Raw genomic sequence first — 64,273 nt, forward strand, 5'->3', positions numbered from 1 at the left:
GTGAGAAGAGAGAGGGCGGGAAGCGCGTGATTAACAACGCTGGGGACCGTTGCGCTGGGCACGCTGCCCTGCACGCGAGCCGCCCCTCCGCGCGCAGCTGCTGCGCTCGCGCTGTCTGGCGGTGCTGCTGCCCGGAGGAACACGACCAACTTTCCGCTGCCGTAATTTGTAATGTCGTTAACCCCTCACGTACCGGCCCGCGGTTTAAGGCCTCATTAGGCTCTTTCGTATTCTACCCGGAGCGCAGCTCCCTAAATTAGCCGTGTTGTGGCCTACCTTGGAAAGAAATGAGAAAGCCTGAGGCCTTTTCCCCTGTTTTTATGGGGGGTTAGTGGAAGATGTTGTCCCTGCTCAAGATGGTTAGAGGCTGGTCCTTTAAATGATTCAGTGTGTGATGAAATGGAAACTAATTTAAGTGATTGGAAACGGGATTGTAGTTTGTATCCACATAATGTTTTGTTGGTGCCAATGCTGTTGTTGATTTAAAAGTGGTTACAAGGGCTGGTGTGAGGCCAGGGGATGTAATTTAAAACATGTAGACATCATCAAACACTGTTTGAATGTGGTAGAGCAAAGGGGTATACCTGCCATTTAATTTGATGAGTCAACAGCCTGAAGCCATAGGCTACCCAGACCTCCTCTGTGAATAGTATGGAAATATGACTGGACAAGTGTTTTCTCCACTATTTATTTACATTACCCAAAGCGACTGACATTGCATTGTATTATACATTTGTTTCTGACCATGTGCAATCCCTTGGCATTGCTAGCGCCATGCTCTAACCACTGAGCCACAGGAATCACTTCGTCCTTTAACACATAACTTTGCTCTAATAATTATATTAAGGGTCAAAAAGCAGCCCAGATTTAGATTTTATTTTCCATAATGAGTTTGTCAATAGCTTGATGCAATAGTTGAATACTGAATTTAGCCGCATTGTAGTGAATCAGCACTAGTCTATTAAAGTGTTTAGATTCAAAAGCGTAAAGACTCTTTGGTATTCGTTTGTCTATACCTCAAAAGCTATTTTAATTTATTTACTCATTTAAGATGATCTATCCAGTGCAATTTGCATATTTCTGTTTATTCATGTGTTGTATCCTTGGTGTGCAAGGACATCATTTTTATTTTGACATCATTTTTAATTAATCACCATTTTACATTTGTGGCATTTTCAAATTATCGTTAATGGTTAGATGGTGATCGCTGGAGTAATGAGAGTTATGCATTTGGTATTAAATAGTTACCATGCCCCCTCCTCTCTCCACCCCATAATCAAAAGACAACAAATGAAAAAAACAACAGATGGGCGATGAGAACACTCTCAATGTGTGAGTTCTCAGTTGCCATTCGCCAAAGTGCCTCACATAGAACATACATCCGGAGAAAGTATATGAGTCAGAAAACAGACATCAGAAGAAAAGATAAATCTTTCACTCTATTTCTGCCTCCCACTGATCATCAGTTATTTCGGTATGACAAATGTGTGGAAGTAGTCTTTATGTAATTGTCAATTCCATAAGATATAAGTAAATATATTGGGTGTGACAGTTACTTTACTTCCTGATAAAGTTTAAAGGGCAACAATATTCCGGTAACAGTTTATTTTGCTCTTTAGAGATTTAAATACAAATTTAAATGAAAAGTCATTCAAAAAGCTCAACAGTCATTCAGGTTTAAGACAGGAAAAGAGGAGCAAAACACATGACTTCTTCCCAGTCACCATGTAAACACACATCATTTAAAAAGTAAATTACTTCTTTCAACTAATACTTAAATGGGTGAAGATGCTAAGGATACACATTGAGAAATGGAAAGTTCTTAATGAGAGCTACCAATGCAGTGAAACCCCTATCTCTCTCTCTCTCTCTGATGTTATTTCTGCAGGCATAGCTGACCTCAAATCTGTCCACTGTGACATTAACACCTTTGACATCATTAGCACTATAATCCCTCATTAGCGTATTAATAAAGTCTATGAACATCTGTGAATATTAGAGGTTCATCTGCGCACAAACCACAAGTATGAATGACACTTTCCCTTATTTAATGACAACAGCATCCCTCAAGCACCCAGCAAAGATCACCGGTGACTTAATATTCCCGCAAGCCAGCAGCTTCGTAGCCTTTCTTGCAAATTCCATACAATTAGTGAACTCTTGCATAGCCGGGGACATAATTTGATTTTAACCTCCTCTGTCCAATTAACAAAATGTAGGTTGGAAAATAAATGGCAGACGCCGGGGCAAATTAATTATGTGTCCTGCAAGATGCTAGCCAGCGAGCACCATACCGAGCTGCCATTGGAGGCGAGTTTGTGTGTGTGCCATATGGCTTGTGTGAAAGCATTTGGGGTGCAGCAGTGAACCCCTTGGATGTCTCACAGATCTCCTTGCTTTGATATCTCACTTTCTCTTGTACTATATATAGAATTGCTTTGTCTCCTTTATTGAGAACAATATGTCATTTGTTTGGTGACTGAAAGTTATAGAAAAGCTGTCGGAATCTGGGTACCATTATATTATATAATCTCATACGTTCTTCCAATAATGTCTCTGTAGTATAAGCGTTTTAATGCAGTTGGAGTTACTTGCTGTGCAATATCACTCTCTAGAGGTTGAATTGAGAATTAAAAGAATCGCAAATCATTTGAAATGTTTTAAGGATCAAAACATCTTTTTATATTTTTCAGCATATTTTTATTTTTAAATAAGTACAGGATTTACAAATTTACATAACGCAATTTGTAGTTAATTCGTAAATTGTAGCATGCGGTTTTTTTGCGCAATCAATGTAGCCTACATCCTTATGGGCGAAACTAAACAGACCAAACACACATCAAGGAGGTTTTTCTGAGCATAGAAAACATCAAAATACATTAATCTGGCACTACAATTCATCAAAACAGATCTGCCTTAGTCTAAATATTTGATGCATGTGTTAGCGGTCTGAAATCAGTCAGTGCGTGTATAAACATGAGCTAGGCTTTGTGCGTCATGGCTCAGGTGGCGGATTTGTAAGTTAGAACTCATGAATGTCACAACATCCCATGTACGTGCACTGGCCCATACTGCGCTTGATAAACATAACTAATGCCATCTGCTTCAGATTCCAAAAAGAAAAAAATCTGTGATTATACATTATTCTTTTACCCATTTCAAATATGTCAAAAATCTGTTGTATAGTCAACTGTACAATTGATGTAATTTTTTACACAAAAGCTACATAATCATTTGTGGGATTTAATAAATGTGGTTAACTCAAATTAGAAACGTCTCAATTTACAGGTAAAAAGAAACATTAACAAAACAGCTGTGACTGTAAGCCAATGTTCGCTGACTTTATTTATAAACACCTGAGGTGACTCGAGTAATTATTTACTGTTGTAATGTGCTCTAATTAATATGGAAATGAAATTATGTTCTGTTCCCTTTAACCCTGACATTGACAGCCGTTGTGCTTCCAGTTTATCCCTCACTGCACATTTACAGGGGATTAAGGGCTGAAAATGGCACACATTTTAAATGAATTTAAAAATGGATATATGGGAAATGGTTATTAAATGCTCTGAATAAATGGTCAACACCTGCCGTGGTTACAGTTTCTCTCTTTTTTAAGGGTCTGTTCGTTTGGCTTCCTAACTCAAGCGCAAAATACAAACCAGATTGAAATTAAAATCACTTTACATACCAGATATTGTAAAATATTGAACTATTTACAATTATCAGCGGTGTTTTAAGAATTTGTTGACATTCATTGAAATATTGGGTCTCGTTCATGAAACTTTACGTAAATATATGAGTAAATTCCTTTTTATTAATAGATTCATTATACGTTAATTTGCGCGTAAATCAGTCCGTCCAGAAAACTTTCCTCCGGAGTCACAAATAGCCTACTTCGTAAGCGTCAGATCTCACAGTAAAATGTGTGTATGTTGATTAATTCCATCATTCGTAAACAGCTCGGGCGCGCATCAGTCACAATTAGCATAATCCCCGCCTATGAAGTGTAACTACGCAAATTGCGTATTAAGGAATGCTGAAATCGTCTGGCTACATTATATTACATAAATTATTAAGAGATTAATAGGCAACGCTTACCAATATATTACTCATTTAAACTCTGTCCACCGAAGTGTTTTTAGACAGCTATATCTGATGCTTTTCTAAAAACGACCAGCTGGTGGCGCATGAGAACGCTTTGGAGGCACTCGGAGATACCTGCGTGGTTGCTGTGATTTGAAACATCCGCAACAGTAATATTTGTAAATATCTTATTTTTAAGAATATTATTGAAGTTAAAAGTAAGAAATATGAAAGACATTTCAAAAGAACTTGTGATATATCATTATGATACACATGCAGTGCATCAAACTGCACTGTCATCAGTTTGTCTAAAAGAATACAGAACGTTACGTGCGGTTTTACGCACCACTTACACGTGGCGTGGAGCAGGTCTAAATGTCTTTCGCACCAACTAACAAACGAACAATTTCATGAATACGAACATTTAGGTCAAAGCGACTTTACGAACGATTTCACGAAGGAGTCCGATATGTGTCTTTGACATCCAAAACTAAATAAAACAGATTGTATTGACAATATTTTACACGTTTCATAACAAATGCAACACACAGTGTGAACCAAAAGATTTTTGAAATCTCACGTTGTTTCTGCAAATACAATGTGACCATGATTAACTGTTACAGATACCACAATTTTTCAATACATGTGAGGGTCATGACAGTGTGCATGGGTCGGGCCTGAATTTTTTTAATTAGGCGTTCTTGTTGGGGGTCGGCTTGATATGGTCTAAATTCAAAGAAAAAATGTGTTTTTGTTTATAAGGAGTTTGTACTTGTACACATCGTGGATTAAGGAACAACAATATAGATTTAAAGCTTTAAAGTCAAACGTGTTTTTCGTACAGTTCTTTCAGGGGGTAGTATTGTTGGGATCAGGTACTAGTATTAAAGTTTCTCTCTGCAACTCTCTGGTCTGTATTTCATCCCTATTAGAACCTCATTTCCCATCTGATGTTCAACAATGTGAATTCTGGTAATAATAAATATGTGTTTATATTTTTAAATGTTTATATTTCAATTTATTTATTTTGTGTTTCAAATAAAACGTGTTTGGGAATTTTGTTTTAAAGCAACAATATGTAACATTTGCACACTGGTTCCCCCATGTGGTTGATAGGCGCAATTGTCTGTAAATACACATTTATTGCGCTGCCCGCAGGGAATAATTTGTTGACTAATGGAAAACTCACACTACGTGATTTGGCTGGATTTTGCTGTCCCAGACAGATTTCCAAGGTCTGCCACAAAACCTAGACGCTACGATATTTCCAAACCTGTTTGATATTATGGCCACGTGATCTGCTTGTGTGTGACACTGTGGAACTAATCCAGTCAATCACAGTGCAGAAGTTTGCGTCAAAAAAGGATTTAAAGTTGCTGGCATGTATTCATTAACATTACAGAGCGTGTTAATTGGCTGTTATAAAACACATAAAGCTATTTTAAACTATCCTAAAGCAACAAGTCTGTACAAGAATAATATCAAATAATATATAATATATAATACAACTCTGGAATAGCCTTCCCGATACTATTCAAGGGTCAGGCAAACTCACAATTTAAATCTTGATTAAAGACACATGTTTTTAAGAATTCACTTCATCCATAATATGCTAAATAAACCACCAGGAGACTGCATTTATTAGATATTATTTACTTGAATAATCTTGCTTGTTCTATAAACACCATGCGCTGTGTTTTACCTTTTTTGTGTTGTTCTTATTTTCTTCTGTAAAGCTGCTTTGGAACAATGCATATTGTGAAAAGCGCTATATAAATAAAAATTAATTGAATTATTAGAACAAGGGTTTATATGCCACAAACTTGCCCGTTTGGAACTTGCAAGGGAGCAACAAACACGAGACATTGACTTGTGGTAAAAGTTGTATTCTCTGAAGAGACATTTTTTTAACCTGCATGGTCCTGATGGATTCCAACGTTGTTGGCATGACAAGGAGATCCCACTGGAGATGTTTTCTACGAAGCACAGTGTTGGAGGCTCCATCATGATCTGGGGTGCTTTTTCCTTCAATGGGAAAATGGAGGGCCATCAAACGGCGACAGGCTATGTGGACATGTTGCATCGAGCATCCCTCTTGACTGAGGGCCCTCATCTGTGCGGCAATGACTGGGTCTTTCAACAGGACAACGCTGCAGTTCACAATGCCCGCCTGACAAAGTACTTCTTCCAGGAGAAATACGTCACTCTTTTGGACCATCCTGCATGTTTCCCTGATCTAAATCCCATTGAGAACGTTTGGGGACGGATGGCAAGAGATGTTTACACAAATGGACGTCAGTTCCAGAACATGGATGCCATTCGTGAAGCCATCTTCACCACATGGAGCAACGTTCCACCAGCCTCCTGGAAACAGTCGCATCCAGCATGCCGAAACGGGTGTTTGAAGTGAACAAGAATAGGCATTTTGAAGCAGTACTTACAACCTGGTTACGATCCACCAGCAAGAAATTCGAATACTTGAAATGTTTCCCCCAGTCTTAAGATTTTGTTCAGGAGTGTATATTGTTCCTATTGAAATATAAACAGTTTTTTCAGCAACGAGAAAACATTCCAAGAGCTCTCCCTTGTGGTGTGAGCTGGCAAAAGCAATACATTATCAACCAAATTATCATCAACCATCAACCTTATTCATTTGTAATTTTTTTAATAACTTAAGGTTAGCTTTATGTCAATGTAAACTTGAAAAAAAATGTAATCAATTATTTTATTTGCTCACAATGTTGCTTTTACAAGGCCTTTTACAGAAGTAGATTATCTATCGTTTACACCATAGTGTAAGATAAATATGTAGTAGGCTATACAACCTTGATACCGTCGGGTTTTGCAAACATGTAAATGCATTTGCTTGTTGCGATGAAACGGGCTAATGTTATTCAATCATTAAAAATATCACAGTTTAGCTCTAGATGGCGCCACATACATATCAATAGTCACGGAAGCAGCTGGTCCTCCATTGGGAATGCAATAAAATGAATCTGTTGTATTTTTATCCAATGCTTGTCCCACTGCACAGTTTAAGACGGGCCTGATGACGTCATGTACATCATGCAATGTATCTGTCAAGCGATCATTCAAACAATGACCTTACATTGCATTAAAGGAATCAGCTCCCAGTACAGGCAGGGTTTAAACTATAGCCTACTTTAGACACAATTTTGAAATAACACATCAGTTTTACTTTATGTATAGAATAAAGATGTGAACAGTGATGAAAAAACATGGCGGGGCTTCAATATCTGAATATCAGCTCTATGATGCATCTCTAAGGTCTTTAGCCATGACTCACTGCCTACCTGCTCCCACAGAAAAAATCTGTTTCTATTACCTCAAAGACATGAATTTGTCCGTGCATGGTTTAATGCCACTACACGTCATTTACATTGGTTATTTTATATTCTGTTTACCATAACATTGTTTAAAGCACCCCATATTAAATAACATTTATTCAACCACAACTCAATTCTTTACATAGCTGAACCGTTTGTTTCTTCATTCATTGGACTAATAGAAGATTATCATGTTCGATAGAGAAACACATGGTCTAACACAGGAAGCCCAATTGTTACCACAGGATGTTCCTAGCTTTTTAGCTCTTTGGGAGTTGGGGAGTCAGAGCCAATAGTAGTTAAAACAGGAGATGACTCCCCATAGTATGAATCAAATTCAAGCCGAAGACAAAAAAAAAGAAAATGAGGAATGAACAGATTCATGAACTCTGACTGAGTTGGAATACTTTGTGTTCTATATGAAACAACTAAACTAAAGTGTCACAGAGGGAACCATAAACCTGACCTTTACTACTTCATTAAAAAGCACAGAAAAAGGGGAAGAAACATTAAAAGTAACTTTGCACATCAAGCTCACAGAGCTCACATTGTGTCTTTTATTTCTATGCAGCTGTCAAACCAAGCTGCAAACCCTTTTTAGGAGTTATAGTATAACTCCATAAATAACTGTAACTTTTATAAATCCACAAATGCTACAATTAAAAACGAATCCTCATATCTCTCAAAAACACCGAGGGCCGCCTTTATTAGCGTTTTGCACGAAGAATTGAACTTATACAAATATGTAAAAGTGTCCTTTACAGCATGAAAATATGGCATTAGCCTACCGTTTAACGTAGTGTGTTTTATTATTGTAATTTAACGTCGAGTTAAGGTGTAATCTGATACGATGTTAAGAAAATATACAGGAATTGTGTTAAACTCTATATTTGGCAGTATGTATGGACACTCATGGGAAATGCTCGCACAGAGTTTCTGATCACATGACTGGAAGTGCAGGATTTGACTCCAGCTGGGAGAGGAGAGGAGAGGAGCGTGTTCAACAATACATGCATTCAAAACACTCGCCTTTCTACATCCCTATGCGAGGATCTGTGACGGGAGTTATACTTTAACTTTTTCAATTTGTGATACTTTTAGAGCTTTTATACAATTGTTTTTAAACAAGAACTTTAAACCGGGATATTTTGTGGAAGCGTCATGGGAATTGGGAAGTTTACCGGCTAAGCTACGGAATGAGTCGTGGATCTGATGTTTTTGCTTCGGGATCGGGAAGAAATAAGAGCTCGTTTGAGGCGAAGCGGAGACGTTTAACTTCTAACATTGACATTCCTCCTGTCTGCTCTTTTGAGTGTGATTGAAAGTTATTAAGAGGCAAGATGGCGGCCGATCCCGTGCAGGTAAGAAAATGATTTTCTCATATTTGCTAAACACTCCAACGTTACATGACGTCACAAACAAACGCCTTTTTATCTTTTTATCCCGCACTTTCAATATTTAACTGCTTTCTTGGCGAGTCGGTAGGGACTTTGCACGGTGTCTTAAAGGGTTAAATGTGGCCTAGAAATAATGACACAGACCAACCAACTGTTGCTTACTTGCTTCAGTCCCAGCCCATAGTTGATCTCTCCAGATTTAACAGCATCATGTATTAACTACATTATAGTCTTTTAAGGTAGTAGCATTGAGAGCAACCGTTGTAATGAGCAATCACATTTCTTAGTGTTTTTGGTCTTTCTGTGTTTTTTCACACGTTGTAATAACGTGTAGAACTGAAGCGACGGCAAGCGTTACTTTGCTTCGTCTTCAAACTGTATATTTATAATGTTTTGACTGATGAAAAACCCGCGAGAGACCAATTTTGTTTCTTCATAAGAAAACGTGAGAAAAATACGATTGATTAAGTTAAAACAGGAGTCTAATACACGCGAAACACATGTAGAAAATTTGAAGCAGAGCCCCTCTCTCGTGTCTTTGAGGGGAAAATCTGGCGTAAAAATCTATTTTTAGTAACATATCCTGGACCATTCCACCCTGGCAACTCCCTGAAACACTGTTGAATAGAATGCGAGACAATGTCACTTTTGCCATGTTTGCCAATGCATAAAAGCTCAGTGTAAACCTTTTTTAGCTATTTATTTCTAGGTACCAGCCCTAACATAATCCTAACCCACATTAAAGGGGTGGTGCCACAGTGTTTCATGAATTCTTTACAATGTTAAACATGCTTGTTTCTCATGCTTGACATGGTCAACTTTGGACGTATGACGTAGTATTTCTGTGCTCGAAACACTCCCCCAGCGTTCATATGGGTTTCCGAACGTTTTTTCGAACATGAAATTCCCTTACGTAACAACGTTTCTTAGTCCTTCATTGGACAGTTCTCCCGGAAAAGCACGCCCATGCATCAGCAAGGGAGAGCGGGAGTAGGAGCATGCGCACATGTCAACCAGCTGGAGCAAGAGAGAGAGCATTGCGTTCGCAAAGTTGTGTTTGTTTGTTCACTGTAGCAGTGGGCAGAATGACTAAAAATCTATTTCACGGTAACCATCTCCTTTTAAAAATCGAATCTAAATTCTAAATCTGAAATTCTATGTCTGCCTCATTTTTCTTAGCTTATTTTAATTTATTTAGTACAGTTCATTTAAATGCTCACCATAGTTAAAATGTAGGTTATGAAAATGTACTAAAGATATCGTTTGAAACTGATGGATGGATTAGTCCCAGCACTAAAGTTTGCCGGTCACGAACCGCACACGGTAAGTGAAACGGAGTCAAATCTTTGTTTTGTTGGCAACCGGTGCGCGTACGCACATAAGGTACATAATATAAACTTATAGTGAATCAACAGCTATGCAGGGACAATGCGATGATGTATTGTGTGCTCATGCTGTAGTCCCGCCCCGCTTGCACGTGTACAGAGCTCGCCTGTTTTTCCGAAATGACCATACAGTTGTATCTGTCTTTTATAAATGTGATCAATCTAAAGACTCTTTGAAGATACAACGCTACTCTATAGGTACTCAATATTAATATGAGATCGGCAGAAACTGCGTGTTACATCCGTGAAAAAAAAAATACTCTCTCAATTCTCAAAATGCAAACAGACCGTTTAAGTTAGTCTATTAGACGAGAATTTATAAACTTGCATTACAAGTTCTGTCAGACTTGTATGCCTGATAAAATAAAATGAGTCATTAAGTCTTAAGTGAATGTTAACACAAACACTTAATTTTAAGGAGCCAGAATGTTTTGAAGTCTTGCAAAACAAGTTGGCCAGAATCTATAGTATAGAAATCAGTTCCTTCTTTTATGTAATAATTGAAAAGGGAAGATTTGTCAATATATTGATTTGTTTTTGGTCTGTGTCTCCTAGTTGCAGTAGGACACAACAGAAACCCAGCAAGTTTACTGATACTCAGCTTGAATGTGTGGGATAAGGGCAGTTCGGTTTTGGTTAGTGAAGGGGACAGGTATCCTCTGCAGCAAGGCCCTTATCAGGAGCCTTATCACCTTAGTTACTGAAGAAGAGAAAGGCATTGGTTAAAAAATGCCACAGACTCAGAGTGGGAAGTTATTTGTAGAGCTAATAGAAAAGAGAAGGGGGGTATGGGGATGTAAACAAATAAATTATCAGTTTTATTAAAGATCAGGTATCACACATATTTCTGCCAATCTCATATTAATTTAGAGTACCTACACAGTAGTATTGCATACGTCATATCTTCGAAGAGTGTTTAGTTAGATCACATTTATAAAAGATAGATACAGCTGTACGATTATTACTTATTACGATTATTTTTTACATAATGCTCGTACCTGCCGTTGACATGACTTTGTTTCACTTACCGCGTGCAGCTCATGTACGGCATCTTTTAGCACTGGGACCGTGCCATTTATCGGTTTCAAACAATCTCCAAATCCAGCATTATGTCCATAGTTTATATAACATCCATCACCGAAATGCCGTGAACAAATAAATACCTTAACTTCTCTCCCCATCACAAGAGCAACAAGCTGCAGTGCATACCCACAGTGCAGCCAAGCTTGATGGTAGCGGGTTGGCACGTGGGCGGGCTATGTCTTACGCCTTGCCCAGTTTTTCCTGGACAGTTGCCCAAATAAAAGGAATAGGATCCCTGTTACGTTGCATCACATGTTTTTATACTTCGAAAACTGGTTTTGTATGAAATTTTAAAAAACATTGCAAAGGCAGCAGGGTAAATTTGACCAAAGTACACTAGTCTTCAGTCATAATTTATAAATGACAGGATGACTAATATCATTTTCAATATCTTGTCGTGTGCTGTCATTTTAAAGGAATGGTTCTCATGACTAATTGTCGTTTCACAACAAGACATCCAGACCAACGAGATTTGATTTTTCCTTGGTGGTCTGTTAAATGTAAACATATTCATAGTTTTCTCTCTCAGACGTATTATTTTTATTAAAAAGACAAAAAAGACCTGCTTAAGTCATTTGAATTACTTTAATGATGATTTTTTTTATTGGAGCAAGTCATGGACCAATGTCATGTTGACCCCATTTAAGATAACATGATGGCATTAAATGTCAAACTATTTATATTCAACTGAAGAAAGTAGTCATATACATCTAGGATGGAATTCAGGCTGAGTAAGTTATGAGAGGATGTTCAGAGAGCTGCTACTTTTTCTTTTACTTGGTAAGTCACATGACAAAAATGATGTGTGCTTCAGTTCAGGCTAGCTTTATAAAGCTAAGTAAACTCTGACATGGCGCTTGTTGTCTTATGTTTGCTGTGATTTTGAGAGAACTGCAGTTACTAAAGTTAATACAGCAAATAAGTACTAGGGCGTTCTTCTTCTGCTGGTTGTCTACTACTAGGAATGTCTTCTACTGCCGTGGGTTGTAGGGGTCATTGTAAATCCATAATAGGATAGACTTTGAGCTAAAACTGAAAGGGTTATACTCAAGAGCCTCATTGGCTCTGAGCTCATTCATGACTCTGCAGTGAGTGGAGTCTTGGAGAAGAAAGCTGTTTGCTGTTGATGTCATTGAGGCCCAGCACAGTCCTGCATCTTGAAACTGTTCTCTTAGCTAGCTTCAAACTCATTCCATTTTTTGTCTGTAAATTCACAAATCATGTACAGAAAAATGGTCGGAAGGTATTTTTGACCGTAGCATCTTAATAGTCCATGTGGCAACCTGCTGTGCGATAGTTGGTTACGCAGTGTTGCTGCTGTGTTCTCCCTGAAGCCTAGTTTTTACTTGTGCTTCGGACCAACTCGGTCATTGCCATTCGCGTTTGCTTGTGTAACAAAGACCAGCGCCAAAGAAGAATCTGCATGTTTGAGAAGCATTAGCAGTGGATGCGGCAAGTAATGGTCACTTTTGTTGCAGCTTGAGATGTTGAATACAGAAGAACAAATAATTTACTTAATTCATTTGAAAATGCGTTTGAGAAAACATGATGCTATCACTTAGTTTTTTTTTTACCTGAGGGAGGGGTTCAAACAGACCAATCACAGCGCTTGCGGACCGCATAGGGCTGAGTTGACATTTTTGGAGAGGTGCACGTCAGGTTACGGCGTAGGGTACACGGCTCTGGATTTATCTCATAGCCAGATTCTCCTCACAGGGTGGGGTATTTGTTGCAGGAGCAAGACCCAGGAAGACATCTCAGGCAATGTCCTCGGTCCTCTTTTCTTCTGTTGTTCCGGCAACCTTCCCATAAATTCCCCACCCCACTCGACACCCATCTTTTGCACCTAATTTCTTTGGCAAGTCTTATGAAATCGAACAGTTGACCTAAAAATAAAATGTTGTCATTGTTTATTCATCCTCTTATAGTTGTCTATGTGTTGGAACAGACTGGAGAGTGTTGTGCATGCTGTTTTTCATGTAAAAGCACAATAAAACCATGTCTAATGACTTTCGTATCTTTATGTAAAGGGCTGACTGAAATTGAATATAGAATAACAAATACAATGTTTTTTTTTTGCATATATTTTGCATTAGGGTACCTGGGTAGGGTACTTTTAACTTTGGATGACCGTGGTCGTCACCCACCACCAAAGACCCTTTTTTTCCCAGGAAAAACCCTGTCTGTTAACCAGTCCAGTTTTATTTGCCCCTCCCTACAAGCATGCAGTGCATAGATAAAACCCAACTGTTAAAGGCAAATATGAAGCAGACAACTATTTAAAAAGACAGAGTGAAAAATTAACAGAACGGTTATGCAAAGTCATTATGATTATTATAAAAAGGGGTGCGACCACATTAAAAGTTGGGGCGACCAACTGAGAAAGTGAGTGTGCACCAGTGCTACCAGTGGGAAAAGAGCCCTGCTGAATGTATTTGGTTATCTCTATTGCTCCTATGTGCTATGCTGTGTTTGCTTGTAAAAGGTCAGGGTGCTGCACCGCTATTGCAGTTGACTTCTGCCCTATTTGTTCCAAAAACGTCACGTTATGTTTTTTTAAATTTGTGAATAGATTCGAATCACCAGGTAAATTGAATGGATATTCATCGAGATGCGATTTGTTTCTTTTTTCTGAAACCACTAATAGAAACTGTGTTTCCCATTCAGTGATTAGGCCATAGTCTAATTTGTTCCAACATAGTTTCAAAACGAAAAAACATATTTGTATACGTCTCATAATATATTATTGTGTTGTCTCTTTCCCATATTGACTTATTCATCGCGGCTTGCCACACTATCAACACTGGCCGCCATGAATAGATTTTCAATGATTTCTATTTTCATATTTATTTTACTATTTAAAGCAGCTTAATTCATTGTGGAGATCTCTCTCTTATGTTGCGTGCAGCATCTCAACAGCGCCTCTCTTTAAAAATGAATTCAATTGAATGAATTCTAAGGTGGAAGTGTTATGAATATGCGTGCCTCTGTGTATTTGCTTTTCCAAGTAAATGTCACAAATGTTATTGCCAGAGAAGACCACTCAGGGCTCTAGACTGCGACCAACATGCTTGCAAATGCGATAGTTTTTTATTACGTGCAAGGTAAAATTTAACAGTGCTGCATTGGTGCGAGTGCATAAAAAAAATGTTGCCCCGCAAAAGATTTATTTGAACATTTAATGGGATTTATAAGCGGTGAATGGCACCCTTGTGAATGATAAGTGCAGCAAAGAGCAAGAACAGAACTTGTGCACTCCCTCTGTCTCCAAACTAAAGTATTTGTTTGACTTCATTCGGTATTGCACAGACCGAGCGGCATTAAAACAACGCAGGACAGCACGCTCCATCTCGTGGAACATTGATGGTATATTCCGATCGTTCTGCGCTAAACATGTCGGTGTTCTCGCTCCCTCACACGTTTATCAAAAGCAAGGTCTGTAGACAGAATCCATGTTTCACGACGCACATTCAGAAAATATTTTTACCTGAATTACAAATAATGTTGCCTTTCAGCGGGGCCGGATTGGGACTCATTTTCAGCCCTGGAGTTTCATGCCTTAGACCGGCCCACTTTAGTTTACGACTGACTATATTAAAATAATGATAATTAAAACCTAAGTCTGCAATAGCGCACTGTTCTCTACAGCCTTGAATTCATTGTCATTCAGTGAAAATACAGTAGCCTAAGTTTTGCTTCACAGTGAAGATTTATTAGAACAGTAAATAGCCGGACAGTATCAGAATCTATTTTCTTTAAGAATTAGTGTTCATAAATATCCAAACATTGAAATAAGGAAAAAAATATAAATTACAAAAGATTAAAATAAAGTGTATTGCACTGTCTAATGACACTATAATTTATTTTAATGAAACGTCTGCTTTACAACTTCAAATATTTTTTACAAATATGAGAACATTAGTTAAATAATAAAACTATTGGACTGTTATCTGACTTTTTTTCAAAATGATTTCTAATGATTGTTTCATCTCTTTTTCCTCTGCATAAGTGTAGCTTCAAGGAAACATGGACAACCCTAAAACATTAATTAAGGCCTGAGCAGAGCACTGGTCTCTGCAACTTTATCTATCCCGGATTCATTGTGTAGCGCGGGCTTCGAACCGACGTCGGTCCGAATGGGGGACGGGCGCTCTAACAATGATCTAGCTTGCACCTATTGAGATATGTGAATTGTTTGCGGACAACTTTGTTTTGCACAGCCGCTAGCATCTTGCAGTGCTCCTATTCCTAAATACCTTAACGTTAGCTTACCGGCAGTCTCGTCGTCTTCATTTGTTTTGAGAAAAAATGTGGTCGGCTTAGAACATTTGGCCGCGTCAGTTTCCAGAGCGTTCTTGCTTTTTATTCTGGCCTTTTCAGCGCCACCTTTGCGCTTTCTGTCATCTATTTTTAATTTTAAAGGGTTTTTTATTTTGAGCAACTTGCAGTGGCGCTGTCGGGGCGGGGCCAGGGAGTCAAAAGATCATCACGTCATCATTAACCTGCAGGCTACGCTCTGAGTTGGGCTGCGAAAAAATATGAAATAAAAAAGAGTGGGGCTGCGATAAAATAATAAATAAAAAGATTAGGGCTGCTGTGAGTGAAGGCAGCCTAGGGAAAGCCACATTTCAACCGTGCCATGACAATACCGGCCCTCGCGGCCCAAAAAACTGACCGGCCCACCGGGAATTCTCCCGGTGCTCCCGATTAGCCAATCCGGGGCTGCCTTTCAGTGTTTCCCCTAGGTTTTCAGATTTGGGGGGGTTTCTATATTTTGTAGCGGAGATCTAGACAATACTTTCGATTAATTGATAAATTAATTTGATTAATTTTTTTAAATAATTTGTTAATGTTTTAGCAGCCCATTTACTTTATTTTCTGATAGCCACAGTCTTTATGATACATAGAAGGTCTGGTAATTGAGAAAATGTGTTGTAGGCTCTTGTTCTGAAGTTAAGTCCTAGAGGTCTATTTTAATTTTCAAAAACTGACTATAAAATGTAACCACTGAAATAAATGTATCATGAGCAGGAGTACTTAAAGTTGCTAACAGCCTTTCCATAAGAACTGATTCTAATTATTCTTTCCAATTAAAACATGAAGACTGGAGAGTTGGTCATTTTCACCACCCTGGGAGTAAATTTTTTTTAATCTGCTTTTCAGGTGGTTGACGAAACACATTTTCCTACATGCGTTCTGTCCCCTGGTGAAGGTGTGCTTACCTGTGTATGTGCACACACATCAGAACTCTATACAGGGAGCAAAGGAGAATTGTAAAGGCGGGACCACGTAGAAATGACATGCCGCCAACTAAATAAGATAAATAACGTAATGCTATTCAGTTGGTTTAACACAAGAACAAGGTAGAGACCTGTTAAATAGGAAAGGTAACCTTAAATGACTTCTCTTGTGATCTGACGCTACATAAAAAATGAAATTAACTTGACATTCAAAGGGGGTGAGAAATGCCATTGGAGAGGCGGGGCGCTGACTTATTTTTATAGAATGACATCAGTCATATTAGTATATTGAATGATTTGTTAAATATCTAGCCATGTTAACATGTTATAATTGTCATGACATGTATAGCACCGACAAATAAGCTTTGTGTAACATGAAAGTCATTAATCATAGAAACTATAGTGCAGCTTACATAAATATTAAACAAAACTGTTGCTTAACCACACTCAGTAATTTTATAATGCAGAATCACTGTAATAAACATGTGAAAAAACATGCTAATTGCACTTAAACCGTCTGTTTACACTTGCTAGACATCTTTAAATAAATAAGAAACATTTTAACTTTTAATTTAAGTATTATCTTGTATGTTCTCTTTTATTATTGTGTAAGTGCTGCATGACATTAGTAGTCCTGCCCCTTGAGGTAGCATTTATGTTCGCACTCAATACCTGACACCGCGCAGCATCATCCACTCAAAACAGCCAAAATAGTCCCACACAACTGACGTGCTGTTCCGCTATCTCAAATGCAGATGAGCAGGAAGCGCACTTTTTGTTGTGACGCGCTCTATTCACTCGCAGGCAGTCACCACAAGAGAACAAGCTTACGTCCTATGACTAAATGACGTCCCGAGCACTTTTGCAGAAAGACACGTGCCGCGCAATTTCCATGTATTTTTAATGCTTTTGAGATGGTAGCCTACTGGTCAGCTCCGAGCAGGGTTGCATCAAACTATACTTTCCCATAGTTAATCACAGTCTTTGCGTTTCATTCACATTCCATCACATCGGGATTTAATCGCAAATGCAATTAATCGTTCAGCCCTAATACTAAAGGAAGAACTCCTGACTCCAGAAAGCTTTAAATAGAAGCAGTAAACAACGCAGCATTTGTTTTTTCTATGGTGCTTTCTTAGTATTTATCCTGTTCTCCTAAACCTTCTAACAAACAACCTCCTCATGCTGTAATACATTTTATGGAAAGACTTTAGGTCTGTACTTGCAGTATGAGAATTACAACGACGTCTGCTGCGGATACATGTGAAGAACTGATCCGAAGGAAGTCTTAAGGCAGCTGGAATTGCAGCGTGTCTGGTGTATTTGGCCTTCGTTAGATTTGCCGTCATTCAGCTGCAGCTTAACTAACTGCTTATCTGACCTCAAGCTTAGTCGAAATGAGACTTGCTGCTGCCAAAACTAGCTGTACATGCTGTACTGATCTCCACAAGACTGCCCTCTTTGGAAGATCTCTGTGGTGCATTATCATTTTGCCTTTTGAGTGGGAATGCTAGTTTCAGGACAGGTCTAGACTGAAGCTTGAGGAGGGTTTTTTTTCCAGTCAAGACAGAAACATTTTGGGATCTGTGTGCGCGGCTGGAATTGTCCATATTTTGGTAAGGAAATGGTTTTAAATGAAGAAGTATGAATAATTCAATGGAATGGATGTGTTCATTCTAACACATTATTTGGTGAGAGTGCGTAAAATGAATTTTTGTCCCGCCAAAGATTTATTTGAACAGTTAATGTGATTGATGAGAATGATGCGCTTGCGATAAGTGCAGAAAAGAGCGAGCGGAGAGCTTGTGCACTCCCGCCGTCTCCAAAATAAAGTATGTGTTTGACTTTATTCGGAGTTGCGCAGATTGAACGGCATAAAAGCATCGCCTGACAGACTTCTCCATATGCTTTTAAAACGCTCTCATGTGCAGCGCGTAACGAAGTTGAACAAGTCGGTTTCTGAACTGTCTCTCTCCCTCACATGTTTATAAAGAGCAAGGTCAGAAGGCAGAATACATGTTTCACGTGGCATATTCAGAGAATATTTTTGCCAAAATTACAGCTGGGTGTGAATCTGCTCAAAAACATGTCGACTTTTCTTCCCTGACAAGTTTTCAGGATAAATCCTATCCAGTGAAGTGTTTTCCGTGTTAACTTAAATGTTTTGCATTGTCCTAACCGGTGTGAATTACAAACAGCGCATCAATGTAACCTGAAGAGAGACAGGTTATTTTTGTGCCAGATCATTTCATAGCCAATATATAGTATAACTTGTATATAAAACTGTATAAAATAAAAAAATTCTTGCATTTATTTTGGATTTATTGGGCTCGCAAGTGTTAAAGCGCATATATGACATTTACATTTAGGCACAATACTGTGCAATATGTTTTGTCATGTGATTGTTTTTTACACCGTAAACTAAACACTGTAGCTTTAATATTTATGGACTGAAGCACTTTAAAGCCTGCGGTGACCTTCCGGAGGTTTATATTACCCTTTTTGTCAGGAACCCTCTAGTTAAAATCACCCAGCATGGGTTTTTTTCGCTCTGTGTGGCCACATGTAGCTGATTTGAAGCAGTTGGACTCCTTAGTGAGTGATCTGTGTGTGCTGACCCCACCCTGCTGATAACACACACTCTGAATGCCAAACCCCATGTTTGCTGTATGTCCATAAATCTTCTTCAGAAGGGGTCTCCACATTCACTGCGCAGGCTTTTTTGTGTGAACTCTGAGAACTCTAGGCCACACTTCTGTACTAATAAGACTGTGCACTAAACTGACCTGCTGTTGAAAAGGATTTAAAAATTAACTTTATAGGAAGGTGTAACCTCATGTACCCAAAAGTCAATGCTTAATTCAGGGTTGGTATGGGTACTGGGACATTTAATGCAGTGTTTACAAGGTTTAAAAACTGCTTGAAATTGTTTTTGCTTAATTTTATATCCAATCAGTACGTGCAGTTAACTTTTTTGATAAGATCACTGAAACGTTCTTATTGCTTTTGCCGTTCGACTTGTAATAAATAGTATTTACGGCAGAGACGTCACTCTCTACCCCATCTCGTCCAAATCACTCCAAACTGGCGCATTTTGTTTGTGCTGTTAAAATAAATTAGTGAACTCAGATTTTTTTTCTTTAATATATCACGACTGTAGCCTTTAGTGGATGATACGCCACTCCAAACTGTCGCGGTAAGTTTGTGCTCGATTTGTACAGGTTTGTGCTGTTAACAGAAATTAGTTGTTTTTTCTTTAATAATAACCAAACTGGAGTAGGTACCTCACTCTCCATTCAATGTTGCCCAAATCTTTCCAAACTGGCGCTGTTCATTTGTGCTCAATTTGTCCCTGTTTGTGCTAACAAACACATACTAATTCCTATCGGAAACGAGCAAGGCGGGGCGAAAGCCGTTAGGGTACACCGAGGCCAGTGACGCGAGGGATGAGCGTCAGCTGCAGCGGTCTCGCATCTCTCACGAAGGAGCTGCGGGAGCATAAAAGGAATGTTACACGGTTCAATAAAAGGAAGGCGGAAGGTGGGAACCAAACAATAAAACTAACTTAAAATGTGAAAAACAACAATGTCCAGGCCTGGTCCTCTCTCTTCATACACTCCTGTCGCTCTTCCTTTTATGCTCCCAAAGCTCCTGCGTGAGAGATGCAAGACCGGTGCATGCACAGCTGACGCTCATCATCACTCGTGTCACCGGGCTCGGCCGTTCCCTCACGGCTCTCACCCCGCCTTGCTCGTTACCCTATCCTAAAATAAACCAAGGACATATTTGGGAGCGATTACATCATTATTTTAAATTGAATTGTGAAATTGTCAAGTAAACGTCAGTGATCCACTGATGGAACAAGTTAATAGTTAACAAGCTTCTTCACATCATAAGCTTTTACAGCCCCCCGAACGTGGCTTCTATCCCGATGAAATGCGCTACAATAAGACAAGCGCTGCAGGCATTGCGCGTATTTAACAATATGAATGTAGAAATGTTGAACGGATAAATAGGTAACATGATATCGGCTACTTTTACTACAGAAACAGCCGAGAAGGAAAATGCACCAAAGTAAAATAATTTGTTTACTTGTTGACTCTGTTTGTTGTATCGTACAGAAAAGTAGATAAAATACTAGGGATGCTCCGATCCGATATTCGTATCGGGTATCGGCGTCGATACGTAATAAAATTCTAGATCGGGTATCGGTGCAATTTGTCACCGATACCCGATCTGACATAAAATTTGTGCTAGACGATGTAAAAGTTCATGGAGACACCGGCGCTTAAACTCTCTCGTGGGCGGCTGTGCATTGTGCAACGTGCGACATCATACGCTAGCAACGTGCCAGCATACGCTAGCAAAGTGCGACATCATACGCTAGCAACGTGCTCTGTACGTAGTGCACGTGAACAAGTGAACATATAGCAGCGAACAGCATGGAGCGAGCCAAAATATCTGTCATTTGGAGTTATTTTACAACAGCTACGCCAATAAGTTCCACCGCTTTCATTGTTATGGATGGGCAACCGCTGTCCGTCGTTGCGAATAATGGCTTCAGACTCCTTATAAACCACCTGGAGCCGCAGTACGACACGCCGAAGCGTAAATATTTAACTCTACCTTGAACTGTACCGAAAAGTCTGCAAACACATATCCGAAAAAATTAAAGATGTCAATGCGGTGAGTTTAGTTTTACAACAGATATCTGGAGCTGTGGCGTTTCCACCGTGTCGCTTTTAAGTTTAACCGCACACTGGTTGGATGCGAATTTTGTGCCACAAAATGCCACGTTAAATGCAACAAACATGTGCAGTTTTACTAAGCTAGGGAAGCTAGTGTTTTATTCATCTGTTTCTGTGTTGGATGTTAAACTAAATCTTTCGTTTAGTTAAGTGGACTTTGCTTTAGTGACTAAAGCATTAAAAAGATCTGATTCATGTTATTTTAAATATATCTAAAGCAGTAAAGCTATTACTTTTTTTGCTCAATTTCAGCTGCTTTATTGCGAATTGATTTTTAAATTATTTTTGCACTTTCTTAAAAATTATTAAGAGATTTTGTTTCCATTTATTTATACCCGTTTATCAAGCTAGTGAAGCTGTTGTTTTATTCAGCTGCTTAATTTGCACTTTAATTTTTAATGTCTTTTGTCCAAAGATAGTGAAAAGTTTTGTTTTATTTTTCATTTGTTTTGCACAGGTGCTGGTTTAATAAACTATTTACTACATTTTTGAATCATTAGTTTGTTATTTTGTTTTACGGGGTCAGGAAATTTATGTTAAGTCGAGCCTGATGTCTTGTACTGCAATGCACATAGTTTATAAAGTAATTGTGCACTTTACATTTTTTACCTTAGTATCGGATCGGTACTTGGTATCGGCCAATACTGAATCTCAGGTATCGGAATCGGTATCGGAAGCAAAAAAGGTGGATCGGAGCATCCCTATAAAATACTACATTTATCAAGGATAACACAATAAAGTTAAAACGATAACTTGTTGCCTTTGTGGTCCTTGAAGTACAGTAGGCCTATCATTCAGCTACACCAGATTTGTGACAGCAGGTAAAGATGATTTCAGAATAAATAATGTTCTGATTTGAAAAAATAATATTTAGAGATGTCATCAGTTCTGGTATGGCAGGGAAAGTCATATTATTAACATTTTAATTGTGAAATTATGTAAGTTATTTGTTTTTGTAATGTTTATTTTAAGAAGTATTGATTAAACTTTTTATGGGGACAGAAAACTACATCTATTTTTTATTCAGATCTGTAGAAGACACAAAAACTCCATAACAATACTGACAGCACCACGTGAAGAGTTTGTTTTAATGGCACAAATCGAGCACAAACTAACTGCACCAGTGTAATACAATTTGGAAGACATGGGGTGGAGAGTGACGCAACTTAAACTTAAATCTTAAACGCCAGTCCAGAACAAAGGTTCATTTTTTGCAGCACAAATCAACACAAACACAGCACAAACGAATTCTATAGTTTTGGTGATCATTTATTTATATGGGGTCCCAACTTCACAGAGGTACGATTGTCTATCGGCCCAAACCTAACTATTATGCCCCGACAAAGTATGTTAACAACTGCTCAAAACTAACGGTCATCCATGTACTGCAAGTCATCTTGAATTGTGCAGTTTAAAATTGCAAATAAATGAAATATAAACATTATTTTCTGTTTCTTAAATAGCGAACATTGATTGTTTAATTGTTGCTTTAACATTTTATATTATAACACTTAATTAGTTTTTAGGCTTGCAACTGGTGAATAAGTTGCAAGCCTAAAAAATAAATCTGTTTATTTACATGGGCTTATCGCAAGGCAGTGGCAAATTCTACTTTAGTTTTTTGCTGTTTGGGTTTACATGTTACATGTGTGTACATGTAGCTTGGTCAGTAAGCTTTTCTCTTCCCCCCTTTTTAGATTTCGGTTGGCTGGTGAATGCATTAATTGAAATAATTAATAGGAAAATTATCGAACATTACTGATGAACATTGACCACAGCAAAAACATTTCACTAAACCCTCAGTCTTAGGGTGGCAGATGATGGTTATTTGAAGCACAGTCCATGACCTTTGCATAGTCTATTGTTACAATAATAGAATGTGGGAAGATGAGATGTGATCCTTCACAAATAAACCAATTCGAAGTCCATTAGAACTAAATTGTGGACTTTTCTAATGTTATCCTACATACAACACTATGTGTGATTTATAAAGGTTTATATGAGGTTTGTTGTATTGTTATTGCGAGATCTCTGGGCATTCCTTAAACTGATTAGGTAGTGCTTTATTCCGTTATATAACCTGTAGCGGATCATACACACACACACACACACACACTCCCCACTGTTTGTGTGAAAGTAAATTCTCTTCATACTGGCGTGTTGAATATTACTCTCAGAATGCAAACACTAATTATTCTGATAACCTATCATTACGAAGCATTTTGAGAATGATGCTGCATTCTAGAATGCATTCCATGCCTACGAATGCTTTGGATAAACTTAAACACTTTTGCTCTCTCTCTCCTGCTCCCCAGAGTGATGCTCGGGGTCAGATGGTTTCCGAACGGCTGGGACTCGGTCAAAATCTGGACCTTTCAGACACCATGGTTCAACAAAAGCTGGACGAAATCAAGGACCAGATCAAACGTGAGATTCGCAAAGAGCTGAAGATCAAAGAAGGAGCCGAGAACTTGAGGAAGGTGACCACAGATAAGAAGAGTTTGGCTTATGTGGACAACATGTTAAAGAAGTCTAACAAGAAGGTGGAGGAACTGCACCAGGAACTTCAAGAACTAAATGCACACATAGTGGTAAAGGATCCAGAAGAGCTCGTAGGTACGGCTGAATCCTTTCTTTATCTACATGTAGCTTATGGTGGTTTTAAGATGCTAAGGGTCAAAACTAATATGTAAACCTTGAGTGCCTTTTTTTGCAAAGCGAACAAAATTTGAACGTTGGCTATCATTCATAAAATAATGCTTTTAAAGAATGTGTTGTTTCAACATTCATTTGACGATAACATGAAATAATTTGAATGTAAATGTATATTTAAAAACATAAATGCTGTGTTATTAGTTATTAAATTTTCTAATCAATTGACGGCACTAAACTAAGCATGTTAAACGAAATAAATAGTTTGTTTTATTTCACTATACATGTGCGATTAATCGCAGTTAATATTCATGAGGCGCAGAATTGAAATCAATGAGATTGTTGTGTGGGCAGAGCTGTCAGCTGCGATGTCGCAGAAATCGAAACGTCAGTTGCTCATCACGCAGCCCTGGTTAGGACAAAACCAGGAATCAAGGAAAAGCTACCTTGTATCGCGTGTCGCAGCGTCGCATAGCGTTTGGTTAGGACACGGCGTAAGTCTGTCACTGACAAAATGTTCTACGAGGCTGTGGATTTTTGGACATTGTACTAGACCTGGGCAATATAGCACTTTTTTGATGTGACAGCAGGTGTAATGAATGCAATAACTATTATTTGTTATATGTCCTTTAATTTTGAACAAAACTGCAAAGGAACTGAAATAGTTAAACAGAATTGGGACCAGTGTTGTCATTCTTATTGTGTCATTATTCATGATTCAGTGCCTATCATTCATCAGGGAGTCTTTAAGTGTTTAGATATGAGTGACTCACACTTTAAGATAAAGCAGATGTTTAGTGAAATCTAGATGTAATTAGTAGTATAAAAAAAATCCATCTCCAGACTGCGACTTAATGTTCCAGGACTCCTAACATTTTTTACTAGGAGCACTGTAGCCTATGACTGAATTTTAGGAACGCAAGCAAAAAATATAGAGGCACACCTTAAATCAGCCTGCAATGCAATTATTCACATTTTCCCCTCAATGTAACTGTATTACTGATACTTACAAATAAGTTACTTCATGACTGCCTCTTTTTAACTGCGCAGAAACAAATCTAATGAGTCTACAGAGAAGCTTTGTTATTGATTTGTGCTAAATAGAGAGACCGTTATCTGAATGAATTTGAACCAACAGAAATTGTGCTTGTCAAAGTATATATTAAATTGTTTAAAATGCCTCGAGTATGTTCTGACTATGAATTTATAGTGTATTAACGACACTTTTCCTCATGTTCACAACACAAGTAAATATAACGTCAAATAAAACTTTACAAGAGCCTTCGCTTGTAATTCGTTCTTACTGTAAACGGATGTTCACGTTGGCTCACGTTGTGTGTATACTTCTGAATGATGACCTGAATCGTGCGCGTCGGTGGGAAATATCAGTACACGTGAGTTACCCGTCCACTGGCGGGCAGTTGACTAACACACAGCCAGCACTGGTGGCGAGCTCGCATTCTACTCGTCTTTACACATTAAATAACTATAAGAAATTCAAAATTTGCAGGTCGCACAAATGCGCAAACTTGCTCGCGCTGATCTGCACAAATGCGCAAACTTGCTCGCGCTGATCTGCACAAATGCTCAAACTTGCTCGCGCTGATCTACAAAAACTGGCAACCGAAGGTATTACTCTACGATAATAATAATGGAGATAATATGAGGAGGAAATGTGGATCATGGCGGAGAGACAGGAAACCTGGTAACTTGAGTCTGAGTGCAGTGTTTGACGGACTATTGATTGCTGCTTGGAGTTTCTGCAGGTGCATACAGTGGTGGGAATTACCTTTAGAGACTATTCTCGTTTTGGTCAGAGGAAGATGCTCCGTGGTCGCCCCTTACCTCTTCTACACACACGCAAGCCACACAGATCACACGGTAACACACCTAAACTGACAGAAGTTTCTATTTTCTCATTGTTTGAGAGCGCATTTATGCTTAAAGTTTAGTGCCTGTTTGGCACGGACCAATCGGAGAGTGACTAACTAATGGCATTTTTTGTTCGTTATTTCCCTCCCTCCTGATGTGAAAGGGCGATTTAATGTGACAAATTTGAACCCTGAGTAAACTGTGGACTCTGTGGGCAAATGAACCCATTATTTAGTTTGGTCCTTTAATTGTTTGATGTCAAATAGATTTGTTTTGTAAAATGGATTCTTTGTTGTTATACATCCTAACACAAAACAAATTCGATTGCACCTTGTTTTGTAAAAAAAGTGTTTAACTTAATAAAAATTGTAATTTGGCTTGAGTTTAACATGGTTGTCTGTTCATGGCTCTTAAAAATGTAGAGTTTGTGGAATATTACGATTTGTTTTTTAGAATATTACGATTTTCAATTACCAAATGTTAATCAATAGGGCCGAGGTTTGCGGCCAAATTGGCTATTCGATTTTAATTTCTATGGTTTTTATTAAATTTCTATTCAATATCGATTAGTTATCAGTACTTAAATGTGGATTTCATGCCTGCAAAACTAGCATTATAAATTGTTATATATGCTGGTAACTGAAACTCTCCTACTCTTTTTATTTTATAAATAAGAAGCCCATAAAGTTTTTTTATAGACTTTGTGTATATGAAACATAGTAACTTTCCATAAAACCAACAGTTCTTTACTAGAGCAGACTCAAGATTATTCTGCAAAAAAAGTAGCTGATCAGTGATATCACCAGCAGTTGAGAAAACTCGCTCAGCAGGAACTCTTGTTCCTGCTGAGCGAGCACACAGAGATTGTTGTGTTAAAAGAGGATACTCTTCTGCATGCATCTTCCACCAGATTAACGGGTTTTCAGAGGGCATGACAGACTTTGCTTCCCTGTACCTTGCCACTTCCTCTTTTGCCATTTCAGTCACAGTTTTCCTTGCTGGAGCTACCGTTTTGTAGGCTGCTCCAAGGAGACCCATCAGTGCAGATATCTTTGGCTGCTGTGGGGCTTCTGTATCTCCCATATCATGATGTGGACCCAGGGAGCTGGCATTCTGCTGAACAGGCACAAGTGTCTTCCACACAAGCACTGTCACTGTCTTGCAGCTTGAAGATAAAACAAATACAAATTACATTTAAATTATATTATGAATAGGCATGTGCCGGTATCACTTTTTCATGCTGCGATTAATTGAGAGAGCATTTATCACGGTATACGGTATTATCGCGGTATTGTAATTTTACAAGAGAAACAGGTTAAAAAAAGAAAAACTTCAGTTTTGTCCTTTTAGTAACTTGAATAGCTTTTTAATGAACTAAAAGTAACTCAAACATTTAAATACAAATAAATATAAATAAAACAATATGAAATATAAAAGTAAACTGAACAATTATATCAAAATGAATAATGTGCAAACTGCAAAAGAACATTTGCAAAAAAAACAAAAAAAAAACAACTATAAAGTTGTGTCGGGCTTCCTGGCATATTTACTCCTCAAGATTAAAGTGCAAAAATGTGAGCATGTTCATTTTGCAAGAGAAACAGGATAAAAAAATAAACTTCAGTTTTGTCCTTTTAGTAACTTTAATAACTTTTTAATGAACTAAAATTACCTCAAACATTTAAAAACAAATAAATATAAGTAAAACAATATAAAATATATAAGTAAACTGAACAATTATATCAAAATGAATCATGTGCAAACTGCAAAAGTACAACATTTGCAAAAACAGAACGATACACAACTATAAAGTTGTGTTGGGCTTCCTGGCATATTTTACTTCTCAAGATTAAAGTGCAAAAATGTGAGCATGTTCACTTTTTCTGGCTTGAGCTTTGAACGCTGAGGTGAGAGGATATGTCCACTGGCACTAAATACCCTTTTAGAAGGGGGATAAATTGTCGGCAGCGTTTCTCCTTCCGCCATGCTTCTTCTTCATGTGAGAATTTGACTGCGGCGTCAGTGGCCGTGGCGCGCACTGCGTGCAGTGTGATTCTACGTGTGACGTGAACACTGTTTACATCCGGGTGCGCTCACGTGTTCTGCGCAGCATATACGCAGTGTTTGCTCAAGCGGTTGATGGAAAATAAGCTGTAATGCACGTTCTAAAAATAAAAATTCGGATCTATTATTTTTTACGGTATTTTGAAGTGCCCACGATAACAATATTGTGTATATTCATTATCGTGATTTATTGAATTACCGAAAATCGGCACATGTCTAATTATGAATAAATGATCTCAAAGAAAATACAATTTGGAAATTCTGATCAAAATAAACCAAAAGCACAGTTTTCATTCTATGCTTACATTCTGTGACAGTCAGACAAAAAGGGAAGGGCCTTAAAACGATGATCTAATGCCGAAGCTCTATACTAGATTTCCTTCAGGCCATCATATCAAAAGGGGATTCCACAAATTTCAATTACTTTTTGTCATATGCTGTTATACATCCAAACTTAAAATTCTAGTTCACATGGTGTCTGCTGATTTCATTGAACTGGTTTGGTTTTCATCTGTTGTACATTTATGTCATATATGTAATCTATGTTCAAGTTATATAGGGTCTTTATATCAACACTACTACAGAATAAAAAAGTTCTGTAAACATAGCTTCACAATCATCAAGTATACATGACAATCTAATGTCGAGTCGCTGGGTGCAATTCTCATCTCCTGTAACACAGCTGTGCATGCAGAGGATCAATAACTGATAAAGTTGGTGTGCACTCTTCAGACATGGCAGTTTGCATGGCCTTCACTACTACATCTGCTGTAGTTATGTCAGCCTCCGACAAAGTAAAGAGATCTTTCTCACTTCTGCGAACCTCAGGTGAGAGCAGCGCTGCAGTTATGGCTGGCTGCTTCCAGAGGAACCGCTCTAGCATCTCCAATGTGCGGTTCCGTCAAGTTACAACGTCAGTCTTCAGCTTATGTGTGAGGGTAGATCCAGTAGCTTTTGTTTGACTTTCAGAGTATGGCTTGCAATGCTGCTTTGATGAAAGAAGCCAGTGATTCGTTTGACTTTGCCAAGCAACTGGGCCATTTAGGGCAGTTTGAGTGCCGCTTATAGTTCTGCATTGTAGGTTACGACTAAAGCCGGGTCTTTCTCCGCAATGTTCTATTCAATTAGAGCCTCGTTCAACAATGCTGCGATGTAACCTGCTGTGTGGACAGCCTGGGTTTGCATAACATGCGATACGAGTGTGTCCAGTCTCTTGCGATATAGTGACATGTTATTGTGACACACGAGTCAGTCGCCCTGGAGGTCCAGCTGTCACAGGTTAGGGCAACTATTTCTGATGACTGGAGAGATGCTGCGACACTGATCTTAACCTCAGCATACTTTAAGAATTCCTTTTCACTGAGGTACTTGCGTGTCACCTTTGCGTATCTCGGCTCCAAAACATCGATAAGATTGTGAAAGCTTTTGTTCTCAACTATCATGTATGGGCATAAATCGTAGCTCTTGCGGGCACAACTTGCAAACAACAGTTGTTTTGTTGACCTCACCATTGCTGTCATTGCCTTTAAACATAAAGTGCTTCCACACATCATACTTTAATTTAGCTGGAGCTGGGGTCCATTGGCTACCGTGAGCCCTGATTCCTGCCCCCCTCTCCCACTTTTAATTTTAATTTGTTTTGTTTTAAATGTATCAGAACGAGTGATTGCGACATCTTCAGGAAGATACAGCGAAATACAGATATCCTTGAACTAAAGCATACACATTAAATCCTGAATGAATTAATTCAGGATTTCCCGACTCAATATTGTTTTGTTAAATTGGATATCGATTAAAATTGAAGAATTTATATTTTTACCCAGCCCTATTACATTTACATTTAGTCATTTAGCAAACGCTTTTATCCAAAGCGACTTACAGATGAGGAAACATTGAAAGCAATTATAACAACATAGGCAACAAAATACATAAGTGCATCAAACTAGTCTATTAATCAACTACATGTAGTATTCTGTAATTGTAATCGGTGGTATTTTTGAGTTATCTGTGGCAACCGTTTACATTAATATATTGACAGTCTTAAACCTGTCTCGCGCCCATACTTTTATTTCAAAATTTAGAATCTAGACTAGGGTGCTCCACAGTTAAAATGGGGAGCAGGTGTGTTCCAATTTGGTGTTATCGCTCTCACTCTCTCATACTGGTCACTAGAAGTTCAACATGGCACCTCATGGCAAAGAACTCTCTGAGGATCTGAAAAAAAGAATTGTTGCTCTGCATAAAGATTGCCTAAGCTATAAGAATATTGCCAAGACCCTGAAACTGAGCAGCAGCGCAGTGGCGAAGACCATACAGCGGTTTGACAGGACAGGTTCCACTCAGAGCAGCTCTCGCCATAGTCCACCAAAAAAGTTGAGTGCACATGCTCGGCGTCATGTTCAGAGGTTGTCTTTGGGAAATAGACGTATGAGTGCTGCCAACATTGCTGCAGAGGTTGAAGGGGTGGAGGTTCAGCCGTTCCCTACTTAACCAAATGCCGCACACTACATCAAATTGGACTTCATGAAGGTGATGCAAAAGAAAGCCTCCAAACAGTTTGCTGAAGACAAGCAGACTAAGGACATGGATTACTGGAACCATGTGCTGTGGTCTGATGAGACCAGGATAAATTTATTTGGTTCAGATGAAACCAGGTGAGGATTACAAAGACAAGTGTGTCTTGCTTACAGTCAAGCATGATGGTGGGAGTGTCATGGAGCTGCAGTTCATTGAGGGAACCATGAATCCCAACATGTTCTGTGACCTACTGAAGCTGAGCATAATCCTCAAACGGAATGTGGAGGAGAGCAAGGCCTCTTACATCCACCAGTTCAGTGAAGTTGTCATGGAAGAGTTGTAACCTGTTATCTCTGGTGAACATGCCCAAGAGGGTTAAGGCAGTGCTGGAAAGTAATGGTGGCCACACAAAATATTGACACTTTGGGCCCACTGTGGACATTTTTATTAAGGGGTGTACTCAAATTTGTTGCCAGTGGTTTAGACATTAATGGCTGTGTGTGAAGTTATTTTGAGGGCACAGCAAATTTACACTGTTATACAAGCTGTACACTCACTACTTTACATTGTTGCAAAGTGTCATTTCTTTCTTCTTTCATGTTGCCACATGAAAAGATATAATAAAAGATTCGCAAAAGGGTGTACTCACTTCTGTGATACTGTATGTACGTGTAGTTGTCTTTAGTAACAAACATTGCATAAATGATACAAGATTGTTTATCTTTGGGTCACTGTGAGTCATGAGATTGAGAGGGAGGAACAGAAACAGGGATTCCACCTTACCAACTACAGGTGGATCATTTGTGGTTGTGTTCTTGTCAGGGCATGACCAGATGATCTCATCATTCTGAACCTCAGCATATATTCCACATGTTTGTGTGCGAGTGTTTCAAAGTGGACAAATCACAAAATGAGTTGTGGTCATTGACTTAGCCCTCAACAATAACCTTATGGAATAGTAAAGGTCTTATTTGAATCACAAAGTTTGAATATTACTTGTTTTTGTGTTTATTCAGGTCAAAATTAACTTTTTATTTAGCCTTGTTTCAGTTTTGCTCCTGTGTTGTTTATTTGCCTTTTGGTGTTTGCTCAACCTTGTGCAAGTATTTCCATGATGATGTTTTCACAGAGACGTCTTTGAGAAACTGGCAGACTCTGTCACCTGAGAGAACATTTGCATTCTTCCTGCCTGCACAAGTCCTTCACTGGGTGTCATTATAACATTGTCATTTCTGTTTATTACACAACTGATCCAAATGCTTACATTAAACAAAAAATAAACACCCTCCTAGTATTTGGCCTCATGTTGTAACAGGTTCTGCAGTGATTTTAACTTGAAGGAAATTGTTGCAGAGAATTAATAAGGTTTTTAGTTTGTTGTTGCAAAACCTGTGAAATGGAGATCCATTACTAGACAAGACCCAAATTGCTCTACTTAAACAGAAAGTATAAGGAATACGTTGTTAAAGAGTTGCTACTAAGGGATTTACATTGTTCTACTTGTGACATTTTAAAGCATGCAGTTCTGGTTTACCGTAATATACAATTTGTGTTAAATCTTATATTTAAAACACTCTCGGCCTTATCCTCATCGCACTGAAACTAGGGATGCTCCGATCCACCTTTTTTGCTTCCGATACCGATACCTGAGATTCAGTATTGGCCGATACCGAGTACCGATCCGATACTAAGGTAAAAATTTTAAAGTGCACAATTACTTAATAAACTATGTGCATTGCTGTGCAAGACATCAGGATCGACTTAACATAAATTTCCTGACCCCGTAAAACAAAATAACAAACTAATGATTCACAAATTTAGTAAATAGTTTATTAAACCAGCACCGGTGCAAAACAAATGAAAAATAAAACAAAAGTGTTCACTATCTTTGGACAAAAGACATTAAAAATTAAACGTGGCATTTTGTGGCACAAAATTCTCATCCAACCAGTGTGCGGTTAAACTTAAAAGCGACACGGGGGACACGTCGCAGCTCCAGATATCTGTTGTAAAACTAAACTCACCGCATTGACATCTTTAATTTTTTCGGATATGTGTTTGCAGACTTTTCGGTACAGTTCACGGTAGAGTTAAATATTTACGCTTCGGCGTGTCGTACTGCGGCTCCAGGTGGTTTATAAGGAGTCTGAAGCCATTATTCGCAACGACGAACAGCAGTTGCCCATCCATAACAATGAAAGCGGTGGAACTTATTGGCGTAGCTGTTGTAAAATAACTCCAAATGACAGATATTTTGTCTCGCTCCATGTTGTTCGCTGCTATTTGTTCACGTGCACTACGTACAGAGCACGTTGCTAGCGTATGATGTCACACGTTGCTAGCGTATGATGTCACACGTTGCTAGCGTATGATGTCACACGTTGCGCAAAGCACAGCCGCAAATTTTATGTTAGATCGGGTATCGGTGACAAATTGCACCGATACCCGATCTAGAATTTTATTACGTATCGACGCCGATACCCGATACAAATATCGGATCGGAGCATCCCTAACTGAAACATCCTTTATTTAAAGCATTTACAAAATGCTATTGCTACATGTTAGTTCTTATGCTTTTACCATTATACACTTCCTCTTTAGGAGAAATTATGGTTTTGCTAATCTTGTGCATTTTCCTGTCAGTGCGGGTACATTTGTTGTAATATCTCCTCTGCATCTGCTTTAATAACTCTTTGATGTTTGTTTGTCATGTTTTTCATGTCAGAATACCCGCTTACCCCGGACACCCCCAAGAGTGAAGCCCGGACATCCACAAACAGTAGTCGGTTAGCTGCTCTGAAAAAACAGGCCGACATTGAGCTCAAAGTGAAACAAGGAGCAGAAAATATGATACATATGTATTCCAACGGCTCTTCCAAGGTAGGCAGGTCTCAAACTAACTGGTTTTTGTGTTTGATGCATTGACTAGTGACACCCAAGAGGGATTTTTGGGCACATTTAATGATGTTATCATTAAGTACACCAAATTGGCAGCTAGCCTTTTTTCATTGTAAGGACTCAAGTCACACAGACAGGCACATAAACTCACAAAGATGATCAGTAAATAATGCCAAAAAAAAAGAGACTCTGTCAATTCATATGTATATCAAACAATTACATTTGAAATAATGTCAAATTGTTATTCAATTAGCATATTTTACTCATCTTAAAATTGTGACAGCCAGAGTTTTGGGACATGAACGAAAATGGTGTTTGGACCTATAAATGCTCCATAATTTTATATAAAATCACATTAATCATTGAATTTTTGTCAAGATGTGTAATGACACTGTGAATTAGTGTTGCACTATAGACGGTACTAGAAAAGTACCGCAATACCCTTCTTTTAAACAATACCAATTGGGTTCCGGTACTTTAATGGCTGGGGCTTTTCAGAGAAAATGCATCCTGAAATGCAGCCATATGTGTGTGCGCGCTTGTGCTCTCAGCGCTCTCATCAGTCAGTGGACGTTGCAGATTTCAGGGTTACGATGAATTGAAAGTCATGTCGGCAAACATAAGTAATGGGTTTATTTAATATTTAATTAATCAATATTTTAATCCATTGAAAATATTAACAGTTGTATTTTTTAACATTTATCAATGAACTAATATGAATTAACAACTAGATTTGTATTAATTTACATAAACAAATTAATAAAAGTTGTAAAAAGAGATATTATTGTTAGTTCATGTCAGAATGCATTGTAAAGTTTTTATGTAAATTAATGTAACCATGTTTTGAGGTTTATTTTCTCGTTTCCCCTTAGCAGACAGCAAACACAGAGACAGGTACACAGTTAGGACTTTATCATAGATTGATACCTGACACTCATATGTAAGTCTGTGTGGTGACATGTTATTTTTAAATAAGGGGGATGACATGCTCAGAAAGCAAGGCAGGAAAACATTTGAGTTGAGATTTATTTTTTAATTACTTCCTGTATGTTGTTCTTGCGTGGTATCGATTTAGTATTGGTATTGAAATACTTTTCTTGGGTATTTTATTGAAGTAAACAGATTTTGATCGTGACAACTCTACTGTGAATATATTTATAAAGCGTCATATGACAAATTTTGACATAAATCTAAAATGTCACTGCTAGCCAAACACCTGTAAACGGGTAGAAGAAAAAATACAATTTGTTAAAAAAGGAAGATTTGTGCATTGGACCTTGCAGTGTGAAGCTACTTGCCTCTGTCTATTATGAAATAATTGACTGACATTTAAAATTAAGCATAAAAGAGTGTGTTTAAAAGCATGAAATAATAGCTAATATTGAGAATAATTATATTTACGGCAGTTTGTATCGACTGCTGAAAATGTATTTTGCTAACACCACAACAACGTGTTTATGCCTCTTGTTCCCAGAGCAGATCCCAAAAATGAATCATTAAAATTCACACTGACTGCAGAATCGCTCTCATGCTCTGGCTTGGCTCCGTTCTAGAGTATCTGACCCTCTTTCCCTCCCTGTGCCGCTTTAATTAAAGGGCCTCCGTGGCTAAAATTAGCATCTTGCATTCACAAAGGAGGTCTGGTAAATCAGCACAGTATATAAAGAGAGAAATATATGGAGTTATAAACACAGGGATAAAGAGCAAGGGTCCCTGACTCACTTCCAGATGCATGAACCGCCGTCCCCTCCAGAAAGCTGTTATGAAAACACATGACTTTATTTAACTTGCATTGATTTAGTGATAGTCCTACATTGCTGTTGGCCCATCACTGCTCTTAAGATCTTTTAAGCTGCTGAGTGTCATTTCTGTGCCGCATTTCACATTTATGCATTTGGCAGTTTTTATATAAAGTGACTCTGGATGTTTGAACCGTGCAGTGCTTTACCAATTGGTCCACAGAAACAAGAGCCCACTAGTTTAAAGGTGCCAAAGCATTTATTGATATATGATGTTAAACTGTTCTCTGATATCTACATAGAAGGTATGTGGCCTAATGAAGTGCAAATATTATCGAGAAATAGTTTTACTTGTCCATTTACAACCCCAGGATTTGTCCCTAGAATGAAAAGGTCTGTTGTTACCTTATTTGGAATGTTGAACTCTGCTCTGATTGGCTGTTTCACTGCGCCAGCTCATGCGACTAGCTCACACAGCAAACATATCGCTACTGTCACACGTGAAATGGAAGAAGTGTATAAAATCACTGCTTACAGTAGGGTTTCTAATGGCAATATAGTCGGAATTGCCCCCCATCAAACGCAGAATGAAATCTGCTTGATATTGTCCCAGGTTCGAAAAACTGTCCCTTTCGTCACGTGACTATCGCTGCTCTGTGCTTCAAATTGCATTGTAAACAAATATAAACTAGGCAAAAAGGGCATATAAACTCAAAAGATACAGATCAGACATGTCAGACTTATAACTCTGCAGCTTGCGCTGTTTAAAGACGACGCTCCGCTTGCGCAGACACCATGATGTAACGTCACAGTCGGTTTTATGTTGGGATTGGCCTCTTATTCAGTGGTCTTTCGCATGCACAAGATTTACACAAGGAGGAAACAATCGTGTTTGAGGCTCACTATATGTCATTTCCATGTACAGAGCTCTTATTATTCATCTATGCCTGGGTAAATACACTTTTCCCTTCTATGGCACCTTTAATAAATGTCAAAACTGTCACCGGTCCCAGAAGCTGTTTCTTGACAACTTCAGTCTTTTTGTTGACAAGCAGATAGTCCTGCTCCAAACTCTCACAATTGGTTGTCCCATATCTGGCCGCTCAAACAAGCTGAACAATGCAGACTAATGGCTTCATATATTCAATATCTGTATGTTTAGCTTCAAGAGGAGAGTTCAGGTTTAATGTAAACCAATCATTAGTCTGTCAGCGAATGTAACTGTTGCCTGCTCAGGCATGATTCTTGGATTTTGAATCGGTAAGGCCTACAGGCAGGTTCCAAAAGCTTTGGACATCCGGGGAAAGGCCTTTAAGTAAGTGTCAGCCTCTAAAGGCTGCATGCAGGAAGTTCAGTCCACAGAGACTCCTGACACATTCAGTCACTGGATTTGAAAAGTCTATGGGCATGGGGCTGTCAAGCTCCACAAAATTATCATTAAAGGGATGGTTTACACAAAAATGAAAATGTTGTCATTTCTCACGCTCTAGTTGTTCCAAATCTCTATACATTTATTTGTTTGGTTGGACGCAGAGAAAGATTTTTGGAAGAATGCTTGTAACCAAATTGTTCTTGGACCCCATTGACTACCATAGTAGGAAAAATTACAATGGCATTCAAAAGTGCCCCAGAACTGTTTGCTGTCCTACGATTGCAAAATATCTTCTGTGGTGTTCAACCGAACAAAAATAATATCTCTTTTTTTTTCTATTAAGGTAGTAAATGGGTTCCATTTATATATGTTGTTAAGCTATATGATGGCTTTGTTGAAGAAACAGATATATAGTAACTCTGAAATTGGTGCGTTTTGAATATTCAAATTTGGCATGTTTGTAATCTTTTACAATACACTAAAGTCAATGACATTTGGAGTTATAGATTTCAAGTCTGTCTTAAGATCACATTTTGATATGCGCCATGGTGGCAGCTAAGAACTTTATCATTGAATAATTATTCAAATTTGAATCTCATGTTAAGCTGTAGTGTGGCTTCAGAAGACTTGTAAATGTACGAAAATGACAACAACATGATGTATATTTAGCGTTATTTAATGTTCATTAATGGTCTATTAGCCTATTATAAGTGTTACATATTGTTTTCTTGATACATTTGCAAAACTATTTATATAACATGTTATATATGTATATGTTATAAAACATGTATTGTCTATTTCTGAAGCTTAACCAAGCATGGTGCTAGAAACAACAAGGTTGTGCGTTTGAAAGACATGCACTTTATACACAATATATAACTTGAATGTACTGTTTGTTGATTCGAATCAAATGTGTCGTCTCCTGATTTATTTTTGTCCTGTGGTTTGTCTTCAGGACCGCAAACTGCTTGCAGCAGCTCAACAGATGCTCCAGGACAGCAAGACAAAGATTGAGTTCATTCGAATGCAGATCCTCAAAGCCAGCCAGACCAGTGAGATGAACTATGAGAACAACGATGGTATGTGGCCTAGCTGATTTAGACTCTAGTTATATATTTGCATCTTGAATAGCGAGAACTGTGGGAATTAAACGTATCGTGATATTTAGTGACTGCAGGAAAGCCTATCATCAGTCCCCTGGACCTCAGGATAGAGGAGCTACGACATCACTTCCGGATAGAGTCCGCCGTGGCAGAAGGGGCTAAGAATGTGATGAAACTGCTGGGGACAGGGAAGGTGACAGAGAAGAAAGCTCATACAGAGGTCAGTTCTGTTTTCTAATGAGTATACATTCTATAGACCGTTCATCGGACACCCACACCGGGACTGCAACTAACTTGCGGTCTGTGTTTGGCTAGTGTCTAATAATGAAAATATTTATATATTCCTTTATGTTCACATTAATTTATACTATTTCCCAGCTAACACTGTTACATTGTGGTGATGCACTTGGACCAGACCATATTCGTCACAGCGATGTACCAAATAGCGTTTTTGGGGTGTGAGGAGTATGTCCTAATAACCAAACAATTAAAATATTTTTATAATTTTATTTTAACACATCTTGCCTCACATGGAGGATTAAATTATTTGGGATTAAATCTGGGCATTAAGAATTAAATTTTATGCATAATTCGAGAAATTGTCTAGTTAAAAATGTAGTAGCTTAAATCGCTTTGGATAAAAGCGTCTGCTAAATGACAAAATGTAAATGTATTATACAAAGAATCAGGACAACAACACTGTACATCAGCATTAGACTTTTGATTTAGATACTTAAGAAAATGACAAATAACCTTTCTTCTTCAACTTCAATGTAGAGGATGCAAAGCAGATATTTATTGACAGAGATGAATATACATTATCTTTAAGCTTAACATTATATTGTTGTCACTAAATTAAGTGTGATGTCCGTTTTTAGAATACGATCATCAAAAGCTTCTTCGTTCAATCATCAGGGTCCGTTCAATTAAATATTGCCAAATCAATCGAAATCACAATGTTTACGCTACAACGTTTCTGGAACTTCAGCAAAAATTCTTAGAGATGAAACGTTTCAAAGATGTCCTCAAAATGTGGTCACAGAATAATGTCACTGTGACCGAATGAAAAAAGACGTCGTCAGAATGTACGGTGTTTGCTGGGTGTTGATTGTAATAATTTAATAATCATTTTATTAAATAAACAATTTGTTGAATGTGTTTTGTAGTTTAGCGGTTGAGCTTGGTATCGCATTCCAAGTACAGTTCTTCTCGGTTTCTCTTTCTTGTTATCGGAAATAATCTGCAGACTCTCTATTGTTTGTGAAAACTGTCTTTACGAAGTAGATATTGACCGGGGGTTTTAATGTCATTAATAAGTCTGTTTTACTGTTAAATAATATAGCATTTTAGCTGATGATTTATTTTATTTATTGTCAACATAAATGTTAATATGACATACAGAATATCAGTTTGTGCTTTATTAGTATCAACAAAAAATATGAACACGTAAAAAAACTGTCCTAACCTGCCAAAACACTTTCTTTGAAAAACTTTGTTGTGCAATTATTATTTTAAATGATTCATCAGCTGTAAGCTTAAATCATGGCTCATTTAGACTTTATAACAGTGCTTTATATAAACACTTTAATGTCAGCGATCAAATGTAAGCTGCAGGAATAACAAGATTCTTTAAATGGATATAGCCTACTTATTCATTTCACTATTTCCTTTTAAAACTCTGTCATGCTTTACGGGTTAGATGTTTACAGATTTTCTCTTCTCCGACCATAATTATGGTGCACAAAGTGGTTTAAAATATTATTTTCAAGTTAGTGTAATTGTTTAAGTCATGTTATTGGTTTATTCAAAGTGAGTAATTCACTTAGATTTTTTTTCCTCCAATAGAGTTATATTTATTATTTATTTTGGAATACCATTTAACGGGCATATCAAACCTAAAGAGTCCATAAACATCAGTCGCAAAAAAACTAATCGCTTTCATTTGCAATTTGTTCTGGTGTAACAAATTGAGTTGTTTGTTTACAAAGGTCCCTTATTTACTGCATCAGCAGTGTCACAAGTTAACATGGAATGTCCAAGAGCTATAGCATAGCGCTTTCCATGCCTTGTGTCAATGTTACTCATTAACCACTGCATGTCATGTCTGTTGCCATCTATGGACAATAAACAGTTTTAAGATATATTCCATGTATATGTATACGTATGTATGTATTTTTATACTTTTTTTTCCATTTATTCATTTAGCATACAAGCGACTTCAAAGAGAGTTCAGGAAGCAATAAATCGATATGTCATACAGGAGCAATAATACAAAAAGTTCTAATACCACGTTACTAGTTTCCACAAAAGCCAGAACAATACCTGTTGAGAGAAACCCAAACCATGTATGCACCATTTTAAAAAGCAAATTCCTCCTCCTGCTAGGGATTTGTTTGTGGGATCTTTTCATACTGTAGTGTACAGTACAGGCAATATAAAAATCTGTTGCAGTTGACATAATCTGTAGAGTATTCCTTTGCCCCACTTGCCATATCTTACAAAGATATCTTACTTGGTTTTTTTCAGTAGTGAATGACACCAACTATAGCTTTTGTAGCTTTTTGTCTGTTTGCATTTGTAAGGATTGCTTCACTTTGTTTTGCAGGCTCAGGCCCGTTTGAATGAGTCCAGTCAGAAGCTAGACCTTTTAAAGTTCTCTCTGGAGCAGAGACTGAGTGAGCTGCCCAAAAATAACCCGAAGGCCAGTTTGATCATGGATGAGTTAGCCATGGTGTCTTCTCCACCTCTCAGTCCACGCATAAGCATCATGTCCACCAGCAACCAGTACAGCACTGTGGCCAAACCTGCAGCATTGACGGGTAAGAATACAGATTCCAAGGCTTAAATTATACATATTTGTATTCAATGCTTGTATTTAACCTTTTGAGTTTAGCAATTATAGCTAATCGGTACACACTTTAAACATTGAACATCATTAAAAATATAGCATCGCATCATGTTTTAAACAGAAGTCGTTAACATGTTTTATGATTTAACATTTTAAGATTTCAAGTCAGGCACCAGATCTTTCCAGACAAAAAAACAGCAGTTTTATAACAACATATGGGAACATAAAGCATGCGTAGTAGTGTATCTTTTGTGTCATTTGAGAAGGGGGAGCAGCTGTCTGGGTGAAGGCATGTAGGAGCTACATTCGACTTTTCGCACTGTCAATACACACTTGGCCCCAGTTTTCCCCTCCCCCTTTTGGCTTTATCACACATAACTTTGACCTTCACTCTAAAGGAGAGAGAAGATTTACATTACTATTATAGATAAGTAGCGCTTGCCATATAAGGCCGTTTAACCACTGCATGTGTCTTGAAATAGACATTTGAAATTGTTTGCACATTTAATTATCTTGTCTGAATCCCAAATGATATGTTTAGAGATTTACATCTCGGCCCGCACAGTGTTTGGCTCTGAGTGAGCGTAGTAAATCCACAGGCGTGTGTTGTAAATCCACAGGCACTTTAGACGTGAGGCTTATGGGCTGTCAGGACCTCCTGGAGAACGTCCCAGGTCGCTCGAAGACAGCATCTGTTGCTCTGCCCGGCTGGAGCCCAAGTGAAGCACGCTCCTCATTTATGAGCCGAGGAAACAAGAGTAAATCCGGGAACAGCCGAACCCTCTCCAAATCCGATGATCTGTCCAGTTGAGTGGCTTTAGCATTTATTACTTATTGAGATGATGTTTCATACAAATTTTAATCTGTGTAAATAAAGTGAACATTCTGCAATTATTCACAATCATGGCCCATATAGATATATTTTCATTTTTTATATATTTTTATGTAATACAAGTAGCAGAAGTTTTGAACGGCCACTTTGTGATACTTTTAATAGTGCTAGATATGAAATGAAGTGATCAGGATATGTTTCAATCTTTTATCTGTAAAATATATGTATATAAACTGTAAATATACAGACCAAACGCCAATGTGGAGGACTGTCCTTGATCTCATTTGTCTGAGATGTTTTTACTCATAAGGCCTATTCGGACGGGATAAGTATTACCTGGGGACCTCTAGTCATTTGTAATAATAGCAGAGGATCTTAATCCCGTGCGAATCGGCCATGTCTGTAATGTGTAAAGGAAAAATTCCCTCGCAAATAACCTACCATATTTTAAAGAACACAGAGGTCCTGTGATAACACTAGTCCCGTGCCAATCGGCATCTCTGTGATTTGGCGGGCTCATATATCAAGTTATCAACCGTTTGCGAATAATGGAGGCTGAGTTGAAGTGTTTTGATCTTATTTCTGCTGGGTCATAGCCATACCTGCCAACACTGTCATTTTGTCCGGGTGTCTCCTATTTTGTTATCTTTCATGTAAACTCTCGTAACATTTGAGACCCACGATCGCGGTGATCTTCTCTCCGATTTGCTATCGCAGGTATCAAATGCTTATAAGAAAAGTCATGCATCATTACACACCACACAACTATAGGCTATACAAACTGTGTGCAAAGCCTTGCCATCATATCCCGGAAATACTGTAAGTCTGTAAATGTGTGTAGAATCACAAGCTTCACTTATCTGCTGCGAATGTGCCACATGAAATACAGATGTGGGGAGGTCATTTCTAAGTCACACGAGGTCCCCAGATTGCGAATAGGGCTATGGTTTCGATAATATCGATCTTTTTATTTTTGGTCTTATATTAGTCTTCATCAGAATACTTGTGTTGTAAAAGATTAATATGTTAATAGTTGATTAGGGGAGTTACGAGATCTCTTGACACAATATCCTCACGCAATTGGCATAATGGGATAGTTGAATATGCTCCCTATTTTTAATCAAATTATACTTGGGAGCATTTGTGTGAGTGAATATTTTGTTGTTGTGTGACCTGTTTTCATTGCTGTAGAGAACACGCTAACTGCACGAAGTAAGGCCTGGCCAGATTTACCATCCCGCAGAGCTACCCACCGTTTCTCTATGTAAACACGCTCTAGACGGACAGTTTCAACATTTGTGCGCGTCTTTCGCATCCGCAGCACCTCGCGCACTAGTGTTTACTTCAGTTCGCGCTGTCACAGGGCTCTAATGTAATTCATTAAAATAGAGGTTTAATTTGAAGGTACATTTTATAATGCCTACATTTTTGCATTTTGTGTTAAGTTGAATAAGAGGCTATTTTTCCCTACACATTTCATCATTAAGGATTTCTTAAAAAAAGTCTAAAAATCTTCTTTTAAAAAGTCTCATCTAGTCTCGGGGGATAAGTGTTTCGTCACATCCCTAATTGTCAGTAAATGTATGTATTGACATTTTTTGTTAAAGAATATTAACTAAAGAGTGTTTTTATGTGTTGCGACAGATGAAATCAGTGCCGTTCTGAAGCTGGATAACACAGTTGTGGGTCAGACCCATTGGAAGCCAGTTAGCAACCAGTCTTGGGACCAGAAGTTCACTCTGGAACTTGACCGGGTAAGAAACGTGAAATTGCATGCTCAAAAATACGCTCTAATCTTGTAATACCCTCAGCACATGAGCGCACATATGCACATATGCTCTCCATTTCAGTCTTAATTCAATTTGGAAATGTTAATCCTAGACTTGACCCAGCTCTAGGGTTTCGAACCTCATACAAGGCAGCTTGTCAGTTTGTTAAGCTCTGCAATCTTACATGTTTAACTAGCTTTCTCTGCAATGGCAATATGTATTATTTAGAAATGCTCTTATAAGCAACCTGCTTTGAAATTGAAATATTGTTACATTATGATCAGAATCATCAGTAGCTGCCTGTTGTTTGTTTAGCTTGTGGAAGAGTAGAGACAGTTTGATGGATGTTAAGAAAGAGACATATGTTGGATGAACTTTCACATGGCTGTGGCTTTAGACTTGTACTTGGCTTTTTGACACACTAAGCGTTTAATCTCATGGCAGGCAATGTGACCACCAATCAAGCAGTTGTGCAATAAAGCCTGAGTATGGCAGACAGACTCTGTTTTTGTAGTTTATTATTTGACCTGTAAATGTCAAATTGTTGACTGTAACAAATAAAAGAGTGTATTACTTCAGTTTAAAGTTGAAATACTCTATGAATGACACGTCAGATTGGGCGGCTTGAGGAGAGGTGTTCTTTCATTTTGTTTTTGCAAGCAGACTTTATATGTTTTTTTTTTATGGAGTGAAAAACACCATGATTTTGCCTTGATGGGAAAGACCTAGCAGGGTCCTAGCAACCACCTAGAACAACCTGGCAACCCCAATGTCTTAATCAAACCCTGAAATACTTTACTGCCATAAATTTAACCACAGCCTAATATAACATGTTTAAACTCAAATGTATAAATATATGCTTAATACACCGCTTGTTAAATACTTCTTTATATCCGGCCTGTAGTCTCGTGAGTTGGAGATAGCAGTATACTGGAGAGACTGGAGATCTCTGTGCGCTGTTAAGTTTTTACGTCTGGAGGACTTCCTGGACAACCAGCGTCATGGCATGTGCCTCTACCTGGAACCACAAGGAAAATTGTTTGCTGAGGTACTTGAATGACATACCTGTGTAATATACACATACACACACGATTTCATTGCTCTGTATATTTCTTTCTTTAATGTATGTCTACCTTTTTGAAAACAGGTTACATTTTTCAACCCAGTTATTGAGAGGCGGCCTAAACTGCAAAGGCAAAAGAAAATCTTCTCCAAACAGCAAGGTATGACTATGAAGTGGCAAATATGCCGCAGTGTTGAGAGAGGTTGACAAGTTCGCTTATACAGATTAGATTATGCAGGCTACTTTTGACACAGTTCTGTGGTTCAATATTCTTCTACTTTGGAGCCAGTGTTTATAGAGTCTGAATGAACTTTGACCTTGTTTTAACAGGTTTTTCGAAGACGATGAATAGTTCACCGAAAAATGAAAATGATGTACATGAACATCACAAAAGATTTTATTATGATGAGTGGGAATGAGAACTAGGGCCATGAAACTCCAAAATATTATTATTATATAGGATTAAGGAGTTATTGGTTTGATTCCGATAAGCAGACCCGTTCATATAATGAGTCATTTAGTTGGGGTTATAAATTGGATTGGATTGGATCTATTGTGAAGATCCTACCTGTTCTCATTCATTAACATATGAAAAGTCCTGCATAGTTAGGGCTTTACTTATGTTTTATTGTTTGTGTTTGCTTGTCCTATGTTTTTTAACTCCGTTTCTGTTCAGCACTTTGGTCAGCTCTGCTGAGATAAATGTGCTGTATAAATAATGTAAAATCACTTAAAGTAAGTAAGTAAAATTTAAGAAAGTTGTATTGATACATCTTTTTTGGCTTTAAAAAAGCATAGGAATATTATAGACCAAAAATGATGTAGATTACATTAAAGCTGACATAAGTGTGTGTAAATATCGTCACAGTTTACATTTTTGGGTAAACTACAGTTTTAATATCAAAGGTCGTATCATTTGCTTAATCATATGCATTAACCTGTTCCCCTCAGGTAAAACATTCCTGCGTGCCCCTCAGATGAACATTAACATTGCCACATGGGGCCGATTGGTGAGAAGAGCCATTCCGTCGATGAATACTTCATTCAGTCCTCAGGTGGCAGAACTGGGCTCAGCCCTGAGCCATGAAACGGGACAGATCGGACACTCAGATGCCCATTCCTTGCCCGGGTACACATTTTCAACACTCATGCACAACCACACATTCTATTTCCTTTTCAGAGCATCTGGTAGCGGAAAGCCCTCAGAATTACGTCTTTGATAAACAATGACTAATGTGTCTGGAAACTTAATTGGTGTTCTAAATTTAGATCTTGAGATTACTCAGCAGCCCCGTTCCTTATCCCAGTTTATAAATTCCGTCATGTTGGATATTACTTGCTCTGTAAGTCTCCAGACCCACGCACGTAGCCACAAAGCTATTTAAAATGGAAACGGGCATGCTGTCAAAACTGTTGTCGTTTATCCCATCTCCCTCAGCGACCCCACTGTGACCAAATTAGACTTTGACAAAGGCACGACACCTCCCTCAAAACGACACTCTATCATGGTGGAGATAGAGGAAACATCACTGGATAAAGTGACAGATGGACAAGAGGTGCAGGTAAAGGAGGGAAGTGACTTATTTATTGTTAAAAGAAATTGTTCACTCTATCAAAGCTCTCATTTGGAGCACAACAGTGTAGAGTAAATCAACTCCAGTTTTAGTTCAGGGTTACATTTAATCCTTTAATAAGACTTCTTTGACAGTTTGGAATGACTTTCGGTATCTTGAATCTACAGGATGCCCTGGCGACATTCGACTTCCTGAACACAGTAGCTAAACCAGATTATGACAGTCTGGTTGAAAATGAGACGGAGCGGCCTGACCTGGAATTGACTGAAGTGAAGCAAAATGCTGAAATGAGGTAGTTCATTAAACATTATTGGAAGAATGATGTCATGGCTACACAAAACATGCATGTGTTCATGGTACTCAAATACTGTGTGTCTCATGACTTTAGGGAAGAAGAGGAAGTACAATTCAGTTTGACGGACTTCAAATGTGTAGCTGTTTTGGGGCGTGGCCATTTCGGAAAGGTAAATGGAATAAGGGTATTTCTTTTAAATAAGACAATAGTTACAGTAAACTCTACGGGAAATGTGCAAATGCTCCGATAACACAGCCGGAGCTGCGGTTTCATTCTGTGTTCACTTATTCAACAGGTTTTACTTGCGGAGTACAAGGCCACCGGAGAAATGTTTGCCATTAAAGCTTTGAAAAAAGGTGACATTGTTGCGAGGGATGAAGTTGACAGGTAAAGTCTGTATGTTTGTTTGCTTAACAAATGATGATAAAATCTATACTTAAATCTTAATTGCTCTTTTTTTAGATCATGTGATTCTGAATTATAAAAAAAAGAAAATGAAAACCATAATGCAGTGGTTGAGATCTATGATGTAGATCTATTGTAGCATTAATGCTCACTCAGGTCATGCATCTTTAAATCCAGCCATAATGAAATATTAATACTATTTCACCTTCTACCTAAAAATTTCTGTTCTACTCTCTTGACGGTTTGCCAACAAAGAGGCAAATTCTTGTAACTTAACCAAATGTGTCATGTTTATACGCTAACAATTACATTTCCACCGCAGCCTCATGTGTGAGAAGAGGATCTTTGAGACTGTGAACAGTGTTCGGCACCCGTTCCTGGTGAATCTCTTCGCTTGCTTCCAGACCAAAGAGCATGTGTGCTTCGTCATGGAGTATGCAGCGGGAGGAGACCTCATGATGCACATTCATGCAGACGTGTTCCCTGAACCGCGTTCAGTGTGAGCGACTGCTGTCAATTTGACGTGATTTTATCGCATAATTGTATGTGGATTGCCTTTCTAAATTTTTTCTTTCCTCAGTTTTTATGCCGGCTGTGTAGTTTTGGGGCTACAGTATCTCCATGATCATAAAATTGTGTACAGGTAAGCATCAGTTCTTAAAGTAATAAGGATTTGAAAGGTTTGTTAACCACCGGTGTGACTTATTGTTCTTCAGGGATTTAAAGCTGGATAACCTCCTGCTAGATACTGAGGGTTTTGTCAAGATTGCTGATTTTGGTCTCTGCAAAGAAGGTGTGTTATATTATGACTGACTTTTGTTTGCTTGTATTTTGGTGGGTTAAGTCTGTCACTAAGTGTATCATTACATATTGCTTAATTTAGGAATGGGCTTTAAGGATCGCACTAGTACCTTCTGTGGCACTCCAGAGTTCTTAGCTCCTGAGGTTTTGACTGAGACGTCATACACGCGAGCAGTGGACTGGTGGGGTCTGGGAGTTCTCATTTTTGAGATGCTGGTTGGAGAGGTACGATAGTTCCTTTAACTCTATAGGAAAAATGTATAAACATTGTAGTGGATAGTTATTAAATTGTACATGAACGTCTATTACATTCACATAAATGGTGATTTCATATTCTGCTCTCAGTCCCCATTCCCAGGTGATGATGAGGAGGAGGTGTTTGACAGTATAGTTAATGATGAAGTTCGCTATCCAAGGTTCCTCTCCACAGAAGCCATATCCATTATGAGAAGGGTATGTTGTGAATTGTCCTGATTTGGTTATAATCCTTCTCAGTTGGGTTTATTAGAAACAATTCCGTTTTGTGTCCTTTTAACATCCTTCTCCTGCAGTTGTTAAGGAGAAATCCAGAGCGCCGTCTTGGCGCGGGAGAACGAGATGCAGAGGAAGTGAAGAGACACCCGTTTTTCAGAGTAAGCACAGTTTTAACTTCTCTCAAATTTGCCATGTCAATTCAAGTCTTAATCCCACACTTGTTTCTACTTGCTCAGAATATGGATTGGGAAGCCCTGCTTGCAAAAAAGATCCAGCCTCCGTTTTTGCCGACCATCAAAGGGCGTGAAGATGTTAGCAACTTTGACGATGAGTTCACCTCAGAGGTACCAATACTAACTCCACCTCGTGAACCAAGGGTTCTGATGGCCTCCGAGCAGAACATGTTTGAAGATTTTGACTACATCGCTGACTGGTGTTAACCCCAATCGTGATAAACGTTGTTCAAACATGATCACCACTGTGAAGCCTGGAGGGAACAACTCTAGCTCTTTGGGACACATTATCGAAAGTGCTTTCCCTCTGAACTCTTACCTATGTCATTTAAGAGACTGGCTATATATTGTTTTTAAGAAACAAGAATGAAGTCATACTCAAAGCTCAAAGTGGCATCTATTAATCGTCAGAACACTGGGACACTCGATTGGTGACCGATACAAACCTGAATATTCAACAGGATCAAGTTAAGCTTTCCTCTCCACTTTCAATACTTTTGCAAGGAAGAACACTTTGGGTGTCATTGTCTGCATGCAGACTTAAGTGAACTGCGGAACCCAACCCGGGACATCGAATCACAAATTCTTCACTCTGTGACAGAAGCATCCTACTAGAGAAGCATCTTACTAGAGAAGCTCAAGGGTGGCTCTTTCCTGTTATTTATTTTATCTTAAATTGCCTTAAATTATTGGCAAGGCTTACAAACAGTAATGTCAGGTACAGAACAACTACAGTACCAAAGCAACATGCCAAATGTTCCTCTGCAGTCTTATTGGAATAAAAAAGACCCCCGCCAAGAACACAGACAGACAAACTTGAACATTTAAGGCAAGTGAGAGAAAGCGGTTTAACTGATCTTTTGAGAAGTTCAGTTTCTTTCGTTTCTATAAAAGCGACAATGTATTCCAATCATCAAAAGAAAAACAAATTATGTTTTTATTCTGTATTCTTTGACTATTAGCCATTTGGATCTGCTGTATGGTATAATAATGGTTGTATACATATGTATGATTATTATTTTGGAGAGGGCAGCTCAAAGTTGAGAGTAATTCTGTCAACTTTTCAAATGAAATGTAAAAATGTATATTCATGAAAACAACAAATGTATATTTTTGGCACGTGGTTATGCCAAAGCTGGCTGTATGTTTTACTGGTAGATTTTTTTTAAAGAATATGCGTAGTACTGTTTTTGATCTTTGTAATTTTGCAATGATTTCTCACAGTTTAGCCATTATGGTTGTGTATATGTCAAAATTAAACCACCTTTAATAGAAAAACACATCTGTTTGCTTGAAAAATATTCCTATGCTGTGATCTCACTTCAATCTCTCTTTTCACTGCACTGCTGGTGTAAAGCAGTTATTGCTTCACCGACACCTATATATGAAAATTATATCAAAATCGACTCCCAGATGTAGTTGACTTCCTTTCTTCAGTCGAACACTAACAACACAGTATTTTATATTAAAGGGGTCATATGACAAGGCTAAAATGAATATTATCATTTGTTTTATATGTAATGTAATTTATAAACACGATTTAAGGTTTATTTGCCCCTGTATTTTCCACATACCGGTACTGTGCATGTTTGTATCTCCTCTTTGCTCCGCCTCTCTGAAACGTGCTGATATTTTACAAAGCTCATCGCTCTGAAAAGCGAGGTGTGCTATGATTGGCCAGTTCACTAGTGCATATAGGTCGAATACTGCACGGAAATGTAACGCCTATTACCATATTCGGAACATCCGGTTCCAAAACTACTGACAGGTGATAAAATGGCATCGAGCCCGAATCTGATCCGGAAAATGTAGATCATGCCGATACAAAAAGATCAGGTGTTAAGAGTAATCGACTATAAACAAACAACCATATACATCATACAGAGTTTGTTTGAGATAGAAACAAGCTCGCATTACAGCAGGGAATGGTAACATCATAAATGTTCAGAGTGCTTTGGCCCTTCTTGATCAACCAGTGTTATGCCATGCCTCTTCGCAACTCAACAAATACAATTATTAAAGCCTATTATAAACACGACATTTATTGCTTCTAGTTGGAACATCATTTCTGATTATTAGGACTTATGTTTGCATTTGCAGATCACACAAAGAAACAACAACATCAAACTCAACTCGCGTCAGTCCGTAAAGAAGTATTTTGCAATGAAAATATATCTAAAGGCTGCGAATCTGAAGCGCCAGACAGTCCTTGCAGAGTTTTAACTGTTGGAATTGCCCCACTTTTTAACAAAAGCTTCCGTGCATAGTCAGTCTTGATCTCTCCCAGATTCGTGAAGCAATCGTTGGTGAAATGCTCCGCACAAACCTGAACATTTGGATTGTACTTCTCTGGAACTACTCTGTGTTAAGAAAATAAAATGTAACCATTTGTTTTTTGTCGTCTTTTGCTGGGCAAACACAAAGGATTTCTTTTCACAACGAAACGTCCCCGCGACATGGCTGTGACGGTACAATGAGATTTACAAGACCGCCCACCTTACTTGCGTTTAGATTCTTAGTCAAATCGTTTAACGAACTGACGTAGATTCGCCGGGGTGTGGTTACACGAGGCGTTTCAGGCAGGTCTGGGTGAGCATTCGCTTCTAGATAAAATACATAATTTGTTCCGACATTTGCGTTTTTTTAATTTTACATGTCACTTATACGTGCATGGGCAACTTATAACACACCAAAGACAAAGAAATCACCCCTTTAAAGTAAGGTCAAATATGGGAGCATATCCATAATGTCATAATCTCATTGGTTTTACATGTCTTGTGACGAGACATTTGAGTTTACTGCACTGATCTACATGTTGGCATGTATCTTAACATATGTCATAAAAAAAGTTATCTAAAAGTTTTAATCATTTTTCTTTCACAAACATATCGTTTGCACCAGAAGACAATTATTAACCTGCTGGAGTCATTTGGACTACTTTTATGAGGCATGCATGTGCTTTTTGAAGGTTCGAAAGATGACCGCATTTTAATATAAAATGTATTACTCCATTAAACAAAGGTAGTCCTATACATGGGATTGTGCAATGAGGGCGAGTAAATTGAGATCATGTTCATATTTTGGTGAACTATTCCCTGAATGGCAGGTTGTGATGGATTTCTGCCAACAATTCAGTGTATCATCTCAAACACATTCTGTACACAGAGGCCTGGTTTCTGTCTTCTCTTCACAGAAGAATGTCTCTGCTATAAAGAAGCCCCACACCCATACAATATTTTTGAGTTTTCTGGGAGGTCGTCTCTTAAGAAGGAAGCAAACTAACTTTGTGACAAACATGAGAAGTGGAAGATGATTGACAAACAAAGCGGAAGATGATTGACACAGAAAGTACCTGTCTGGCCAATCTTGATAAGCTAGTTTAAAGTACTGAGTGTTGCAATGCGTTTTTGTATCACGTACAAATGAAAACCGGTCTAAAGGATTTACTAACAACTTCGTTTTACAAACTCGAGCAGTGAAAAAGGCAAAAGGGAGTTTTTAGGTTTGAGTCACTCGATTGCTGATGGAGAGGCCAGTGCTTATCTGGTTTAACTGGTCAGGGTGTGTATGTTCAAGTTACTAAATGAGTAAAAAGGATTTCCCATGTAAAGCGAAGGTTTACTGTGATCTTTAATAACCCCTCCCCTGTGTGTAAGATTATGGTAATGGGTTTAAACTGCTTCCACAGAACAGTATCGTAAACATCTATTCTGACTTGAGAGACTGTTCTTAAAGTGAACCTGCTTTTTTACACTTACACGTTTTATAGACATTTTAATCTGATTGGTGCATTCAATGTGTACATTTTTCTGCACGTTTTCCCTGAGAATCACTGCTGACACATTACATTGCTGTTAATATCCTCCATTCACTTGCATTGGTTACAATAGTAGTGAATGGGGGGGGGGGGGGGCTGTGCCCATCTGTTACCAAATAAAATTCAAATACCTTTTGTGTTTTCTAGTAGAAAGAAAGTCATACAGTTTTGAAATGACAAGGGGGAGTGTAGATGATGACAGAATTTTCATTTTGAAGGTGAACTACTACTTTAAACAACACCTTTATAGTTGCTTCACTCTTTTTTAATTTTTCACTGTAGATGGCACACAAATGTGGTTCCCATGTGGTTATTATCAAAGATATAAAATCTGATCTTACTCCCTGCCCCTCCAGTTAGTAAGGGACAGTGTCTTGGGAAATTGTCATAGAAATTGTTAGCTACATGGTCTCTTGGGGAAAGTCAGGACATGGGACAGATTTACTGACAGGAAAAGGAAAGGGAAGCTGGGAAATAGGTTAAAGAGGAGATGCTCCGCCCTTCTGTATTGATGCTTTAGAGAATCTATCTTTTATCTGCAGGCAGGGAGTGAAGAAATACATTGGAGCGAATTAGGATGTCACTGATAGAGCTATCCAGCAATTCTACGGTGTTGTTTACTATCTGTTTGCATTATTGGGTTTCAAGCTGCCTGTCTGTGTTAGGGCACAATTCTGTAGATCCTTCGGCTTCCACACATTTTAGGTACGTTTTCTTAATCGACAACCATGACCAACCATTTATATTGCTTTAAGTTTATTGTCTAATAATATATTAAAGACCACCATAGTTCCACCGTGAGGAAACCTCATGATTTAAAAATTATCTAAACATATTCATATATTAAGAGATATATATTTCTAGTGTCTAGTTACGCCAGGCTGTAGAATATTTATTTGGTAGAAACTGTAAGGGGAGGGGCTAAAATATGTAGAATGGTGGCCTTTAAGTCAAATAGGTTAGGATCCACTGTTCTTGGCCCTTATCTGGCTGAACGATGCCACCTTGAGGTTGACCAATAGTATTGCCTGATGAGGGAATCTGTCACATCATTTTAAACGTTTATGCACTGTTGGTTTTCAACCATGTATTTTGCTGGAAAAAAAAACTGATACTGACATCATCCACATGAGCACCATGGCTCAAAACATTTGACACTTTTAAAATAGAAAAGATCTGTATGCTTGTGACAGCCATTGAAAACTACACGTACAGACCATTTCAGAGACCGTTTTTCAGATTTTTTACTATTTATTGGTATGTTTAGGTAAAATTATAATATTTGTGTCATTCTGTGAACTACTAACAATATTTCTATACTTTCTTTTTGCATTTTTCTTGCAGAAAATGAAAACTGGTGAAACAATGTGACAGAATATATGCTCTGTATTTTTTCAGATCTCAAATACTGTGAAATGAAAATTTGGAATGGTCTCTTACTTTTCTTCTGCGGCTGCATATTTCCGGGATGCATCAGTAATGATGCTAAAACAAAAACAGCTTGATGGTACTACCATTAAACGGCTGTTTCCATCACTTAGCAACTGTTAACGCAACCTGTATTTTACACTGAATGTTTCATTCCAGCGGCATACTGCAACTGTTTTGTTCTGCTTAAAGTAAAAAATAAATACACTGTAGGTGTTTTTAAGTATGCCAGAAATTGTGATGTTACTACTTGAAAATGATTTTATTTTAAGCAAAATCAAAAAACAAGGTATTACCAGTTGAAAAAATGAACACAATGGACTTCTGCGAAGGTCACTGCAAGAGGATGCATGAACACAACATTCAAGCAAAAACTATCTAAAGCGTAAATCTGATGTTGTATACAGTACTAAGGCAGAAAGAACCTGCATGTGCACATCACTTCTAACTACATGATCATGCATTCAGCATTCAGTCTCTATTCCAGTTCTTTAAAATGGCATCCGCTGCATCCAAGGTGCTGTCTTGCTGTAGTGAGTAAAAAATGAAAACAATATAAAGGCCTATCAACAGTGCCGCCAGGGCCTTTCATGTACATTGTTAACAAAAATATTTACGCATTAATATAGTTTAGTGGAAATTAGTTTGTGAAAATAATCTCCAATACATTAAGAAATGAAAGTCAGCTTAAATATTTTTATTGATCAAAGATTACAGCCCTTACCTTGATAAAGCACAAGCGAATGTATTTCTCAAACTGCTTTATTGAAGCTTCTCCCGTAAAAGCTGTTACAGGAATTGCTGCAAGTTTCTACAAAAAAAACAACATTTATTCACTTTTTTATTATTCATTCAGGATTTCCTACAACATAAAAGTATGCCTTCACAGTACCTTTTCTTTTATCATCCATTTGACAAACTTGTAGTCATATGCTTCATCTTCTTCCATATGTGACAGGTCCTGATCTAGTATATTTTTCAGGAAAAACAGACATTTCAGCATCAATTGCAAACTTTTGCAAAAAACCCTGTACACTTTATTTTAACCACGCCCAGCCTTAACTGAACAATAGAAGCAGAAATATCTTTCTAGATAGTTTTTATATTTTATATATAATTTTTACATTATCACAGAAGCCACTTACTGAGTGCTGTGACATCCACTATCATGAAGTAACCTCCTTCAGGAACCACTGGAGTCATGCCTGCTTGTCTTAACATAGCTGCCATGCGGTCTCTTTTCCCTTCCAGCTCTGATGCTAGAGAAGAAAAGTAGCAGTCGGGCTGACCCATCAGCTCATAGTCCCGAAGAAGACCCTGACCAACGGCCTCCTAATGTGCAATATAGTATCCCAAAATATATAATAATAATAATATGATATATACAGTACGTGAAACATACAGTACAAATATATAATGAGGCAACACTTGCCTGTAATGGGGTTGGGCACGTATAGAGAGTGTTTTGCATAACAGTCTGTAGATGTTTGATCAAGTGTTCAGGCCCGATTGACCAACCCAGCTGAAAAAAGTGTCCCAGTTAATAAATGGAGCTGCTGTCTTTGTTCCTTTGTTAAACTTAATGCTTCCAATATATAATAGCCAAGTAAAACTGTTTCCCCAAAATGTAAATTGTCATAAAAATGTTCCTAGAACACAAAAATGAGTAAGATTCTTTAATGAAGCTCTTTCGTGTACAATGACTGTTAGACTATAGCTTTCAAGCTTAAAAAGAACACCTTCAAAGAACCATAAAAGTGGTTTATATGGCATCCATACCAAAGTCTTCTAAAGTCAATAGATATCTTTGTTTTGTTTTTTTTAGCCTGGACTGAATTAAAAATTCATAATTTCAGTTGAGTGGTACATTATCTGTCAATTTCAGTCTGTTCTATTGAACTCTTTAGAATACCTCTGATATAGCACACAAGTGCTACTTTTTCTCTTTTTTTGTTACATTTCTCCTTTAGAGAGCTTTTTTCATTAAACTCGTTCTATAATGTAATGCTACAGATCAAAAACTACTTGAATCTTGAACTTGGAATGTTACATACCTTCCAACCAGTCACGCTGAAGGTTTTCCCTGCGCTGCCAATAGTGATGGTTCGGTCCCACATTCCAGGGAGGGTTGCTGTTCATAGACAATATCAAAGACTTATAACCGTAGGGCACATAAAAGTCTCTCTACACAAAGACGCACCACTGAAAAAACATCACATACCTATCTTTACATGTTCATGGCCTTTATATACGAGCCATTCATACACCTCATCACTGAAGCACAGGGTGTCATGCTTGATACAGAGATCAGCAATAGCTCGCAACTCACTCTTAGTGAAAACCTATGAAGGCCAATACATAACTTTAGAATGTCAAAAAGACGCTGTAAGACTAAATGAAATTTGCATCATCTTACTTTTCCAATAGGGTTATTTGGAGTGTTGATGATGATGGCCTTGGTCTTGGAGTTGAATTTACTGGCAAGTTCTTCCTGGTCCAGAACCCAGTCTCTGCTGCTTATACTGGATGTTGCAGTTGTTTTCTACAGAACAAGTTCATTAAGTGCGTGGACATTTTGCAATTATGTTATGATAAGGAATTTTATGTAATAAGGAAACCTAACCTACCAGTCGCAAAGGTATTAAAACTGGTTTAGCACCTGCCATTTTTACCATGGGGACATAGCAATCAAAAAAGGGTTCTATAATAATAACCTGGATGGAGAAAGGAAGGAAATTGATCAATGTGTACAAGTCAAGACCTAGAGCAATCTTTAAGATGTATCACAGTATATACAACTGCACTGATTTTCGAATTTGCTTTTACCTCATCTCCCTCCTCAACCAGAGCCTGCATAGTGCTGAATAAAGACCCATATCCACCCACTGTTACCAGGATCTCTTTAAACGGGTCGAGCTGACGGTCATACACCTTTCCATAAACCTTTGATAAGGCTTTGACTAGTGTTGGATGGCCCTGCAGAGATATTGACATTTTTAAATATTAAAAGTCCAGCATGATTATAAAGATTGTTAGTTGGACATAAAGACATTAAATACACTATTAAGTGTAAACATGACATACAAAGCCACGAGTGTACTGGTTCAGCCTGTCTACCATGGCAGCCTGAGCCAGACCCTCTTTCACGTATAAGGGGGGAGGAATATCTGGGAAGCCCTGACCAAGATTAACAATGGATGGATCTGCTGCAACTGATGTGAAGGCCACCCTAAATGACACATGGGACAATGTTGACATTATTTCAATCTTGTCAACATGAATATAACAATATCTTTTTTATTCTTACCATACATTCTTGTCCAGGCCTTCTATTCTTTTCGCGTTCTTCGGTTTCATGGATGCCATCTTATACTAAAATGTGAAAGAACAACATCAGGGCAATGACAAAAAGAAACCCAGTTCCATAAAACAAGCACTCACTTGACAGGAGGAGAAAGCTCTGAATATACTTTGTGGTAATAAGCGAGGAGCAGATCTGCAGATACTAAACAGCTGAGTGGGATTCATGCCTGTCAATGTAATATAAATGTATTACATATTCATCACTTTTAAACAGTGCTGAGAAATATAAAACTCGCTCCCGTTCGTTGGTTGCGGTACAGTAAACGTATTTTGGATTTCCCAGTAGCAGATTCAGCTTGACGCGAAACCTCCACGCCTCTACAACAGACCAATCAGCGGTACAGTTCAAAGAGCAGCCTACGTATCTCTGTTCCAAAAGAAAATTCACAAGCCTACTTTCAAGTTGTTGCTAAATAATAAAGAAGGCTGATCTAATGCACGTTAACGGTACGCATTTAAAAACTACAGGATTAGAAGAGCTCGGAATTTCTCGTTCGGGAGATAGGATGCTTTCAAGAAAAATCTATACAGGATGTACGGTCAAAAACGATTACGTTACCATAGAACTGAGGCTGTGTTGAAACGAGAGATGCGACTCAAAAGGAGCCGATTCCTCGACTCTTCATGTTCCTAAAGTCGGAATCGACTCCCTCGACTCCGTAATTTTTATATTGTCATTGACTCTGATTGGTTTTTAAATGTTATTCGTTGCTTTGCGCCAATCACAACGACAAGTTAACCAATCACATTTAAGCTTAAAGTCATACCTCCACTCCCTCTGACTGTCCGATCGTAAACATTGCGACAATCAGAGCATGAGCGACGCCTATTGGTACTATCGCAAAAGGACAAGAAATATTTCCCGTTCATTCCTCATCTTCAATCCGATCTCATTCAATTCTTATTTAAATCTCTCAATATATCTCGTCCGTCCATCTTCAAGCTTTTATTTCTCTAAACAACCGTTAAGACTTTGTAAGTTGCTTTGAATGAAAGTGTCGTGCTATGCTTAACTGGACACAAATCAAGTATTTGTGGAAACAAATTATAAAGCGTTTCGTCCATACGTAAACAATCAACAACAGCCAGGAAGTCACAAATCATATATTGAGTTTGTTGTTGCTGGGTTGTTATTATTATAGCGTATTTAAAAATGACATATTTTTAAATACTTTTTATTGTTAAATGCCCAACACAGAAAGGCAATGAGAACACAAGGTAGGCTCAACGTCTTTTCTTCTTTTTTTTAAATGTTTTGAATCAGCCTAAGGTGAATATATTCGTGGAGTGAGTCTGCTATTTTATTCCTACAGTTACCACTGTCTTTTGTAATGATTTAGTTTATAAGAAACATTACCCTTCAACTAATGGCTGGAATACACTACAATACTTCTTTTTAAACTAGACATCATACACTAGCAGACTATTTCAAAGTTTAATATAGAAACACACTAACTGATCAAATTTGCAGGATGGCACAGACTTTCTCCAACAAGTCCAGGCTGACAATCTAAGCTAAATCTGAGCAAAAGTCTTGTAGTGTATTTTACCCATAAATTGAATTGAGCAACTAAAAACTATTTAGTAGTGTGCAAGTTGTAACTTAGGCTGCGTCCAAATACCCCCACTTGCGATCTTTGCACTTGACCACTTGACTACTTTCATGACGCATTTCCTGTTTTTGGCCCAAGTGTTCTAGTGGGCGTGAAGATCCTAAGTGAGCAGTATTTTCAACCCGATGGGATACACTTAGCAAGTGCAAACATGTAACGTTAATTATTGTGGTGTTTCTAATTATGTTATAAGATGTTTTACAAAATAAAAAAACTGGAGTTTTCACCAATACAATTATTGACACGAAATTAAATGTAATATCTAATTATATAGTTAAGTCAGATACATTTTTATAGCGCTTTATTTGTATTGCATCAAATCGACAGCTGAACCCCCAAAAACAAAAGAAAAACAGATGTTAGCCAAACATAGAATAAAGAAAGATTTAACCTTAAAAGGTAGTAGTATAACTTACAATGGAAAGCTTTCTGCAACATCTAGCAAAAGTCTCATGATTTATATCCAGAACGTGATGCATGATGGGATACACTTAGCCCTGAATACCCCTCTGAAGCGGGATTCAAGATAGTGTGGGTTTAGTGTGCGTTAAGGACACTGCACCTTGCCGTTTTTAAGACATTGAACAGACTTGCACTCTTTATTTCCTTGCTGTGTCCCTAAAGACATAGCACTCAACCATGTAGTGTAGGGATTTAAGGGTATCGCGACAAATGGAATGCTAAACGGTTTTATTCTATCCAAAAGTATATTGGTGTTCCAAATGAGCGCATGGCACAATGTGTGTGAATAAATGTCAACTTGTACATTTAATGTAGTTCTCCTCTGTTTTGCCCAGCATTACATATCATCATCAGATTGAAAACTCAGGAGAGTTTTGTTCGAGCAGCGTCTGATAGCCTTGACCCCTAAAGAATTTTAATGTCACCAAACCCAGACGTTACTTCCGGGATTGTGGTGGGAAATATCCCAAACCCGAGCAGTGAACGGAGCAGTACTACTCTGGGGAAATTAAAACACGGAAGGAGCTGCTGTACACGTGGTGACCAAGATGCAATATGAAACACTTAATTAAAATTAAATTCAAGATTTAAAAAAAACTACTGAAATTATTTTTAAAAAAGTAAAATGTTTCTTCCTTTACCAAAGCATGATCATGTCTTTATATTTTACTCACGTTTTGGATGATCTTTAATATGCCTCTCTGAAAAGAAAGCTATGCCAGAAAAAAAACAAGATGGGGCATGATTTCTACGTTCACTCTAGGTCAAAGTAATTATTTGTTGAGTCCTTAAACATTAATCTCTTAAACAATGAGTTACCTCATACACACAACTATTATTCAATAGCTATTCAACACAACAGGTGGTGCTGTAAACACAAGGACGATCTGATGTAATTAAAGAATATTAATGGAATAACATTAATATTTGAGCTAAAATGTAACATTGTATTTTTTAAATCTTGGAGGATATTAATAACCGAAAGTGGTGTTTTGAATCCTGTTGTTAAGCCAAGCCAAGCCAGCCAGCATCATGTGTCTAAGTGTACAGCGACTCCTTAGTGGTCAAACAATGAAAAAGAAAAAAACTGGGGCATGGTTCTGCCTCCTTTTGTCTTGATTTTCTAGTCTAGTGGCAGGATCATGAGAGCCACGTGTTTTGTGTGGAGAGAAACATATTATTATCAGTCACAACATAATATGCATTCTCTTCGGTCTGGCCTGTCCCTCTTGTTCTCTAGTTTAGTTTAGCCTGTGTCTCATTACCTACACCTGCCCCTTGTTATCTCTCTTGTTAGTGACCCTGTAAGATGCCCTCGTGTCTATTGTCCTGTTAAAACACACCTCTTCTGTGAATACCTGACAGACAAATGAAAAATAACAAAAAGTACACTAACCCTCTCTCTTCTCTCAACAGGTAGTGGTCTGGCTTTTGTTGAAACTAGAAACTTTGTATTAGCATCTATCGTACTATTGCTCTTTTATGACATATCGCTTATTGCTCCCTGAACTCTTTGTAAGTCGCTTTGGAAAAAAGCGTCTGCTAAATGTAAGTGTAAGGTGACAATAAAAAGGGTTTGATTTGTAATATTGTTACATCTGATCCAGAAACATCTAGACGATCCTACAACTATAGCTTGGGCACCTTTTTGGAATTCACCTATACAACCAGAGCTTCTATTGACAAAAATGATTAAATGAAAATGAACATTTGTGTCATTCTAAAAAATATTTAGGTATAGACGCTGCTTTGACATGAATTGTACATATAGATTATGTTGCTGTAAAGTACAAGGATTTATATACGGAAGCTAAGATCCGTTTGTGCAAGCAAACAGATCTTGCTATTTTGTTTTTCAAACCAAAGCTAGATTGGACAGATTGATATCTATTGTGGGCAAAATGTTGTTTGAGAAAAAATGCTGCGGCAGATAAAATCATGACTTATCAACTTTCTGCCATCAAATAAAAGACGGAGAGTACCATATGGAATGAATAGACTACATAATTCCTTTGTTTATCGGTCGCTAAAATTAATAAATCAGAATTAGGGATTGAAGTATACCTTGTGATTCTGAAAAAATGGTAATTGTAGGAGATGGGTATGTGTGTTGCCATTGTTTGTTTTTATGTTTATTGTGATGTTTATTTTTGTCTGATGTGGATGTGAATGCATAAATTATCGTATGAAAGTTAACGCTGTCGGACGTGAGACACATTTTGGAAGAAATTTTAACAATAAAGTGAATCTAATTTGGAAATGACTGTAGTTTTTAACCTATAAGAATGTCTTATTTTCCTAACCTGTAAAGGTAAAAATGGCGCTTCAGATTCTAAATATCAAAACCTTGATATTAACCTCTATAGCAGCAGAGAAATAGCATGGTGATTCTATTTGCAGGCCGTCTATGTTTTATGTTTATTGCTCTAGCTCATGTAAAGACTATTTGGGCCTTTAGTTAATTTTTCACCCGTCCTATTTGATACAATGTTCTTTTAAATACAATAAATGTCCAGTATTTAACTTACTACCAGTTAAATAGTTTAAATAACATTTTATGTGGAGTTAATTTCCCTCCTTATTAATTTATGGCTTCACCAAATCATTAAGGATTGAGATATATGATCTCAGTAGTGTGTGGCTTTTGGGGCTATCTATTTCAAATCCACATTGCCTCTTTTTCCTCTCATGCATTTAACATGCAATTGTCTTCCTGTCAGAATTAGTTATAAATGAGTGCAGTTAGCACACCGAAAGTGCCAATGGAAATATATTAATGTATGTGTATATACAGCAAATGTTTATATGAAGTGAAAAGTTATGATGTAAAAAAGCAGAGCCAGCTTAATGCAAATGCCTACGAGCCACATTGCAAAGGAATAACTATAAACAGCCCAGTTAACTGACATTGTTTGTGTGCAGTATGGAGATAAATTATTGTAAAGTGCATATTTAAAAAATTAAGTAGTCAGTAGGATGTAGTGTTCAGCTCCTAAATTCAATAGGAGTTCAATAGGCTGACTGCTGAGGGCAAGAAACTTCTTCTGGTGTGGCAGTGAATACTCTATAATGTCTATTAGATGAGAGAAAATATAGTCTTTGCGTGGGTGAGAAGTGTCTTTGATGATGCATTTCACCTTTAACATACAGTGTTTGTGGTGGATGTCTTCAATGGATGGTACAGTAGTTGAACACCAATGATGTACTGGACACTTCACCACTTCTTGAAGGGCCTCTGGTCAGAGACAGTGAAAAGTTTATACTTTTGATGTGTGGAAGTGTATCATCCTCACTCTCACTGGAGATTCCTTATTGTAAAGTATATAAAAGTAATTGACTAAGATTACTTATATATATATATATATATATATATACAGGTCCTGTGCAAGGTCAGGGAAGAGGGGCATTAAGAACTGGTAGTGGCGCCCTATGGGCCCAACCAGACTTGGCTATCAGATCTGGGTATCTGACGACGGCTCCCCCCTGGCCAAATCCCCTGACGAAGGAACTTCTGTCTCAGGGGAAGGGCACACCAAACCTGCCTCTGGAACCTCCATGCCTGGCCCCTGGACGGGACGAGGAGACATTGAGGGGTTTGCTACTGGTGGTCCGGACCGTCTTGCAGGCTAGAGCCCCCGCCACTAGGTGGTTGTACGCTTATAAGTGGCTCCACTTTTCGTCCTGGTGTTCTCCCCGGGCGGAGAACGCCCGATTGGGTCAGTGTTGACCTTCCTACAGCAAGACTAGAGAGTAACCTCTCCCCATACACGCTGAGAGTGTATGTAGCCACTATGGCCGCTCATCACGATCTCGTGGAGGGTAAGTCTCTCGGTCAGCACAACCTTGTCACCAGGTTCCTCAGGGGTGCGAGAAGGGTGAATCCACCTCGACCGCGCTCCGTACCCTCTTGGGACCTTAATGTGGTCCTACAGGGCCTTGGTACAGCCCCGTTGAGCCCCTCAGAGATGCCAGTCTTTCTCATCGAACGATGAAGACTGCACTCTTGATGGAGCGCGCCTCTATCAAGAGGGTGGGGGACCTACAGGCATTCTCCGTCTCCCAAGGGTGCCTAGAGTTCGGGCCCAGTGATTCTCACGTTGTCCTGAGACCCTGTCCCGGTTACGTGCCCAAGGTTCCCACCACTCCCTTCCGGGACCAGGTGGTGAACCTGCAGGCGCTCCCCTCTGTGGGAGGAAGACCCAACCTCCAATGTGTTGTGTCCAGTATGCGCGCTGCGCCTCTTTCTGGACCACAAATGGAGCCTTAGAAGCTCCGAGCAGCTCTTTGTCTGTTATGGGGGACAGCACCCGGGGAGGGCTGTCTCCAAACAGAGAGTACAGGCATTCCATCCATCACTAGGCATTGGCATTTGGTAATCAACAAGCCATGCCAACAGATCTGACTCAAAACACTAAGGTGCCCTAGGTGCACGGAAAGATTTAAAGTTTATTTCATTTTAAAAGGATAAATAATAAAGTTAATAATAAAATTCGTTGTGAATGCTGAATTGCGATTGGTGAGATTGGAAATGTAATTGTAATAATGCTGTAAAATTATAATATATTATACATAATTTTTGCTTCCACAACCACTTGACGCTCATCCAAACACACACATGCGCAGACAACCCCTAAAGCTTAATAACATTTCCTTCCTCCGGAGCAGGTTATCTTCAGAAACCAAGTTGCTATGGTTACTTAAATACCCCGAAGGTTACCTCTGTTTTTAGAACCGAAAGTTTAGGTTGTCCGCTAATTAACCCTTTCATTTACAGGGATATGTCACATAACCAGCTTTCTGAAACACCCCCAGGTCACTTTTCCTTGTCCGGTAGGTACTGGTGAATTGGGCAGTGGCCACTAAATGGAGTAATTCGCTTGTCAATAGCCTCCCTTTCATAAGACAGGACCTGCCTCTCCATGAGAGGTCTATTCTTTCCTTGTCTGAAAAATCAAGGTGACCATGAATCCCTTCCTGCTCATTTGAAGAATGGAGATCAAAATGAAGGTAATAACTACATATCTCCACCAGGGGGAACAACAACATTTAAAGACAACATTTGCTTAATGGAAGCGATTCAGCACTTACTTTTCTTCTTTCCAATATGTCTCTGGGAACTTCCCAAACCTTAAATTTAAAGGTCATGAATGTTATCGTAAAAGAAAAAAAATGAGTTAATTAGTTAATTAGCTATATGTAGGATGTGGGATATATTAAGTTTACAAAACGAACTGGGGTTATGGCATCACTGTGAGGAACCTTTTGTAGCACTTTTATTTTTAAGAGAGAGAATTAAGGTTGAGGAGAGTTACAGTGATACTGCTGATGTCAAGAACAACAATGATTCCAGCTTTCTGGATCATTGGTCTCATGGTGTGTCTGAGATCAGTGGAAAAAAACAGCTGAACTTGAGCCTAAGAAAACTTTACACAAAGCACTTTTGAGGCGTCATTAGTAAGTCTACAAAGAATACAAAATGCAGCAGCAAGGCTGCTGACAAATACAAAAAAGTAAGACTGTCCGCTATTTTGGACTCCTGTTACCTGTCCAGTTTGGAATAAAGGACAACGTTCTTCTGTATACAGTATTCTGTATATTCTTTCTGTATTGGCCCCAAAACATATTCCTGAGCTTATAAACGTTAGTAGCTCACAGAGGTGTTGATGCTTGAAATTATGCGATCATGCTTAAAAAGCAAAGGAGATCGTGCTTTTTCAGTTACTGCTCCAAAATTGTGGAATGGTTTACCTTTGTCCATCAAAATGTCTACCTCTGTATATATGTTTAAAAATT

The 64,273-nt window shown here is 38.2% G+C and overlaps 2 protein-coding genes across 7 annotated transcripts; one reads left to right on the plus strand and one right to left on the minus strand.

The window, feature by feature from the left end:
- The first annotated feature begins 8,347 nt into the window (after nucleotides 1-8,347).
- pkn2b (protein kinase N2b) lies at nucleotides 8,348-49,077 on the plus strand. Its single transcript, XM_079459555.1, has 22 exons — nucleotides 8,348-8,794; nucleotides 23,602-23,902; nucleotides 33,117-33,271; nucleotides 37,356-37,479; nucleotides 37,569-37,723; nucleotides 40,109-40,322; nucleotides 40,972-41,157; nucleotides 42,828-42,937; nucleotides 43,857-44,000; nucleotides 44,100-44,175; nucleotides 44,967-45,144; nucleotides 45,454-45,577; nucleotides 45,757-45,881; nucleotides 45,978-46,053; nucleotides 46,180-46,271; nucleotides 46,612-46,788; nucleotides 46,870-46,932; nucleotides 47,006-47,082; nucleotides 47,173-47,315; nucleotides 47,436-47,543; nucleotides 47,642-47,722; nucleotides 47,801-49,077. The coding sequence occupies exons 1-22, from the start codon at nucleotides 8,774-8,776 to the stop codon at nucleotides 48,002-48,004; spliced, it is 2,934 nt and encodes a 977-aa protein (XP_079315681.1). The 5' UTR covers nucleotides 8,348-8,773; the 3' UTR covers nucleotides 48,005-49,077.
- A 3,773-nt stretch (nucleotides 49,078-52,850) lies between these two features.
- On the minus strand, nucleotides 52,851-57,227 carry LOC306896692 (kynurenine--oxoglutarate transaminase 3). Of its 6 annotated transcripts, none has more exons than XM_079460904.1 (14): nucleotides 57,173-57,227; nucleotides 56,484-56,572; nucleotides 56,350-56,414; nucleotides 56,127-56,271; nucleotides 55,869-56,018; nucleotides 55,670-55,756; nucleotides 55,459-55,584; nucleotides 55,264-55,384; nucleotides 55,097-55,173; nucleotides 54,475-54,564; nucleotides 54,188-54,374; nucleotides 53,935-54,008; nucleotides 53,767-53,853; nucleotides 52,851-53,570 (listed from the first exon to the last, which is right to left on the minus strand). In XM_079460904.1, exons 2-14 carry the CDS (start codon nucleotides 56,568-56,570, stop codon nucleotides 53,514-53,516), a joined length of 1,353 nt encoding a protein of 450 aa, XP_079317030.1. In that variant the 5' UTR covers nucleotides 56,571-56,572; nucleotides 57,173-57,227; the 3' UTR covers nucleotides 52,851-53,513. The 6 variants fall into 6 exon arrangements, with proteins under 6 accessions (XP_079317030.1, XP_079317033.1, XP_079317028.1 ...); XM_079460907.1 differs by having other exon boundaries at nucleotides 56,355-56,414; nucleotides 57,173-57,210; XM_079460902.1 differs by having other exon boundaries at nucleotides 56,965-57,185.
- Nucleotides 57,228-64,273: the final 7,046 nt, after the last annotated feature.

The sequence above is a fragment of the Barbatula barbatula genome (genome assembly GCF_947034865.1).
Source record: "Barbatula barbatula genome assembly, chromosome: 7".
NCBI classification, from domain to species: Eukaryota; Metazoa; Chordata; class Actinopteri; order Cypriniformes; family Nemacheilidae; genus Barbatula; species Barbatula barbatula.

Bases quoted from the DNA above. Each gene is read 5' to 3' on its own strand.
- LOC306896692 (XM_079460904.1), bottom strand. From the start codon at position 56,570: ATGAATCCCACTCAGCTGTTTAGTATCTGCAGATCTGCTCCTCGCTTA. The intron at 56,415-56,483 runs GTGAGTGCTTGT...TTCACATTTTAG, and splicing joins GAGCTTTCTCCTCCTGTCAA to TATAAGATGGCATCCATGAA. The intron at 53,854-53,934 runs GTACTGTGAAGG...TTTTTTTTGTAG, and splicing joins AATGGATGATAAAAGAAAAG to AAACTTGCAGCAATTCCTGT.
- pkn2b (XM_079459555.1), top strand. From the start codon at position 8,774: ATGGCGGCCGATCCCGTGCAG. The intron at 44,176-44,966 runs GTATGACTATGA...TGTTCCCCTCAG, and splicing joins AATCTTCTCCAAACAGCAAG to GTAAAACATTCCTGCGTGCC. The intron at 46,789-46,869 runs GTGAGCGACTGC...TTCTTTCCTCAG, and splicing joins TTCCCTGAACCGCGTTCAGT to TTTTTATGCCGGCTGTGTAG.